At 43.1% G+C, this 63,090-nt stretch overlaps 5 protein-coding genes across 5 annotated transcripts in view; 4 read left to right on the top strand and 1 right to left on the bottom strand.

The window, feature by feature from the left end:
• LOC117442096 (NLR family CARD domain-containing protein 3-like) overlaps positions 1 to 1,785 on the bottom strand; it is a 19,170-nt gene extending 17,385 nt beyond the window's left edge. Inside the window, exons 1-4 of the mRNA XM_071202352.1 lie at positions 1,739 to 1,785; positions 611 to 694; positions 390 to 509; positions 157 to 270 (exon numbers count right to left, since the gene is read on the bottom strand). Coding sequence (XP_071058453.1) covers positions 157 to 270; positions 390 to 509; positions 611 to 694; positions 1,739 to 1,785 — 365 coding nt within the window. The remainder of the gene's footprint in view (positions 1 to 156; positions 271 to 389; positions 510 to 610; positions 695 to 1,738) is intronic.
• Positions 1,786 to 9,625: 7,840 nt separating this feature from the next.
• LOC117442094 (NLR family CARD domain-containing protein 3-like) lies at positions 9,626 to 35,518 on the top strand. The gene is made up of 12 exons (XM_071202356.1): positions 9,626 to 9,712; positions 12,639 to 12,789; positions 14,638 to 14,721; positions 14,824 to 14,943; positions 15,062 to 15,175; positions 15,566 to 15,644; positions 23,449 to 23,671; positions 31,806 to 33,594; positions 33,697 to 33,870; positions 34,299 to 34,472; positions 34,897 to 34,943; positions 35,393 to 35,518. The coding sequence occupies exons 3-12, from the start codon at positions 14,702 to 14,704 to the stop codon at positions 35,434 to 35,436; spliced, it is 2,784 nt and encodes a 927-aa protein (XP_071058457.1). The 5' UTR covers positions 9,626 to 9,712; positions 12,639 to 12,789; positions 14,638 to 14,701; the 3' UTR covers positions 35,437 to 35,518.
• Positions 35,519 to 37,541: 2,023 nt separating this feature from the next.
• Positions 37,542 to 40,951, top strand: LOC117442093 (uncharacterized). Its single transcript, XM_071202351.1, has 7 exons — positions 37,542 to 37,596; positions 38,610 to 38,802; positions 39,112 to 39,241; positions 39,367 to 39,540; positions 39,586 to 39,713; positions 39,822 to 40,353; positions 40,907 to 40,951. Exons 1-7 carry the CDS (start codon positions 37,542 to 37,544, stop codon positions 40,949 to 40,951), a joined length of 1,257 nt encoding a protein of 418 aa, XP_071058452.1.
• A 10,618-nt stretch (positions 40,952 to 51,569) lies between these two features.
• Positions 51,570 to 56,144, top strand: LOC117442111 (microfibril-associated glycoprotein 4-like). The gene is made up of 5 exons (XM_034078114.2): positions 51,570 to 52,523; positions 52,784 to 52,822; positions 55,008 to 55,104; positions 55,187 to 55,354; positions 55,727 to 56,144. The coding sequence occupies exons 1-5, from the start codon at positions 52,347 to 52,349 to the stop codon at positions 55,978 to 55,980; spliced, it is 735 nt and encodes a 244-aa protein (XP_033934005.1). The 5' UTR covers positions 51,570 to 52,346; the 3' UTR covers positions 55,981 to 56,144.
• Positions 56,145 to 60,693: 4,549 nt separating this feature from the next.
• The window catches only part of LOC117442112 (kinesin-like protein KIF20B), a 63,536-nt gene continuing 61,139 nt past the window's right edge, over positions 60,694 to 63,090 (top strand). The window contains 1 exon segment of the mRNA XM_071202358.1: positions 60,694 to 60,775. Within this exon segment, the coding sequence (XP_071058459.1) occupies positions 60,712 to 60,775 (64 nt within the window). The 5' untranslated portion in view covers positions 60,694 to 60,711.

Genomic DNA, 63,090 nt, shown 5'->3' with positions numbered 1-63,090 from the left:
CTGACATCAGTTTGAAGCTCTGCTGTGTTCTCCTTGAGGTTCAGTTCTTTGCTTCAAGAACTCCTTTACGATGTGCAGCAAATACAATGCAGCTGAGAAGGAGGTAGAAATTCAAAAGCTTTAAAAGCGAACAACAAACATAACTTGAATTCATACCTTGGTCCATCGCTATGCTCTCCATCTTTAAACCCAATAGGTAGAGGCATAGACCAGTCACTCTTCATGGACACACAGCTGGGTCCAGGAGGGTCTGGTCCCTCATGGTGGATCCTGATAGAAACACAATCACTGATGAATGTTCAGAAGATACAACTTTGTAGATAATTATGTTGAATTTCAAGCGTTTTAATAAAGAAAAAGAAAAAATGACTTTTGCTCTAAATTCTTACTCTGGACTATCATCATGCTCTCCATCTTTAAAATCAATAAATCGAGGCGTAGAGTTTCCATTCTTCATGGACACACAGCTGGGTCCGGGTCCAGGAGGGTCTGGTCCCTCATGCTGGATCCTGATAGAAACCAAACATGATGAATGCAAAGGTTCACTGACACTCTGCTGAACATGATGCTGACTTTTGAACATGTTAATACTGATAAGATGAATAATAACTTTGGATCAGTGGTGTCCATCTTGCAGGTTGGCAGGCTCAAACGTCCTCTGTAGATTCCTGGAGGATCTGTTGTGGTGTCGAACCTAAACACAAACACAACAACATGCTCGTTACTGCTCCTTCCTCTCGGTCACACACTGGATCTGGGACTGAACAAGAAGGCAGTCTGAGTGAGCTCATACTAAATCAAACACAAGGTATTTATCTATGGAGATTTACAATGAAGTGTGTTTATCAGCAATATCAAGACTGAGAGAAGTCAACGGACGAGCGGGATATCTGCTGTGGAGGTTAGGGTTACAATACACTACAATACAACTTTATTTATAAAGCACTTTAAACCTCCAGACCAAAGTGCTGTACAGGCAAATAGATAAAACACAGCTCAGCTCACACACCATAAAAACAAGTACAAGTAAAAACAAAAAACAATTTAAATGCAAAAAAGCAACATTCTAAAAGATGTTGAAACGCCAAATGTTAAAACGCTAAGGAGAAGAGGTGGGTTTTAAGAAGCGATTTAAAAGCAGGCGGTGTGGAGGCCTGTCTGATCTCCAGGGGCAGAGCGTTCCACAGTTTGGGAGCCGCTACAGAGAAGCAACGGTCTCCTCTGAGCTTTGACCTGGTTTTAGGCACCCTCAGGAGCAGTTGGTCCGCTGACCTGAGAGGGCGGCTCGGTGTGTAGTGCTGTAGCAGCTCAGCAAGGTGGTGGGGTCATGCCATTTAGGGATTTAAAAGGGTTAGGGTTAGAGTTAGGGTTAGAGTTAGGGAATGATGTACTTTTTATTTTTCCTCTTCATAAGTTCTGTCACTGCAGTTACATAGTTTGTTCTCTTGCATGCAATAGGTATTTACCCTATTTTTATGCACTGCAAAGGATTGTGGGTCAGAATAGCCAGGAAAGCATGCTGGTGTACAAACTACAAAATGCAATCAGCTGCAGTTGAACATCCTGGTATTCTGGAGTCCTGGACAGGATGCAGGGACCCCAACACGTGCTGCACAGCCCCCGTATTCACCCAGACAACAGTATGTTGAACACATAGGTGTTAGATTGTGACGATGTGTTGAAGAACACCCACAATGAACTGACTTGGAGAGGATTTCAGATACAAAGTCCAGCTGACCTGAGACTCCACTGGAGCGTCTCTGACTGCAGTATCATTAAAGACATGAAGGCCCTCTACACGCAGTGACTGTGGAGAGACCTCAAAGGATGCTTTATAACCTGCCTGGTGTGTGAACGCTTCAGAGATAAATAAATGAAAACACCTCAGTCCCGTTGATCCGAGTCCTCTGTCCGGTTCTTACATTTCCTCCCAGCACGAAGGATGCTTACTCAGATTACATCAAACTGCTGCCAGAAACTGTCACCTTTACAGGGAAGTCTTTCTTGAAACATTCTCCACAATACTTTAGAATAGATATTTAGCAGCAAGAAACATTTAAACGGTGATACAGAACAAGTTATCCTGATGATTAAACATTTACAGGTTCCTTTTTTTAGGAAACACAAACATGTTTTCAAGTTAGGTTACTTCTTTGCTGGAATTAACCAACTATCCAATTATCCAATTTACAAAAAGCATTTAAATCATATTCTCACCTGTTGAATTCCCTTCAGGTCAAACCCCTGCGTGTGGAAGAAACTCTGCTAATCTCTTCCTCACCAGTCCTGTGTCTGCCTGCATCTGATCTGAGGACGCCGTCACTCCCTCATAACTTCAGAGCATCAAAACACATGAGTCACAAGAAACCTGTCCAACAAGCACAATAAACCAGTCAGTTTGAGATATGGTGTAGTTCTACTAGCTGTCCACTAGATGGTGGTAACTGATCATCCAATGAAATAAAGCTCAGCACTAATTTACAAATGTTCACTCTGACAGTTGACTGATCTCATTAGCATCCTAGTGTAGCTGTGATGAAGAGTTTCCCACAGACGCACAGTATGGACTGATCTCCTTCCTCTCTGCGGACGCCTGAAGACACAGATCTGTTCTTTTATTAGGATTTCTTTCAGGTTCAAGTCAAGACAATTGTAACTATGGATCCTTCACCAATAACATCATTAATCAATGTCATTTATAATCGCACTTTTCATTTTTATAAACACAACTCAAAGTGCTACAGAGTACACTTCTGAATAAAAACATTGTAAACATTAAGTAGACAGGGCAACAAGAAGCCTTACAAGTACATTAGCTTCAAATAAGATAAACCATTTTGAGTGATATAAACAAAAATGAATTGTTGTTGTTGTTATTTGATTGGCCAAGTTGGACATTGCGAGTTAAGTATTTATTTATGGAAATATTTTTTTTGGATGAAGTTTTAGTAAACATTTTCCATCAAACGCATTGTTCGACAACAATTTGTGACTTTTTGAATGGCCACGTTAAATGCTGGATTCTGATTGGTGGGTCTGATATCTCTGTTTAGTAGTTAGTTGCTCAGGATGCTCTGATCGAGGGACCCTGTGCAGTCATATCGATCCGGTCAGTGTAACTTAGTTTAAAGACATTTGAACGGTCAGAAAACACCATGAATACTTTGAGAATATGATATTTTAAAGTGAATAAACAGAGAAGAAGAACACTAGAGTTTAAAGGAAATGGGCTCTGGCTGTATTTAGAGACTGGTTGATGGGAAATACAATTTAAACAGACCTGGACAGTTACTGAAAACCTGCATCAGTGCTGCCGTCATTTTAAGTTACGATGCTGCAGTTCAGACGCCGATACTAGAGCAGAAGACGGAGCCCTCCACTAACATATCTCACGCTATCACAAACATCACATCAGAAAACTCAACGCTCCATCAAACAGTTTCAGATACAAAGTCCAGCGAACATGAGACTCCACTGGAGCGTCTCTGACTGCAGTATCAGTAAAGACATGAAGGCCCTAAACACACAGTGACTGTGAAGAGACCACAAAGGTGTTATATCACATCTGTTACTCTTCTATGTTGAACTTTAAAAAAAGAAACATGTGAGTCACGTTGATCGGAGCTGTTGGACCGGATCAGAAACTGCCTGCATTTTTCACTGCTGATGATGATATCTCAGATTACAATCAAACTGCTGCCAAAATATGCTGGCACCATTACAAGGAAGTCTTTCTAAAACCATTCTTTAACTCCGAGGGAAACTCTCCACAATACTGTAGAATAGATATATAGCATCAGCATCAGGAAACATTAGTCATGTCCATTTAAACGGTGATACAGAACAAGTGATCCTGATGATCAAACATCTACAGATTCCTCTGGTAGGATTCTCACCTGATGAACTGAGGTTTAGGAAACAAAAATACTTTCTCAGTTTAAGTTACTTCTTGTTTGGAATTATCTCCAAATGTATAATCTCAAATCAAAAAGCATCTCTATCATATTATCACCTGCTGAATTCCCTTCAGGTCAATTGAGACGGCTTCACATGAGGAGGAAACTCTTCCTCGTCAGTCAGAAACCCAGTCAGTGAGAGGTGGTGTAGTTCTAGCAGCTGTCCACTAGGTGGTGCTAACGGACCCTCTAATGAAATAAAGCTCAGCACTAACACGTGATGAAGCAGCGTGGATCACGTGCATGAGTGCCTGATCGGAAACATTATATTACATTCAGCCGACGCTTTTATCTAAAGTGACTAAAAAATGTACATTCAATTCAAACAAGCTATAAAGATACAAACTGAGAACAGCAAGTCTCCTGCAGGTACATTGACTTCAAACATCCCAAACTGTTTTAACCCTCCTGTTGTCTTCGAGTCAAATCTGACCGATTTACTACTTTCATCAATCATAACTTTTTTGTTTTATATTTGATTGCATTAAGGCATTATGATATCCTTCACAGCAGACATTTGAACATATAACATTGCTGATCACACTTTCATTGAACACCCATGATGTTCCCGGTCAAAAATGACGGCCATCAAGAAAAGGAATTAGTAACCATCCGGATCAGATAAAACACACACACAAACACCCACACACACACATACTCTAGATGTGTTCCCCCCCTTATGTGCCCATCCCCCCACATGGATCACACCTGGCACACGCAATGCATGCTCAGTGTCTGTTCTTTGTATATTTACTGCAGTTTTTCATGTATAAAAAAAATGTACAATAAATCAAACAAGCTATAAAGATACAAACTGAGAACAGCAAGACTCCTGCAGGTACATTGACTTCAAACATCCCACACTTTTTTAAAGTACTAAATACAGAATGAGAAGTTCATTTATGTTTTGGCCGAGGTGCACATTGTTAATAAATGTAAATATTGTTGATAAAAATGATCAGTTAAATTCTCAAAGAGCAAGACATCAAATGGCAACACAGGTTGGGACTGATGGCGATGGGACTCAATTTCAAAGGAAACCAACAATAACAATCTACTTTGGACTCAGCCGACTGTGACTCCAGAAACAAACAGGTATATTTTACATGATGTGTCTGCATGAGAGGAAACACTGTCTTTGTTATATACTAAGTACTGGATTCTGATTGGTCTGCTATTTCTGACTTGGACAGGTACACAAAACCTCGATCAGTGCTGCCGTCATTTTAAGTGACAGTTGCTGATCAGACACTGATAATAGAACAGAACGACGGACCCCTACATGTACACATCTCATGCTGTCACAAACATCCCATCAGCAAAGTCAACGCTCCATCAAACAGCTTCAAATACAAAGTCCAGCTGACATGAGACTCCACTGGAGCTTCTCTGACTGCAGTATCATTACAGACATGCAGGCCCTTTACACACATCACGTCTGCTATGTTTCAATGTTAAAACATTACAAAACACACATGTCAGTCATGTTGATCTGAGGTTTTAGACAGCATCAGACACTCCCTGCTTTCTTCACTGAAGATGATATCTCAGATTACAGTCAAACTGCTGCCAAGAACTGTCGCCATTACCAGGAAGTCTTTCTAAAATCATTCCTCTGTAATTCTGAGAGTAATTCTACGATACTTTGGAATAGATTTATAGAATCAGCATCAAGACACATTTGTTCTGATCAGTTAAACAGTGATACAGCACGAGGTGATCAGAGTGATCCTGATGATCACACATCTACAGATTAAGTTTAATCAGGTCAAGTAATTTATTGGTTGTATCCATCCCCACATGTCTAATAATACAAACTTACAAATTGAAAAAGCATCTAAATCATATTCTCACCTTCTGGATTCCCTTCAGGTTGATTTAGACGCCTGCGTGTGTGGAGGAAACTCTGCTCATCTCTTCCTCTTCAGTCCGGTGTCTGCCTGCATCTGATCTGAGGACGCCGTCACTCCCTCATAACTTCAGAGTGTAAACACATCAGAGTCACGTGAGAACAGGTCCAACGGGAAGAAGAGCCAGTCGAGGTGAGAGGTGATGGAGGGGATGAAGTTCTACTAGCTCTCCACTAGATGGTGCTGACTGACTCAAAACCTTTCAGATCAGCAGGTACAAACACATCGGAGTGACATGAAACCAGCGTAGCCACAAACCTGGAGTCTCAAGAAGCTCAGGCTGCTAGGGAGATGTTCTTTTTCCACTTCTTCAAACACGCTTTGGCTTGCAATCACATTTTGCTTTAATGGCAAATGTACTCCTTTGCCCATGTGAAAACTGTGTACCTTCATTTTAAAAGCTTTTCATGTGAAATATCCATACATGTGTTATGTTGAGGCAACCATACTACTGGCATAGGTTAGGTAACTGCCTAGTTATTTTTATCCCCAGATGTTTAATCACAAACTTTAAAAAAACCTGTAACAAATATTACATTTTATTCTGTTACAATACCGCCATTTTTTTGTATTTCACCCACATATTCTAAAAATGGTTTTAAGGGGATTTATGGTGTCAGAGATAAATTAACATCTGTGTTTTGAAATCCTTCAATTATGACTGCAGTTAAAAGGAGAGAGTTGGACATTTAAGTCGAACATTTTGAGCAATTTTGTTCTGTATTCAATCTACGTAAGGACACTCCTTTGTTTTCAGAGTAATTGAGGAATGCCATTTGGGTAACAGATGTATTTGAACCCTGAACACTCAATGCCTGCATGTTGTATTAGGATTTGAAAAGTAACAGTCCCTCTGTCACATTGATCAGTTTTTAAGACCTGTTCTGACACTTCCTTCATGTTTCACAGATGACAGGAAATGAAGATTACAATCTAAGTGCTGCACATTCTGCTTGAGAAACACTGACAACACTAGCTGACGACCTGGATCACCTGAAGTCAAACCAAGAGCCAGGACAAGACAATTATTTAAATGTTATGTTTGAATATGAAAATAAAGCTTTATGATATTCTAACTTTTGGTGACTTTAGGAAAAATCTACAAACACAAAGATAGAAAAGTATAAATACAATTAAAATTAAATGTCTTAGGATGTTTTATTTCCACTTGTCTGAAATAGGAGATCACAATTCGAAGTCATTTAGAGCCATCTAGTGGGCAGCTATTGGAACTACATCACCACTAACACTGACTGGGTTTCTGACACTGGTTACACAGGTTTTCACGTGACTCTGTTTGTTTTGATACCAAGTAATTGGTTGGGTACATGCACCCCAGTGATGTTAATTATGCCTGTGACGATAGGTACATTTAAAGATCAGAATCTCAAACCCTCCCGAGAGAAAAGGGATGCACCGTTGGCCTCTTTCAACGACAGAGATTACATGCATGCAGTGGTGTTTTTATATGTACAAAAGTGGTGGGGCACAAAAAACGTAGATGTTTATATATAAGCTTCTGCAGAGAGGTTCATGGCTGGCGAGGCACTGGCTCTGACTCTTCAGGTTTACAAATATTATTTTGACCTAAATTAAAATATAATATTATTTTCAAATGCTTTTTTTGTCTGATGCTTCAATTAATTTTTAACAGACATTTGAACAAAAGGATACCCAAAAAATGTAATTTTATCATTTAAATATTAAATTGTTCTCTCTTAGTAAGATCCCATTTTCAATAAAATTGCAGTCTTACCTTGACTTGAAGATGAAGTCCATTTGCCTATCCTTCTGGACAAAAATCTCTATTACTCTTTTGTAAAATTCCTCCTTATCTTCTTGGAGTTTCAAAAGTCTATCATAAATCTAATCGATAGATTTATGATTCGAAAATGATAAAAGTAGGGTAGACATGTGGATATTATCCGGCTGAACAAAACGTGCATTTATCTAACAGCTACGTTTCCCACAGATCTTATTTGGAGCTATTTTCTAAAATCCTATGGAGAATATCTCATTGCTTTTTTGTGGAGGGAAGCCATGCGCAGCTTACTTCCTGGTTTTAGGACGCGTCTCTCTCCTCCTCTTCACACACCACACTTTTCGCGGCACACGTACTTACAGCCAATCAGCTCTGAATGATGTGAGATGACGTATGGTGGGGATGGCAGCTCTTTGCCCCTATGGTCATTATCTTTTGCCATACACATCAAATAGGACAATACTCTGAGCATGCGCAGTGTAGTTTTTACAGTCACCGTTCACTTAGACAGTGAGAGGGAGGGGCAGGATCGGGTTTTGTCCCACATGGCTCTAAACAGCTCAATAGGCACACACTGTAGACACTAATTAGAAGAACACAGACTAAAACAGCAATTTACAGACGAATCAGATGATTAAACATGATCTTAAAATATATTTTATATATTTTTTTATTTATTTTTTGCATTTTTTTGTAATCATTATTTGTAATGCATTCTGCTGACACTAGGTGGGGCTGTGCCTGTACCTGCCCCTAATGACCAGTTGCCACTGACCATCATGCATAGGCGTTCCTGTGGTAGTGCCAGAGGAGTTTAGAGCTAGAAATCAGATATTGGCGGGACTCTAATCACTCTTCTTTTGGGTAACTATTAATACAAATGTTGAGATGATGAATTATATTTATTATAATCAGCAACGTTAATTACACTCATGATGCTATTAAAGAATCAGCTGAACAGTTCGATGCTACCTCCCACAGAACAGAATGGCTCCAGACATGCTCCTGGCTGAGGAAGGAGGTGTTTGTGATCTGTTCGTGATGCTGAACATGTATCCCTAACAACACTGTTAGATGGATCTGTCACTAAAGCTTCAGCAGGGCCTTCGGTCACTCAGAGTTAGCTGAACACTAGACCTTCACCTACAGGCTGGTTGATGGCTTGGGAAATGGGAAGCGGTGACTTTAGCTATTCTCACCTCTCTAATCACTGTCATAGGACTTCTGGCTCTGAGTGGCTGTTGCTTTATTCCCTGTGTTAAAGGACTTGTTATGAAAGCTATTGACAAGTCAGTATCAAACACTTTGTTAGCCTATCAACCTCTGAAGACTGAAGCTGACATGTTGAAGTCTACTCCTCATCCAGTTCTGACTTTGATGATGAAACAAGTGCGTACATATCTGTTGTTTTATTTCCTTCAGACTAGCTTGCTCATCCCAGTGACTGCAATATGGCATATGTTTTTTCTTCTATCAGACACTGTGATGTATTAAATTGAATCCTTGTGAATTTTGAATGCCAATGATCAAATGTATAATACTTCTATATTTGTGATCAATCTGTAATATGATCAGAAGTGTAGAGTGTGATGGGAAATGTCATCATGCTGAGTGAGCATTTAAAGTTCACCATCTGTTCTTCTTGTCCAAGCTATTTCTCAGGTAGCAGCAAAATGTCCTAACCTGAACGAGTCGTAAATGGTGTTAGAGCTATTTGTTGTTGCTAATGTATTTGCTAGCAGGCGTGTTTAAAAGCATCCTATATGTTTCTAATCAGACAGATATACACATGATCAACACGGCTGCTTCATCACACCTCAATGTCGCTGCTGACTGCGTTTCATTAGATTGTCAGTTAGCCCCATCTAGTGGACAGCTGGTAGAACTACATCACCTCTCACTGGTTTCTTGCTCTTGTTGGACAGGTTCTCACGTGACTCTGATGTGTTTACACTCTGAAGTTATGAGGGAGTGACGGCGTCCTCAGATCAGATGCACGCAGACACAGGACTGAGGAGGAGGACATGAGCAGAGTCTCTGCCACACACGCAAGCGTCGACATTGACCTGAAGATAATTCAGCAGGTGAGAATATGATTTTCAAAATGTGGGATTATACATTTGGGGATAAATACAACCGAGTAGTTACCTGAGCTAACCACAGAGATGTGTTGACTAACACTCAGTTCATTGATGAGAATCCTAAATTAATCTGTAGATGTTTGATCATCAGTATCACTTTGATCACTTTGTTCTGTATCGCTGTTTAAATGTACTAATTTTTTCTTGATGCTGATTCTATATATCTATAAAGTATTGTGGAGAATTTCCCTCGGAGTTAAAGAATGATTTTAAAAATACTTCCTTGTAATGGTGCCAGCTTTTGGCAGCAGTTTGATTGTAACCTGAGATCATCAGTGCTGTGAGGGAGTGTCAAACCTGGGGCCTATGCTACGAAGCTGGTTCAACCTAACCTGGATATGTTTGAGTTAGCCGGTTGGCCTAATCCAAAACATACGCGCTCTCGCTAAACTGTACTACGACGCTGGTTATCAAGTGGATCGCTCAAGCCAGCCGTGTCCTATCTAGTTAGGTGCGCGTTCACATGAAAGGGGTGGTATTTGGAGCATTCGACCAATCACAAACATGGAGAAGCGTACTGACAGCGCAGCGTCATACTTCCTGAATGAAAAGTCAACTTTAATACTAGTCAAAAATGAAGAAGTTAAACTTTAAACATCCATGACTTAAACACTTTATCCAGGATAAAAGCCACATAGCTGCACCTGCAAGGTGAATACAGCTGGAAAAAAAAAAAGTGTTTGAATGCGTACATTAACAGGTTTATCATATCACTGCCCCGTCTAAAACACGATCTGACTTCAATTACATTTGTCCCGAGTGTTTCGTCAACTTATGTGTTGCTTAAAATAATACTTCTGCATACAGTATGTGACACTGTGAGTGTTGCACGGCCAGATACGGCTCAGCTGACTCAGATAAGGAGATATATGATACATTATGAAGTGATATGCCGCGGACTGTACTTAATGTACTCTGATCCGGTTACTTATGTTGTGGCCGATATTTAAGTAAGCTTTCTTAACGCTAATGTTATAATAGTCAGACTGCTCTGAAGATGGAGGTGATATTCTATTAATGTTCACGTTCACACAGTCAGTGATTTTTGCCGGCCGTCTTTCCTGCGACGGCAGTTTTTCTGTATTTCCTTTCTCCTGTAATATGACTTGATCGCTTTAAACTCCGCACACTGAGCTCTGATTGGTCAGCAGGCGGTGCTTTCACTGAGTTGAGCTCTTAGCCTGCAACCTAACCTGGTCCCGACCAGGTTAGCTGCTTAGCATATATTACCATGGAGATCTAGCCTGCTAAAAAGAGAACCAGCTTCGGATGACCGGAAAGCCGGAGTTTTCCCTGAATTTAGCCGCTAAGCGAAAATCCTGCTTCGCAGTATACCCCCCAGGATCAACGTGACTGAGGTGCTTTTGTTTATTTGTAATCTTTGAAGAGTAAACAAACAAGGAATGATGTGAAACCTCTTTGTGGTCTCTTCAAAGTCACTGCGTGTTTAGGGCCTTCATGTCTTTACTGATACTGCAGTCAGAGACGCTCCAGTGGAGTCTCATGTTCGCTGGACTTTGTATCTGAAACTGTTTGATGGAGCGTTCAGTTTTCTGGTGGGATGTTTGTGATAGCGTGAGATATGTTAGTGGAGGGTCCGTCTTCTGTTCTAGTATCAGCGTCTGAACTGCAGCATCTTAACTTAACATGACGGCAGCACTGATCCAGGTTTTCAGTAACTGTCCAGGTCTGTTTAAATTGTAGTTCCCATCAACCAGTCTCTAAATACAGCCAGAGCCCATTCCCTTTAAACACTAGTGTTCTTCTTCTCTATTACTTTAAAATATCATATTCACAAAGTATTCATGGTGTTTTCTGACAGTTCAAATGTCTTTAAACTAAGTTAAACTGACCGGATCAATATGACAGCACAGGGTCCCTCGATCAGAGCATCTTTATCAACTAGCTACTAAACAGAAATAACAGACCCAATAACAGAATCCAGTATTTAACGTGGCCATTCAAAAAGGCCAGTTCTATCATCTGACGGTATGAGCAGAACGTACTTGATCATTTGCTGTTGTCACTGCAATGTGTGTGCGACACGACTATTTGGCCAAGACGCTGCAGGCGGCTCTGTTGTTGTTTCTGACGTTGGTTTCCAGGGGAATTCCACGGTGATCAGTCCTGTTGTTTATTATCATTTGATGTCTTGTGTTTTTGACAGTTTGACTGATAATGTTTCAGCGTGAATATCAGAAGATGTAGATCACAAATCGTCATTGTGTTTGATCAAAAATGTTCACTTAAACTTCATCCAAAATTAATTTGGTCATAAATAAATACTGTGCCAATCAAAATAACATCATAACAATGCATTTTTGTTTAATCACTCAAAATGGTTTATCTTATTTTAAGCTTATGAACTTGTAAGACCTAAAAAACATTTGTTTTAACAAAGCCTTTTGCTAGAACTTGAACCATCCTCTTGTTGCCCTGTCTACCTAATGTGTACATATTTTTATTCAGATTGTATTACTCTATAGCACTTTGAGTTGAAAAGTGTGCACTTTGAGTTTTGTTTATTCAAATGAAAAGTGCGATTATAAATGACATTGATTAATGATGTTATTGGTGAAGGATCCATAGTTACAATTTTCTTGACTTTAACCTGGAAGAAATCCTAATAAAAGAACAGATCTGTGTCTTCAGGCGTCCGCAGAGAGGACGGAGATCAGTCCATACTGTGGGAAACTCTTCATCACAGCTACACTAGGATGCTCATGAGATCAGTCAACTGTCAGAGTGAGCATTTGTAAATTAGTGCTGAGCTTTATTTCATTGGATGATCAGTTACCACCATCTAGTGGACAGCTAGTAGAACTACACCCTCTCTCAAACTGACTGGTTTCTTGTGCCTGTTGGACAGGTTTCTTGTGACTCATGTGTTTTGATGCTCTGAAGTTATGAGGGAGTGACGGCGTCCTCAGATCAGATGCAGGCAGACACAGGACTGATGAGGAAGAGATGAGCAGAGTTTCTTCCACATGCAGGGGTTTGACCTGAAGGGAATTCAACAGGTGAGAATATGATTTAAATGCTTTTTGGAAATCTGGGATTATACATTTGGGGATAAATATAATCAAGACGTCACCCTGCCTTACCATGGAGCTTTGTTTCCTGAAACTATTGTGTATTGTGGAGAATGTTTTTCAAGAACAACTTCCTTGTAAAGGTGCCAGTTTTTGGCAGCAGTTTGATTGTAATCTGAGTAAGCATCCTTAGTGCTGGGAGGAAATGTAAGAACCGGACTGACGGCTTGGATCAACGGGACTGAGGTGTTTTTATGTCTTTATCTCTGAAGCGTACACACACCAGGCAGATTATAAACATCCTTTGAGGTCTCTCCACAGTCACTGTGTGTAGAGGGCCTTCATGTCTTTAATGATACTGCAGTCAGAGACGCTCCAGTGGAGTCTCATGTCAGCTGGACTGTGTATCTGAAATCCTCTCCTATCCAAGTCAGTTCATTGTGGGTGTACTTTAACCAACCTGGTCTCACCAGAATGCGTGACTCCACCACGACTCCTTAACACCGCATTGCGTGGTGGAGTCATGCATTCTGCTACATTTACGTGTCTTCACCATCCCAATGTAAAGCGAATGAGGCTCCTTTGTCGTGGTGCACACACGCATTTCTACAACGTCACACAGTGAGCTTTTATTCTATAAAACGTTTTTAAAATCTACTTTATAGCTTGTAGTAACTCACGGGAGGCTTCTTTTATTAGGGTCTGAGACCTAGGTCGGCGAAGACCCTATTGAAATCGGTCGCGACCGATAAACCTGAGAAAAACACCCATAAACAGAGAAAACGACCGGCAAAAGCACAGAAAATGTTCGGAAATAATGACGGCTGATAGGCTACGTGAGCCCAGTCACGTGGGCGAAGCGAGCGATAACCATGCAAAACCCACTAAAAACAGGGGGGAAAAGGGGCAAAAGCCCATTAAAGGTGGCCCAAATCATGCCAGTGGGTAGGCTAACGGCCTACAGTGAGGTGGGCTCACCCACCTCCATGTTAAATCGCACATGATTGAGATTGGACCGATTATTTGTTATGATTATTATTTGAACTCTTGTAACGCACTTTTGAGCCCCGCAACATATGTGAAAACCCACCAAATTGTACACGCGCGTCAAAAGTTGACAAAATTGCGATGTGTAATTGGTTCCGGAACTTAAAAATTGCGTAGGCCACGCCCACTTCATTATTTCCGAACATTTTCTGTGCTTTTGCTGGTCGTTTTCCTTCGTTTTTCTGGTCGATTTCAATAGGGTCTTCGCCGACCTAGGTCTCAGACCCTAATAAAAGAAGCCTCCCGTGAGTTACTACAAGCTATAAAGTAGATTTTAAAAACGTTTTATAGAATAAAAGCTCACTGCTGGACGTTGTAGAAATGCGTGTGTGCACCACGACAAAGGAGCCTCATTCACTTTACATTGGGGTTGTTTGCGTGGTGCAGACACGTAAATGTAGCAGAGTGCGTGACTGGCTATTCTGACCCACAATCCTTTGCAGTGGGTAAAGGTGCAATGTTTTGAAGAAGTTGTATGTCCCAATTGCATGCAAGAGAACAAACTTTGTAACTCCAGTGGCAGAACTTATGAAGAGAAAAAAAAAAAGTACATCATTCCCTAACCCTAACCCTAACCCTAACCTCCACAGCAGATATGCCGCTCGTCCATTGACTTCTCTCATTCTTGTTATTGCTGATAAACACAGTTCATTGTAAATGTCCATAGATAAATACATTGTGTTTGATTTAGTATGAGCTCACTCAGACTCCCTTCTTGTTCATTCCCAGATCCAGTGTGTGGCAGAGAGGAAGGAGCAGTAACGAGCATGTTGTTGTGTTTGTGTTTAGGTTCGACTCCACAACAGATCCTCCAGGAATCTACAGAGGACCTTTGAGCCTGCCAACCTGCAAGATGGACACCACTGATCCAAAGTTATTATTCATCTTATCAGTATTAACATGTTCAAAAGTCAGCATCATGTTCAGCAGAGTGTCAGTGAACCTTTGCATTCATCATGTTTTTGATTCTATCAGGATCCACCATGAGGGACCAGACCCTCCTGGACCTGGACCCAGCTGTGTGTCCATGAAGAGTGAAAACTCTATGCCTCGATTTATTGATTTTAAAGATGGAGAGCATGATGATAGTCCAAGGTAAGAATTAAAGCAAAAAGTCATTTTTCTTTTTCTTTATTAAAACGCTTGAAATTCAACATAATTATCAACAAAGTTGTATCTTCTGAACATTCATCAGTGATTGTGTTTCTATCAGGATCCACAATGAGGGACCAGACTCTCCTGGACCCAGCTGTGTGTCCATGAAGAGTGACTGGTCTATGCCTCGACCTATTGGGTTTGGAGATGGAGAGCATAGCGATGGACCAAGGTATGAATTAAAGTTATTTTGTTGTTCACTTTTAAAGCTTTAGAATGTCTACATCCTTCTCAGCTGCATTGTATTTGCTGCACATCGTAAAGGAGTTCTTGAAGCAAAGAACTGAACCACAAGGAGAACACAGCAGAGCTTCAAACTGATGTCAGACACTGAAGATGTATTGCACTTCTGACAGTCTGACACAATCAGCACATTCAGACTGTCCTGTTCGGATCAGCCTACTGGCTTTAGTCTGGTTTGTTTATCAAAGCTACTTCCTGTCCGCGTCTGCTTTTCATTGATGTCTCTCTGTATGTCCGGTTTGAAGGAGGATCTTCAAACTCAGCACGTGTAACTCTTAGTTTCTGTATTTGTTTTAAAACCCTCCTCTTTGCTCCACAGAGTTCATCAGCAGAGATCAGAGGGTCCTGGTGGTCAGTCTGCCCTGCAGCTTCAAACTGACCTGGACTCCATATTTATGGTGAGTCAGAGTGAATGCACAGCTACTCCTGCTGACTACAACAGCCACAAACTCAATACTGAATTGTCATCAATACGGTCTTAATATGCATTATTTTGTATTTACAATTGACATTTTAAGTGATATGTATAAGTACATCGCAATGCCAGTCCTTGCAGTCCTGTGAGGGCACAGCAGCCGTGTGCGATGTGTGAAGAATATGGAGGGTGGTGAGGGTGGTTGGTTCAAGGATGAAACAGTCAACGCAGTGGATTTAAAGATAAGCACATGCAGGCAGGAGTTCCAGATCATTGTTTTTATTTTTGATTTGTTGATTCTTGTCTTCTTTGTTGTCTAGTGGATCTGGTAGGAAAATACAACATATCTTAGTTCAAACATAATATTCATACTTCAAATTATATTCCAGCAAAGCAGTTATCTTTTTACATAATAATATGTAATGTAGAAATAAAGTAACCAAATGCAGTGTAAACGGTTGCTACGGCCCCAACCTCTACTCTGCGGTAGTGGCTCGTGCTGAGACCCGCAACATGAACGAATACACGCAATAACCGGTACTTGGTAACGAGCATTTATTGATAATCAGCCGTTTGCTCACACAAGCAAAACGGGAAACAAAAGAGGTCTGGAGGACTGGCCGAAAGGAAGAAACAGAAGGAGGGAACCCGAGCCAGCCACACCACAGGCCGTAGGACCCAGAGCTCCCCCCAACCAGAAATCAATTATAAACCCTAAGGGAAACTAAATGAAGCTGCAAAAACTAGACTACCAGGTCCTCCAGGCTAAACATAAACACATCAGCCAAAATATGGCCTACAGCTCAACATGGCAAAGAGGTATTCTGAGGAGAGTGTCTCCCGGCGTTGGGACAGGTGAGACATCCTTCTCCTCCAGCTTCTCCTACACGGCTGAGTGGAATTTGGAGCACCTGGGCAGAGGCGGAGCCAGGGAGACAGAAAGACAACAAGGAGGGGAGCACGTAACAACGGTAAAGAAGATAGGCAAGGCAAGGCAAGGCAAGTTTATTTATATAGCACTTTTCAACACAAGGCAATTCAAAGTACTTTACAAAAAATGAAAGACATTAAGCATTAAAAAAGAAAAACTAATAAAATAAACATTAAAAGAAAAAATACATGGATAAAAGTTACAGTGCAGTTTAAGATATGAATAGTTCAATTAAAAGCAGCGACAAAAAGAAAAGTATTCAGCCTGGATTTAAAAGTAGTAAGAGTTGCAGCGGACTTGCAGGTTTCTGGTAGTTTGTTCCAGATATTTGGAGCATAATAACTGAACGCTGCTTCACCATGTTTAGTTCTGACTGTGGGGACAGAAAGCTGACCAGTCCCTGAAGAGCTGAGAGATCTGGATGGTTCATAATTTAGCTGGAGGTCAGTAATGTATTTTGGGCCTAAACCATTCAGTGCTTTATAAACCAGCAGCAGTACTTTGAAATCTATTCTTTGACACACAGGAAGCCAGTGTAAAGACTTCAGAACAGGAGTGATGTGATCCACTTTCTTAGTGTTAGTGATGACTCGAGCAGCGGCGTTCTGAATCAGCTGCAGCTTTCTAATAGACTTTTTAGTGAGACCTGCGAAGACACCATTGCAGTAGTCGAGTCTACTGAAGATAAAGGCATGGACAAGTTTTTCCAAATCCTGCTGTGACGTTAGTCTTTTAATCCTAGATATATTCTTTAGGTGATAGTAGGCTGATTTAGTAACTATTTTAATGTGACTGTTGAAACTCAGGTCAGAGTCCATGACTACACCTAGATTTCTGGCTTTATCTGTTGGTTTGAACATTGCACACTGAAGCTCAGCGCTAACTTTTATACGTTCTGACTTGGCTCCAAAAACCATTACCTCAGTTTTATCTTTGTTTAATTGGAGAAAGTTCTGACACATCCAGTCATTGATTTGTTCAATGCACTTACTCAGTGTTTGAATTGGAGCATAGTCTCCTGGTGAAATTGTTACGTAAATGTGTGTGTCATCTGCATAGCTATGGTAACTTATGTTGTTGTTCTTCATTATCTGAGCCAGTGGTAGCATGTAGATGTTAAAGAGAAGAGGCCCCAAGATGGAGCCTTGAGGAACCCCACATGTCATATGTGTCGACTCAGATGTGTATTTACCTATAGAAACAAAGTTGTTTCTGTCCTTTAAGTAGGATTCAAACCAATTTAGAACTGTTTCCGAAAGTCCCACCCAGTTTTCCAGTCGGTCTAGTAATATGCTGTGGTCAACAGTGTCAAACGCAGCACTGAGATCTAATAATACTAACACTGAAGTTCTGCCACTGTCTGTGTTTAAGTGGATGTCATTAAAGACCTTTACAAGAGCAGTCTCAGTGCTGTGGTTTGGACGAAAGCCTGACTGGAACACATCGAAACAGTTATTTAAATGCAAGAAATTACTCAACTGTTGAAAAACAACTTTTTCAATGATTTTACCTAGAAATGGGAGGTTTGATATGGGCCTGTAATTGTTCATTACTGAAGCATCTAGATTATTCTTTTTTAAGAGCGGTTTAATGACTGCAGTTTTCAGGGCCTGTGGAAAAATACCTGAGTGAAGAGATTTGTTTACTATATGAAGTAGTTCTGAGGCCATGCAAGGCAAAACATCTTTGAAAAATCCTGTTGGAATAATATCAAGGCAGCAAGAGGAGGATTTCAGAAGTTGTATAATGTCCTCTAGGTTGTTATCATTAATCTGATGGAATTGTGTCATGGTGTTTGAATTGATATTAGGTGGACATAGGGACAACACATTTGCTGTTCCTGATGCAGAGGCACTGACTGCTTGTCAGATTTTCTGAATTGTGTCAGTGAAAAAGGAGGCAAAATCATTGCACGCCCTGGTGGATAGAAATTCAGAGGCTACTGACACAGGGGGGTTAGTTAGTCTGTCGACGGTAGCAAACAAGGCACGTGCGTTGTTTTTGTTTTTGGTAATGATGTCAGAGAAGAATGATTGTCGTGAGTTTTTCAATTCCAAATTATAAAGACCAAGTCTCTCTTTATAAATGTCAAAGTGAACCTGGAGATTTGTTTTTCGCCACCTGCGTTCAGCTTTTCGACATTCCCTTTTTTCTGTTTTCACGGTCATGGCCTTTCTCCATGGAGATATTTTCTTCCCAGTCACTTCCTTTACCGTAATTGGAGCAATGACATCTATAACATTTTACATTTTTGAATTAAAATGATCTACTAGCTCATTTACTGAGGTGTTAGCAGGGGCAAGTGTGGTAGAAAAATTCTGAGTAAACATTTCCCTAGTATTTTCAGTTAAATATCGCTTTGTGGTTACCTCTTTTTGAACATTTGTGTGAACAGAAATAGAGCTCTCAAAGAAAACACAGGAATGGTCAGACAGTGCAACATCAGTCACCGCAACCTTAGAGATATTCAGACCCTTTGAAATAATTAACTCCAGAGTGTGCCCCTTATTGTGCGTGGGCACCGGCACATGCTGAGTCAGTCCATAGCTATCAAGAACACAAAACAGTTATTTAGCCCCTCTGTCCTGGGGGTTGTCAACATGGATGTTAAAATCACCAACAATGACTAGACCAGGGGTGGGGAACCTCCGGCCCCCGGGCCGTATACGGCCCGCGTGACCATTTGGTACGGCCCTCGATTTAATTTATAAACACATGCAAAAAAGAAAAAAAAATTAAGAAATCTAGACCGCAAAAAAAATTAAACAAGTAAGTGCCTGTTTTTCCTGGCCAAGGTCAGGGTCCTTGAACACAACACAAGCCTAACGTGTCATCGCGTGGTATATGTCTCATCTGACAGGGGTGGAGTTCTGCGGGAGAGCACCAGAACGCTGCTCCGGGCCGGGACTTCACAAATTGCAGTACCCATAAGGAGCCATACACATGCCGCAGTTTTTGCGTGGCTGTGTCTTTAGTTGAGAGCCCAGTGGTGATCTGTTCATCTGTCATACTGATCATACAGTCAATAACTTTGTTGTTGTTGTTATTAGCATCTGGTTAGCTAGCTATGCTAACGAATAAGAAGCTTTTTCTACAACCAGTGAGGTAAAGGCACATCTTTATATGATCATTATAGTTATAAAAACACAAGAAAATAAAGTAAACAGGTATAAAATACTATATGACAGTAAACAAAAGTTCTTATTAATAAACAAGAATACAGGGGACTGATTTGTAAAATATCCATAACGAAAAATAAAATCTGTTTACAGATCTGTTGTATATGGATGTTGAGAGATGTATCCATAGATCTCTTAATTTTGCTCTCAAAGTGCACCAGATTGATGCTTTTAACTTCAATATTTAAAAAATAAATCTTCCCGGGCGAGCATGGGACCCCCCTAGATGAGGTTAGGTCCTCCCCGACTTAAATTATGTTCACATTGATAGGAAACTAAATACATTTGCACACATCTTGTGTCCATATCTTTCTGTTTTGGTGGTCATGCCACAATCGTGCACGTGCATGCATGCACGAGGTGAGATATCTGGATTAAGAGGTTGCTTTGTCTTTGCACAGCATGAAAGAAAGGCCAAATGAATGGGCAGTGATTTTAGTATTTTTAAGCAGAGGTCAATAATTTGTACGGCCCTCGGAGGATGTTGAAAAAATTGAAATGGCCCTTGAGAGGAAAAAGGTTCCCCACCCCTGGACTAGACAGACAAAGTCAATACACACTATAGACAGCAGTTCAGTAAAGTCATCAAAAAAGCTTGCACAGTATTTGGGTGGTCTATAGATATTTAGGAACAGAGCTCGAGAGGAGCATTTCAGCTGAAGGGCCACATATTCAAAAGAATCAAAGTTTCCATACGATGTCTTCCTGCATTGAAGGGAATCATTGAACAGAATAGCAACTCCACCCCCTTTCTTATGCATTCTTTCCTGACTCATAAAACTAAAGTTGGGAGGGGTTGATTCAATAAGAACAGCTGCACTGTTATTTTGTTCAATCCAAGTTTCTGTTAAAAACATAAAATCGAGATTGTGCTCAGTGATGAAATCATTGATTAAAAATGTTTTTCCTGCCAAAGACCTGACATTTAATAAAGCTAGTTTAAGTTTGTTAAACACACTATCAGTCATGTTTTTTGTAACAAGCTGTGGCTGACATGGAATCACTACTAAATTAGATAAACTCACACAAACGTTTGAGCGCTTCCTGTTTCTAAGATGATTCACCGCTCTTAATCTATTACCTATCAACACAGATATCGGCAAAGCTACAGGCAGGCAGGGCCCCAGCATGTCCTGGAAAGAGTTGAGTGCCATACGCCCTTGAGCCTGGACCCAGCAGATATCAGTAAGAGTTTGTTGTGTTTTGTACACACACATTCTTCTTTCTTGAAGGGAGGGGAGGTGGTTGACGTAGGCACGGTGATGAAGACGGAGGAGATGGTGCGCGTCTCCGCGGTGATTTTGGTGGGCGTCGTTGAGGAGCGGGGGTAAAGGATATGGTGCCAGCCCTGCGTATCGCCTTAGTTTGGTCTTTGAACTCCAGGAAGGAATCGGTGCCAACCCTCTGTATCTCCTTCATGTGTTCAACGATCTCCAGGATGGTGGGCGAGGGTGAAAGGGTGAGCGGAGAGTAGAGGGAGCTGGGGGATGAATGAAGAGTATCCTCAAAGGCGTTGACAGGGGGGGGGTGATGGGCGATGGAGACTCCTCCGTGTGTCTCATAGGTCTCCCATAATCAGAACATTCCTCAGGCGGGTGCAGTGATAATTCTTCAGGGTTGTCTGCGCGATGTGTTGTGTATTTCTCCTGTTTTGATTCCTCTTGCCGCTTGTCCTTGGCAGAGGGAACAGATTGATGATGCAGGCAGTTGAATATGTTAGAGATAAACAATTTCACTCCTGACTTGTTCAGGAAAACTCCATTTGCCTTGAAAAGATGTCTGCGGTCCCAGAAAAAGTTAAAATTGTCAATAAAATGCACAGAATGGTCAGTACAGGCAGTTGAAAGCCAGGTGTTCAGTGCAAACAATCTGCTGAATCTCTCCACTCCTCTTCTGACTGGCGGTAGAGGGCCACTGATGAACACCTCTGCATTTAGAGAGCTGACAGTTTCCAACAAACATTTAAAGTCTTCTTTCAGCACTTCTGACTGTTGTTTCACAACATCATTTGTTCCAATGTGCAGAACCACATTCTTCACAGTCAGATGTTCAGCCCCAATATGCAGGATCTTCTCAGCCAAGTCAGAGACCACATCCTTGGGAAAACAGAGTACTTTGGTGTTGTTCTTATTACACAGACCTTTTACATCTCTTACAGCAGAGTCACTCACAATCAGAGTTTCAGGCCCAGTCGTTAGCTTTCCCTCTAGCCTTTTACTTTTGGAGTAGCTATTGGTCCTTACCCTGCTGTGTGAAGAGGACGGGTTATCCAGGTCATCAGAAAGAGATCTCCGGCTCTCGGTCAGCGGAGCGTATCTGTTCTGGATTGGCACACTTGGTGGTTTAGGAGGATTTTTTGTAGTTCTCCCTTTAGCAGATGTCCATGGCTGTTTAGGGGTTGAAGAGGCACTCTTCCTGGGTGATAACAATGCAGGCCAGCCGGTCGCATCACAGATTTCTGAGTGTTGGGCTCTGCCTGTTATCCATCCTCCCAAATCCCATGGAAATGATTTACTCTTAGGCTTTGCACCCAGAGAGTTCCAGGGAGGACTACCACTTGTAGATGTATTACCCGGTATACTGCCCTCCTGTTCCTTGGAATCCTTGTAGCTGCTAACTTGCTGTGAGTTAGCATACCCTTTTTCATTATTTTGCAACACTGGTAAAGTGGTGTCATTCCCACGACATAGTCCATTCACTTCCACGTTAACTTCCAACCGTTGCATTTTCATTTCCAACACAGCCATCTTCTGTAGAAGTTTGTGGAAGTCATCTGTAGAGAACGGAGGCATTTTGCTACCAACTAGCTTAAGCTAAATAGCATGCAGTAGCCTACCAGGCTTTAGCTGTTGCTAGGCTACGCTACTGTAAGACTGGGGTCGTCATAAAAATGTTGAAATATGGCTGAAACTCTCCGTCTATTTACGAAGATGAACTGTGCCAGTGATAAGTTAATGTCCAGGAGCCGCTGCTCGAAGTATTCAGAGAATAAGAATAGGAAAATCAGCATAAAAAGTAAGCAGAGGCAAGAGCAAGCAGAAAAGCGTCTGCACTGTAAGAAAGATAAGCAGTGCACTATAGAAAGGTAAACTACTCAAACTGCGATGAAAATACAAAGGAGAGGAAAACTTACTGATTATTTACTCAGACAAACAATTGGTTCTCAGGAGTTACATGAGCCTGCTTCCCTGTTCACGTGGGAGAGGGTTTGCCACAGGTGAGCTGGCTGCCTTCATAGATTAGCAGGAGGAGGGAGCAGGTAGCTCCCTTCCATTTATAACATTATTACGCACACACACACACACTTTAATTTGACTAAATGCAAATACAGTAGTGCCGTGTTGAAAAACACGGAACAGTTCATTCAACAATCATTAAGGATCACGTCTTTATCATGAATTGTGTCACCACTTGATTGCTTCGTGAGAATGAGCCACACACATCAGCATGAGAGTATGTGTGTTCATGCTGGATTATATTATTACATTACCAGGCATTGTATTGTTTGTTCCTGTGAAGACAATGCAAACATTAAATTGCTGAACACTCGAGAGAAGATATTCTCTACGGGTAGGAACTAACGTCAGTGTAGCTGTGAGACGTAAACTGCAAGTGAAAGGCAGGTTCACGATCTGATGTTGACTTCCAGTTAAAGTTTACATTTGATTCTGTTCCAGCTGCTGGAGGACCACATCGTTACTTTTGTAAAAAACGAACTGAAGAAGATCCAGACAGTCCTGACTTCAGATTACCCAGAATGCTTAGAGATACAGAGGGAGGACGAGGTGTTGGACGGTGAGGATGAAGAGCAGAGGAGCAGCAGAGAGGCCTTTCTGAACATCTCACTGCACTTCCTGAGGAGCATGAAGCAGGAGGAGCTGGCTGACCGTCTGCAGAGCAGTAAGAGGGTTCAACACATTGAACATGATGGAGAGGAGGTGGAGGAAAGATGGGAGGAGTTTCACTTTATAAAACTTAGTCTTTAATCAGTGCATACGCTTATTGGTTAGTACTGGTACTAAAACATTCATTAAGGAATCAACAAAACGTTGCGCTGTTAATATTTTTGTTCTGGGTACATTACTAATAAACGGAGCTGAACAGTTAACTATGATGATATGAAACTAGTGAACGTTAATGTTCCAGATTAATCTGGAAACCTTAACGGGCTAAGAAAGTAGCGCAAATGAATCACTTCACTAAACTTTATGTATTTTGTTGAAACTGATTGTTCCATGAATTGCATGGCAGTTAAAAGGCACAGAAAAACAGAAATCTGCAAAAGCTAGACTGGAGACCACTGGACATCAGTAAGAACCATCAGTACCTCGCTACAGCTGCACCAAGCTTTAAAAACATGTAGTGGAACCAGATCCATGAGTACATTCTGCACCCAATCTTTCAGTGTGGTGTAAACAGAGGAAAGGCATTTTGCCAAATCCTGCGCCGGTTTCCTGAAGTCACACAGGACTTTGAGATAGCGGACAGAGCTGTATACGTATGTTGACAAAACAAATGTTCCAATCATACGGACCAGACATCAGAAAGACTTTGCGCTGCCAGCTCCAGAGCACAATGCCTTCGTAATGTCTGATTCGGTACCTGTGCGGGTGGAGCTGTCATAGTTTTACTTTGAGGAAGTGGGCATGGTGAGCTTGTGTTAAGCACAGACCTTATAGAGTGGTACAGGAATCAGTCCTAAAACCAGGAAGTGAGTTAGCATTTCACCACTTCCTGTTCCCTCGTCTCAGATTCAACGGTTTTTTGAACATATTTTTGGAAAATATCTGGAAATAAGTTCTGTGGTTGAGACACATTGAAGAGACGGATCACGTTTTGTTCTACGACATTAAATCCATCACCAGTGACCCCTCTGGTGATTTATGAAGAGTTGATGTGTCTGAAAAACGATGGTTGTTACCAAGTGGCTGAATAGCACTACAGAAGTCGTGGAGGCCGTTGTACGTCATTACGCCGAACACTTAAACACTCCTCTAAGTGTGTTTGTTTGGGTCTTTAACTAAAATTCAACGAGGTCCAGTTAGAGAAAATGTCCCCATGCAAAGGTCCGGAACATCAAAATGTCTAACTTGCTTCATGAATTAGTGTGATATATATTGAAGTGACCTGTAGCTTTATCAACGTCTGCATGTAATCAACAACTGACTGCCAATCAAATAAAGAAAGTACAATTCAAAAACAACAATATTTATTGTAAATTAACATTAAATACTGTGGATATGTGTAATGTTCCTCTCGGGCTGCATTTACAAATAAAATAGAGAAAATAAATAAAATAGCTTTTGAAAATATGTGCATCTTAAAAGTGCTTAATTTTAGATAAATAAAATAAAGTGTAGCAGTAGCTTGAGTGTCCCTTTTTCTTTGTTAACCGTTTCACATCATGACTTAACAGTTTCAGCCGATTATAGAACAATATCAGTCTTTACACATCATAACAATTGAACAGTTTCAAAGTTTATCTTTCTTTCCCTCTTATATTGCAGTCCCCCACTCACTTTTTTTAAATTCAGTGTAAGAATTGAGCTGGAGCTTGTCCTGCCAGGAGTTTGTAAATCTGGGCTGACATGGAGTCAAGTTGTACTTTTTACAGTATTACGGCTTCTACAGATGACATTTTGTTATGGATTTTTTTGTCAAAGCACTTAAGCTATTCATTGCTATCGGGATGTTAAGAGCATTCCATGGAATATAACAAAAAGTGTATCTCGAGCCGGTTTCTGAAACTTACCGACCCCACCTTTAAGTTAAAAATCAAGGGTTTTTATTATTATTTACAGCAGGGGTGGGGAACCTTTTTCCTTTCAATTTTTACAACATCCTCCGAGGGTCGTACAAATTATTGAACTCAACCTTTGCTTAAAATATTGAAGTTAAAAGCATCAATCTGGTACACTTTGAGAGCAACATTAAGAGATCTATGGATACAGATGTAGCACTCCAGATCAGACTCAAATGGGTGTGTCCCAGTCAAAAGCCAAGCGGATGCCAGTGGCTGGGGGTGTTGCCAAATTGCTAGAGGGCGTTGCCCAATTTCCCCATTTGTTCAATTACAGGATTTAACCATGAGATGGCGCTTCATTCACAAAATACACAATGGGTGTTGTAGAAACATCAATATTTTAGATCAAATAAAGTATATAGTTTGCTTTATGCAGTATATTTCTTGTAATATTGTACAGTAGATTGAAGTAAATCAACTTATACATTAAGATAAGATAAGATGGACCTTTATTAATCCCGTGGGGAAATTCAGTAGTTCAAACAGCAACAGGGTGAGAGTGAAAAACAGGACAGCACAGATTCACACAGATGAATAAAATCAAAAATAAGATGAGCGATACAAATAATAATAATGAGAAACTATGAAATAAGAAATTAATAAAACTAAAATGTAATTATCATATCATATATTATAATGTATTGTATTATTAAGTAATATCATACATTAACCCCATTATAGCAGATGCCACATTGAATGGATGAACACATGTATGCATCAATAATTACAACAGTATTTCTAAATACAAGTTGTAAAAATACTTATATGTATTTAATATTAACCCTTTGGAGTCGACCGTCACGCCGGCGTGATCAGATCACATGACCTGTTCAAGCCGGTGCCGCATAAAAACAACAGTCCGGACAACATTGCTGTGTGTTTCTGTCGAAAGTACTGGCTTGAAACTATATCCCAGTCTTTGTTTCATGCAAAAAGACCCAGTAAACACAGAAATACGATGATATAAAGTTAATACAGATATATTTCAGAAGTATGAATAATGGAAGCACATATTTGAATATCTTTGCCGTATTTTATCCTTTTACGAAACGGAAAATACTGGAAACTGTAGATCCTGCTCAACAGGATGTATATGTGTATTTCTGTCGAAAGTACTGGCTTGAAACTATATGCCAGTCTTTGTTTCATGCAAAAATACCCAATAAACACGGACATACGATGATATAAAGTTAATACAGATATATTTCAGAAGTATGAATAATGGAAGCACATATTTTAATATCTTCGCCGTATTTTAACCTTTTACGAAACGGAAAATACTGGAAACTGTAGATCCTGCTCAACAGGATGTATATGTGTATTTCTGTCGAAAGTACTGGCTTGAAACTATATGCCAGTCTTTGTTTCATGCAAAAAAATACCCAATAAACACGGACATACGATGATATAAAGTTAATACAGATATATTTCAGAAGTATGAATAATGGAAGCACATATTTTAATATCTTCGCCGTATTTTAACCTTTTACGAAACGGAAAATACTGGAAACTGTAGATCCTGCTCAACAGGGTGTATTTACCATGGAGGGGGTGAGGTAATCAGGTAAACGGAGTGATACGAAACGTGACGAAAATAGACGAAGAGGGATGGTGGGAACCGAAGAGAGACGGCGGGAAATGGAGAGAGACGAAGATATACGAAAACAGGCGGCGGGAGACGAAGAGAGGCTGCGGGAGACTGTGATTGAAGTAAAGTGACAGACAAACATTGAAAATGTAGATATAGTTAGATAGATTTAGAGTTTTGAAGACTCAACTATGATGAAGAGAACTCTGAACGTGAGTCAAACTTTAAGCTTGTTTTTTGACATGGAGGAGGAGGAATCTGTGATGTTGCCCTCTGTGTCGTAGTTGACAGAAACCGCTTTGAAGCGTGGCACAGATAAAGACAGAAAAAACTGATTTTTGTACATAATGTGTGTATATATTTGTATTATATTTATAATAACACTTTTGCCTTATCAGAATGAAATCCCATGCTACCTCAATCAAACTTTCACATTATCATAGTGACATCCCATGTATATATTTCCAGCTTTTAAATGGTTTCGTTGTGTATGTTTGTGTTATGAAAAATAAAATCATTTTCAAAATCTGTTTTTACGTTTCTTTTGTGATTTTGGGTCCAAAATGTTCATATATTAGAAGATCACTGCTCTAAACAAAGTAAAAAATCCTACATCCAAACGAAATAAATATAATTAATTATGATGAATACGTTAAGTCTTGTTCATTGTTTTTCACTTTTATTAAATGTTTGATATTTCCGGTGGAAATGGTGGACTATCGGACATTCAAAATGCAGCATATTTTCACTCTTACACACATATATTCTCATTTTACATACATACATTTTCACTCTTACAGAAGAAGAGCGATCTCCCTGTGTCTCTCTGTGTGCGGGGGATCACAGGAGGGGGGGGGGAGAGCTGTGGAATGTGACTCCACACATTCCGATGGCCAATTAGTTTTAAACAAAGGGTCCCCAACATACAGTATAGGAAACATGGGGGGTTGCAACCAGGGGCAACAAGCAATAAAGTGAAAAGTAATGTTCACAATCTACAGAATAAAATATATAATGAATTGAATGATGAATAAACAGTGAGGGGTATGAATACACTAGATATCAGCCTGTGAGCAGTATGAACAGTGTGTTAATCGTTAATGTCAGATATGTACTAAGTAAATAGCCTACATTAATTTCATGATGGATTAAACCACATTTATTTCGTTAAAAATAAACAAAATGATTAAATGTAGGGTGAATTGCCCTAATGTGGAACATTTTTGCATTTCAGACTTCGGGAATCTATTGCGACAACAAATAAATAAATACAATAAATCAAAATCCAGTAACATTCTGAAATCCCCAGGATGTGTCCTAATCAAACCAAAAGAGAACATGCAGATATTAAACTCATAAAACAAATGGTAGACATATTAGTACTCTTAGTGCCAAGTTGTCTCAGACAATCTGTTTTCCTAATGTGGGACAGTTCTGTGCAAAATGTGGGACACTGAAAAGTCTATATTAAAAAGCCTCAGTCACCTTCATTCATGTAATAAAAAAATATCAGGCCAGTAACACTCAAAGCTATAGTAAATGTGCAATACCATGCTATGTTACTATTTATAATGTTATTATTGTTACAACAGAAGAGGTTTTTATTTAAATTGAAGTTAAATGTATCAATCTGGTGCACTGAGGGCAAAATTAGTAGATTTGTGGATACAGCTCTCAACACTCATATGAAACAGAACTGTTCTTACAATGTGTGTTGGAAGGTATTAAATTACTATGCATATTTTATTGTGTAAACACACATCTGATCACCTGAGAGCTGCCGTTTCATTCAGAGCATTTAAAAAAAACGACGGTCTGATTTCAACAACTCAATGTGTGATTATTATAGCAGTAATATTAGACACTAATAATACAGTAAACTATGAACACTGTACATATTATTGTTTGCCCGTGGGATTGGGATTATCGGTAGTAAGAGCCGCTGCATTTTCCTCCGGTCGGATGTGATATAAAAACAAAGCGATTATTGTTGTTGTTGTAAACTCACGTGGATTACATTTAGTGCATTCATTTCAGCTCGCGAATATATGATACATTCAATGAATGCGAGGATGACGATCGGAAATCGTTTGTTTTGACCCTGGATGCATTTCCTGATCTAAAAACATAGCGATGGTTTTGTACTTATGCCAACGTGAATTAAACATTATTTTGTTAAATAAAAACATGGTGATGTTTAGTAAATGATTAGATGTCTCTTATTTAGCACAGAATATGATCCTATCCGTGACATATGGATCTTAACAAATATCCGCTATATCAGATACCTGTAGATCAGCTGTTTATTTCACATGAGTTTCAGTGTGGCAGCTTTTCACGGCTCCCCCTGGTGGATCCATGATCCATTGCTGCTGGTTTCATTATAATTACATTTATTTATCAAGGGGGCGTTTCAAGTCCTGCGGGGGGGTTTTACTTTTCAGCAGGGGCCCACCCCGTGCCGATCACGGACCCGCACGGGTAGGCGTCTGAAACGAAGCGCTACATCTGTACATCTCTCAACATCCATATGAAACAGAACTGTAAGCATATTTTTCTTTTTGGATATTTTACAAATCACTCCCTTTTTAAACTCTATTCTTGTTATTTTTAACACCTTTTTTGTTGCTGTCATATAGTATTTTATACCAGTTTTTCATTTAGTATCATTAATAACTATAATGACCATATCAAGGTGTGCCTTAACCTCACTGAGCTGAGGATATTTGAGCCTCTCAGGAGAGAGCTCTCTTCCACCTGGTTGTAGAAAAGCTCTTTAAATTTGTTAGCATAGCTAGCTAACCAGATTCTAATAACAACAGATCGCCACTGTGTTTACAACTAAAGACACAGCCACGCAAACACTGCGGCATGTGTACGGCTCCTTATGGATTATTATCCTTATATGCAATATTTTAAGGGCTGGAGCGGCGTTCCGGTGCTCAGCACTCCTTTCAGACGAGACATATACCACGTGAAGACACGGAAGACAGGTTACGCTCATGTTGTGTTCAAGGAACCTGTCCTTGGCCAGGAAAAACAGGTACTCGCTTGTTTAATTATTTTTGCGGTCTAGATTTCTTCTTCTTTTGTGAAGTGAGAAGTTGTCCGTCTGTCGAAAACTCTTCGGTTCTCCACGAATTACACAAGTCACCCAAATCAGCGTTAAAAAAGCGGGAGGCGCCGAAAAATCCCCTATTAATGTATTGATTATAGCTCAGGTCCGTATAGGTCGGCGTCTGGGTCCGGATCCGGACAGCGGTCCGCCTGTTGCCGACCCCTGCTTTATAGCATAACGTTAGCATTTTGCTTTTGGACATTAGATTTATGATTTGAAAATTATAAAAGTAGGTACATGTTGAGATTATCCGGCTGAACAAAACATGCATCAAACCAAAATCCAGTGGAGAAATCACATTGCTTTTTGTCAAGGGAACCAGCAGCTTATTCAGGGTCAGGATACACAAATATGTCATCACTGCAACACTCTATTACAAGGACCTATGTCTTTGTTTACATTAGCATCGCTAACACTCAGAGCTAACACAGAAATGGAGAGAGTATGTGTAAAAAAGCAGAAAATAAAAAAAGGAACTCACCTTGTGGTAAACCTGAGAGAGAAAAAGAGTTTGAGCTCCATACTGTTTCTGTTATAATCCTTGATGTGGTTTGGAACATGATATGGCATTTAATCACAGCAGCATTTAGCTGAGAATCTGCTGAGTTATCAGCCTTTATCTCTGCAGCGCTGCTCCAAAGGGGGCGGGGCCAGCAGCTACATCAGAAAATCAGCCATTGTCTAAAGGCCCTGATACACCAAGCAGTCACCAGAGAACTCGCCGACGCCGCCGTGTGCTCCTGCATCTTGGCCATGTGTCGCACTGGAACACACCGCAAAGACTTCAGCCAAGCACGTACGAACTGCGCATGCGTGAGCGGCAATAACTCTCCTTACCAGGCGGCGACGGTAGTGTGTATTGGTCATTCAAAAGAGGCAACAACCGGAAGACAGAGAAGAAGAACAGACTGCGTGATCTAAACAAACAACAAATAGCGTATGCGTTCTATTTTCACTCTCGTCCATCGAAAACATGTTTCGTGCGGCACTGGAGCTATCAGCCATTGGAGTGTTGCTTGTGGAAGACATTCTCAAGCAACCGTTTCACTTCTAATGCACTGATTCGCTAGCTGAACAGCCAATCAGAGTGATTTATTTGTCCGACTGCCTGTGGCCGACGCACATGAACATGTTGAATCGGCCGTGCGTCCGCCATGAAAGGCCAAATAAGGCGTGTCACGGCCGACAGTGCAGGACACTCCAAATTGAGTTTGGGCGACAGGGCACGCTTCGTCGTACGACTAACGGAAACGGCCGATTTCGGCCTGGTGTGTCAGGGCCTTAACAGGGCTTAAATAGAGGGGTATGAGGGATGTCCAAAATGCATGATCTGTTAGGTATTTTGAGCAAAATACTTTATAGACATGTTTTTTTGTATACATCTGAGACCCATAATATATGCCTAAAATAGCATGATAGGAGATATTTGAGATATTCCGTAGGTAGTCACTTTATGTGCTGAAGAAAGTTACCTACTGTAGCATCTTACATACTTTTTAATCACATTTCTTGTTTGTGCATTCAGGAACTGCTGCTGCAGTCTGCAGACGTAAACTCAAATCCACCCTGAAGGAGAGGTTCCAGTGTGTGTTTGAGGGCATTGCTAAAGCAGGAAACCCAACCCTTCTAAACCAGATCTACACAGAGCTCTACATCACAGAGGGGGGGTCTGCAGAGGTCAATGAGGAACATGAGGTCAGACAGATTGAAACAGCATCCAGGAAACCAGACAGACCAGAAACAAACATCAGACAAGAAGACCTCTTCAAAGCCTCACCTGGAAGAGATGCACCAATCAGAGCAGTGATGACAAAGGGCGTAGCTGGCATTGGGAAGACAGTCTTAACACAGAAGTTCACTCTGGACTGGGCTGAAGGCAAAGCCAACCAGGACATACTGTTCATATTTCCATTCACCTTCAGAGAGCTGAATGTGGTGAGAGAGAACAAGTACAGCTTGGTGGAACTTGTTCATCACTTCTTCCCTGAAACCAGAGACGCAGGAATCTGCAGGTTCGATCAGTTCCCGGTCGTGTTCATCTTTGACGGTCTGGATGAGTGTCGACTTCCTCTGGACTTCCTCAACACTGAGATCCTGACTGATGTCACAGAGTCCACCTCAGTGGATGTGCTGCTGACAAACCTCATCAGGGGGAAGCTGCTTTCCTCTGCTCGCCTCTGGATAACCACACGACCTGCAGCAGCCAATCAGATCCCTCCTGAGTGTGTGGACATGGTGACAGAGGTCCGAGGGTTCACTGACCCACAGAAGGAGGAGTACTTCAGGAAGAGATTCAGAGATCAGAAGCAGGCCGGCACCATCATCTCCCACATCAAGACCTCACGAAGCCTCCACATCATGTGCCACATCCCAGTCTTCTGCTGGATCTCTGCTTCAGTTCTGGAGGAGGTGTTGAAAACCAGAGAGGGGGGAGAGCTGCCCAAGACCCTGACTGAGATGTACATCCACTTCCTGGTGGTTCAGTCCAAAGTGAAGAACATCAAGTATGATGGAGGAGCTGAGACAGATCCACACTGGAGTCCAGAGAGCAGGGAGATGATGGAGTCTCTGGGAAAACTGGCTTTTGAGCAGCTGCTGAAAGGCAACCTGATCTTCTATGAGTCCGACCTGACAGAGTGTGGCATCGATATCAGAGCAGCCTCAGTGTACTCAGGAGTGTTCACACAGGTCTTTAGAGAGGAGAGAGGACTGTACCAGGACCAGGTGTTCTGCTTCGTCCATCTGAGCGTTCAGGAGTTTCTGGCTGCTCTTCATGTCCATCTGACCTTCATCAGCTCTGGAGTCAACCTGCTGGCAGAAGAACCAACAACCTCCTGGTGGCCTAAAGTCAAACCTACACTAACAAATCTCTACCAGAGTGCTGTGGACCAGGCCTTACAGAGTCCAAACGGACAATTGGACTTGTTCCTGCGCTTCCTTCTGGGTCTTTCTCTGCAGACCAATCAGACTCTCCTACGAGGCCTGCTGACACAGACAGGAAGTAGCTCAGAGACCAATCAACAAACAGTCCAGTACATCAAGAAGAAGATGGATGAGGATCTGTCTCCAGAGAGAAGCATCAACCTGTTCCACTGTCTGAATGAACTGAATGATGGTTCTCTAGTGGAGCGGATCCAACAGTCCCTGAGTTCAGGAAGTCTCTCCACAGATAATCTGTCAGAGTGGTCAGCTCTGGTCTTCATTTTACTGTCATCAGGAGAAGATCTGGACGTGTTTGACCTGCAGAAATACTCTGCTTCAGAGGAGGCTCTTCTGAGGCTGCTGCCAGAGGTCAAAGCCTCCAGGAAAGCTGTGTGAGTGGATGAAAATAAAGAAAACAAACACTATCATACTTATGCATGTGTCATGGATGAGAAATAATACTTAACTCTTTTTTATTCTAAATAATCCTCCAGACTGAGCGGCTGTAAGCTGTCAGAGAGAAGCTGTGCAGCTCTGTCCTCAGTCCTCAGCTCACAGTCCTCTAGTCTGAGAGATCTGGACCTGAGTAACAACGACCTGCAGGATTCAGGAGTGAAGAACCTGTGTGCTGGACTGCAGAGTCCACACTGTGAGCTGGAGACTCTCAGGTCAGTATTCAACTATTTTGACAAGTTTGCTCATTAAGCTTCCATTGGCTCAATATATTTAATTTTTTAATTGACTTATCTCTTTTGACTGAGAGGACTTAAATTATACCGAGTAGACACCAACATACCAGGGTTCAGATATTAGCATCACAGGAGACTTTCCGGTTAGATGAATGGATTGTATTTTTTTTATTGTAGACTTTAAATAATGTCACAAACAAGTCACGTTGGACTAGATTGGTAACTCCAACTTTAGGTTTAGTTGAAAGTGTGCGGGTGTGTGTGTGTGTGTGTGTGTGTGTGTGTGTGTGTGTGTGTGTGTGTGTGTGTGTGTGTGTGTGTGTGTGTGTGTGTGTGTGTGTGTGTGTGTGTGTGTGTGTGTGTGTGTGTGTGTGTGTGTGTGTGTGTGTGTGTGTGTGTGTGTTCAGGCTCTCAGGTTGTCTGGTCACAAAGAAAGGCTGTGCTTCTCTGGCTTCGTCTCTGATCTCCAACCCCTCCCATCTGAGAGAGCTGGACCTGAGCTACAATCATCCAGGAGACTCAGGAGAGAAGCTGCTGTCTGTTCTACAGGATGATTCAGACTGGAGACTGGACACTCTCAGGTATGGACGGACCACACACACTGCAGGTGTCTCTCATGTTAAGTCCTTCTGCGACGATATTTTATCATGAAAGATGTATCTCTTTCTCTTAATTCTGTTAACTGGCTGTAGGATCTGAGTGTCACATCAATCCATTAAGGCATGGAAAGATGTCACAATAGAGTCGCTAAATACTAATATTAACCTGAACACGATCAGAATAGGACTCCTTTAACTTCACATCAGTAAAGTGTAGTGGATGCATCTTCCATGTGGTGATGCTGTCAAGGTCAGATAGTCTGTCCACACAATAATACACAATAGACAGAAATAAAAACACCAGGAAAAGGCCTTCTCTTACTTCCCCCTAAGGAACACTACATGGTGAACATCAGTGAGGACTCATGTTTGATAGAAGATCATTCAACTGTGTTTCTTCTTCCAGGATGGACGATGGTGGAGAGCAGAGGTTGAAACCTGGTCTGAGGAAATGTAAGTGTTGTCTTCAGTGTAATATTAGTTGAGTGTCAGGGACATGGCCTTGGTGGTCGGTTTGTGTTCCGATTGGACCAAATAAATAAATAGTGTGGACTGGTAGTCGGGGAGGTGCCAGTTCACCTCCTGGGACCTTGAGGCACAAAACCCCAAACTTCTCCCTGACGCCAGACAGACTGGCAGCCTCTTTGCTTTGGCACCTCTATGTCTGCACCTGTGTGTGTATATACAAATATATATACAGAGTGGAAAACTGAAATTACCACATCGGGATCAATAAGGGTTAATCCTAATGAAAAGTCAGACTTGCTATTTATTCATCAAAACATTACTGACAACATTACATGTATTATTACATTTATATAAATAGACAACGTCACTACACACACTCACAGATTAAAGCCTTCATTGGCTGATGATTAACTGCTGTCTGTTTCTCTCATCAGATTCCTGTGAACTCTCAAACTTTCTGACAACAACAGGGAGGTGACAGCTGTGTGGGAGGAGAAGCAGCCATATCCTGATCATCCAGAGAGGTTTGACTCCTACTGGCCTCAGCTGATGTGTCGAGAAGCTCTGACTGGTCGCTGTTACTGGGAGGTCGAGGGGAGAGGAGGGTTTGACATAGCAGTGACTTACAGAGGAATCAGGAGGAGAGGAGAGAGAGAGGACTGTGGGTTTGGAGCGAATGATCAGTCCTGGTGCCTCGAGTGCTCTGATGAAGGTTACTTTATCATTGAAGACAAAATAAGAACAGTCCTCCCTCTCTCCTCCTCCTCCTCCTCCTCCTCCTCCTCCTCCTCCTCCTCCTCCCCCTCTGGTAGAGTAGCAGTGTATCTGGATCATCCTGCTGGCTCTCTCTCCTTCTACAGAGTCTCCTCTGACACACTGACCCACCTCCACACCTTCAGAACCACATTCACTGAACCTCTGTATGCTGGGTTTAGGCTCTGGTCACATGACTCCTCAGTATCTCTGTGTCCTCTGTAGGAGGAGACCACTTCCAGTCCCAGGGTTTAAATGTTGTACATCATGGGTGTCAAACATACGGCCTTGCCAGCCAAATCTGGACGGCGTATGGATGTATATGTATATAGATGTATAGTGCCCATAAACAACATGTTCCACAGTGCATCTAGTTCTGTGACCTGCGCAATGAGGCGTCTTAGTATCAGACATTTACAGCAGCGGCTCTCTGAGTGTGGGGGCAGTCAGTGACAGAGCTGAAGGAAGAAGTTACAGCGGCACAGACATCACACAAGGAGCAAAGGCTGCCGCTTCCTCAACATAATGAGTCCCGCTCTGTCAGAGTCGTGTCGCTACATGGTTTGTGTTTTAAAAAATCTTGAGTAACGGCATTTTTTTTATTTGGATTTTTGATTGATACATTTATTTGGAACCAGTAAAATAAATAATTACAAAGGACATGTTGCAGTGTATAGTCATGAACAGTAAGATAAATGAAAACAAAAAAATTAAATTTACAACAACAACAACAGCATTAGCAACATAAACAGTGCCACATCTAGTGTTCAAAAGGAGTGAGAAGAAGTATACTTTATTTAATCTCACCTCCTTGTCTCTAAATTATTTATTTATAATCTATAATCTGCAATAATTATCATTATTATTCATTATTATTATTATTATTAATCTGCTTCACCTGTTGATTGACATATATACATGTACACATACTGTATGTACATATATATATACATACACATACACATATATACATATATGCACATATACATATACACACCTACATACTCACACATATACACATACACAGTCAAACACCTTCCCCATCCCTGTACCTCGAGAAAATCATTTCTCTGTATTTCCTCTTGAACTGGTTAATGTCTGGACATCGCTTTAGCTCCACATTCACACTGTTCCATAGTCTCACTGTGCCATCTGGGAAAATCCAGGAATTATGGGTATCCCAAAGTCCGGACATCAGTTCAAAATAAACTTATACGCTGATGATATCCTTTTAACATTAGTTGACCCACTACACTCTATACCTAAGATGCTAGAGGTTATTAGAGAATTTTGCTTATTTTCAGGATATAAAATAAATTGGAGTAAAAGTGAAGCCATGCCACTAAACTGTCAGACTCACTCTAATCACTCAGGCTCTGCTCCTTTTGTTTGGAAAGTTGATGGATTGAGATACTTGGGCATAAACATCAGATCACCAATTAACAAGATCTTCAAAATGAATGGTCCAGGCTTACTTAGAACTATTAAAGATGACTTGAGAAGATGGACTTATTTACCCCTATCACTGGGGGAAGGGTGGATGTGTTAAAAACGAATGTACTACCAAGACTGACCTATAATATCTTTAATTCCCCTTCAAATCCCACTGTAGTCTCTCAATTCATATGGAAGGATAAAAAACCACGAATCAACCATAACAAGTTGTCTATGCTGAGGAGAACAGGTGGACTGGGGCTACCCAATTTCTACTTATATTATCTCTCATATAATGCCAGACTCCCTATAGTATGGGGTACAGCCCCAATCACACTGTCCCGAAATTGACTCCCGATGGACACACGAATATGGAATTGTGAATTTCGCACGAAGATGGCCCCGAACTTGGTCGTCGGCCAAGCAACAGCCGAAGCAACAGCCGAAGCAAGTACGATGCCTATAGAAGGCCACACGATAGCACCCGAACCTCGCACGAAAGCGACACGTGACCTCCCGATGGTATAAAAGCTTCGGCCGTGAGGGAAATCAAATTCTTGATCGGAGATTATTGGGAGCAGAACACAAGGTAAATTCTACTTTACTTCTACGTTAACATGCCACCCAAGGCAGGGAGAGGCAGACGGAAGAAGCTGGCTGTTAAATATACTCAGAAGAGGAAACCGAGGTCCACGAACACAGCACTGAGTCTGCAACCAGAGAGAGAAAGGGGAGGAAATGCAAGAAAGTCGGGCCAACTAAAACTCCAGAGCGGCCCCCAGAGGGTTCCAGCTCTCCTCAGCAGTCCGAAGAGTCTCGGCAGCATTCACCTTCTCCTCGTCGTAACAGACATCCCGAATCCTCGGAGGATGAAGGTACATATTTCTAACTTATTTTTGGTATGGATGGAGGCAGGCTTCGAGTTATAAACTGTGCTCTATGGGGAGTCTGCTGCTGCGTGTGAGTGTGTGTTGGTACGCACCCACACACACCCACACACACGCAGCAGCAGCCCTCTCTCTACTTGCTACAAACTTAAATATGAAAAAGTGCAACTACACACGCACACATCATCGGCATAGATTGCATAATAATGTATTGCGCACCTTGGAGGTGCAGTGCAGGCATATTGTCATTCAAGAGATGCGTAGTTCTTTTGGAAAGCATGTTTTTCTTTTAGCCTATTTACCTCGTTAACGTAAAAAATACTCAGGACATTGACACATGCATTATTTGTGATTAAAATAATGGTTGTCGGTAATGTATTAGCGACCCCCACAGATGTATAGTTTCACTGTGTCCGTGGGAGCTCAGACCCCTCCTTATGTGAGCTCAGCTCCCATTGGCTCCTACATAACTCGAACCCTGGATGGGGGGCAAGAGGGGTAATTGATTTTGTTATATATTCTCATACATTGTTGTCCTGCATGTACTTAATTTGTTTTTCATTTGGTATCTTTTCAGATGAGTCAGCCTCCCCCGCCCTCCCTGCAGGCAAGTCCAAGCCTGAAGTGGGCAAGGGCGACAAAGGGAATGGCAAGGCCCAGAAGGAGAACCCACCCCCTGGTGTATCATACAGCTTCACAGAGGCGCAGGAGGAGGCAATCGCTTGCTGGGTGAAGAGTAAGAAGCTACTGTATGACATGAAGGACAAACGGTACAAAGAGAAGGCATTAAAGAGGCACCTATGGGAGGGAAAGGCTGCGGAGTACAGGTTGGATTGTAAGTAGAAAAAATGTACATTTCAATTACTTTCAAATATTTGAAATCTATTTCAGATACTTGACATAGATTGCTGCCAATGAACATTTCAATGATTGGACTAATTATTTGTTTTGATTTCTGTCATTGCAGATCATTCAATTCTGAAATGGTATCAAACACAGAGGACTCGATTCTCAAAGCTGCGGGAGGGCTAACCCAAGAAGAAATCCCAGAAGAGGTCTGGTGATGGTCTGTCGAACAGTGACGAGGAAGACCCCATCCTTGCTGAGGAGGCCAGTGAGAATGACAGTGACCGTAACAAGTTCATCCGCCGGGTCTTTGGGTTTCTGAAGCCACACATCAGACGTCACAACAAGGAAACACCAGCTAGTGTGAGTATATCATTGAAATTAAATTAAAACGGAACTTTGTCGAAAATGTTCAATTTCCCACATTTTTGTTTCCAAATATAACTTTCAAATGTACTTATGTTTGTTTTCTATTTTTTTCTTTGCAGTTCAAGGACAAGTTGGCCCTGGCTGAGACGGGTGAGCTGGCTGGGAGTGACGTCAGTTTTGCAGACAAATCCAGGGAGCCCAACCAGAAGTACACTGGCTACCCTACACCGAGACCTCCTTCCAGGACAGGAACAGCTGCCGAGGACCAACCCGAGTCTCCTATGGAGATGAGAGTTACCGGAGCATCATCCTGTGATCTCCAAGATAGGCTGGTTTAGTTCATCACTCGAGAGCAGCCAGTCAACAGGGCCACTCCTTTCTGCAAGTACCTGGAAACTGAACTGGATCGTCTGCATGATGCCTGCCTGGAACCTGTGTATGAGGACATCACCACAGTTCTTAACCAGTAAGTATATACAATTGCATACATTTAAAATTCATTTATTTGATGTCACACATTTTATTGCATGCTACATTTGAGCTTGTATTACTCCTATGCTGTTTGTCTTTCCAGTTACCGGAAGATGTCCAGACAGTTCAGGATGAGGGAAGCGGCTGGTGACCAGATTAGTCCCTTCGTAGATGTCCCGTCGGCATTACAGTCGCAGCAGCAGAGGCCAGTTGCTGTGAACCCAGTCTGCACATCTGCCCTCCCCAGCAGTACCTACTTCTCCGCCAGCAGAGCGGCCTCCTCACCGTCAGCAAAGTTTCAGCCAGGTCCCAGCCAGTGGCCTAAGAACCCACCTCCATCATCAGTGTGGAGATCCCAGGAGTGTGGCTACGTAGAGCAGGTGAATCAGCAGCACACCTTGGAGCAACAGCAGCAGTACCGTACCCTCCAGCCAGCCAGCACTACTAGTCAGGGCTACGTTCCTTCTCCTCGCCAGGCTGCATTCTTCCATCTTCCTTCTCAGCCTCCTCAGCAGCAAATCAGTGGTCCTTGGCAGCTAACACCCCAGCAGCCAGTCCAGGGTCCTCCGCCACCTCCTCTTCCAGCTCAGCAGTCCCAGAATAATGTGACCCAGCACAGCCTCAATATCTCAGCTGTACTGCCACATGACGGAAAAAAAAAAAAAACACACAAACTTGATTGTATGTAATAAAAATTGTCAGTGATATTTTCAGACTTTGTCCTTTTTTTATCCTTACTTTACAAGTTATTTTCATTTATATGTTAAAGTACTATGGGACTTTACATTTAGAAAACTTGAGATTTTTAAACCATCTAAATGTTGGGACTTTATTTGATTAATAAGTGGAAAAAAGGAAAGAAGAAGTATTTTCAATCAAATTTCAAAAACAAATTGTAGTACTCACATTTTGCTTTAAGTTACAATGCAATATGTGAAAAAAAATGTGTTCATTTGTTAGTGTCTCTGTATTCATTTTACTGTCACTGCTTTGTGGGAATAATGACAGGATCATCTTGTCCTGCCATGGCACCGAACCAGCCTTTGAGGTAAAGTAGTGGCCCAGGTATCTTCTCATGTGCCTCCCCTCCTGGGTTCCAGTGTTCCTTGCCCTCTCATGGTAAACATCCAGAAGTACTTTGTCATTTCTCCATGCCCCTGGGATGACATTCAGGTTCTGCTCCTCCAGGTCCATCATGGTGCTGTGGGTGGCTGGATATCTCAGTCTGATTAGATTGTGAAGGATCACACACGTTGTGATGATTGTTCTGCATGTCCCTGGCCTCTGGTTCATGGTCCTCAGCAAAACTCGGAACTTGTGTGCCAGAATACCAAAGGCATTTTCCACTACACGCCTGGCTCTGGAGGGTCTAGTTGAATATTCTGTCATGGTGCTCCATGTTTCTGATTAGAAACGTGTTCATCAGGCTCTTGTTGATCCCAAAAGCATTGTCCCCTACTATGTAGTATGGGACAGGAACGTCATCACCAGGTAGAGACTTCTCTTCAGGGAGATTGAATATGTTGTTCGGACTCTCCAGGCCTTCCTTCAGTTCTGACCCATTGTAGATACTGGCATCGTTGCTGGAACCGTCAGAGCCGACATCAATCCAGAGAAACGTGTATTCTGCGTTGACCAGGGCCATGAGGACAATGGAGAAGAAGCCCTTGTAGTTTCTGTACTCAGAGCCAGTATTCCAAGGACAGGTGACCGCCACATGCTTGCCATCCAGAGCACCACAGCAGTGTGGAAATTGCCATCTCTTCTCAAACTGCTCAGCAATGGCGGTCCACTCTTCAGTTGTAGTAGGACACTGGATCACCTCAGCAGCAAACTCAGCTTTGATGGCATTGCAGACTTCATTAATGATTAGGGAGATGGTGTTTGGAGCAACTCTGAAGTTGTAGGACAGGCTTAGATAGTTGTCACCGCAGGCCAGGTGTCGTAGAGTGATGGACAGCTTGAGACCAGGAGGGAGACTTTCTGTACCATGTGTCCTTCTTCTCTATTCTGCCTTCTGCCCTTCGCAGGACCTCATCATAGAGGCCTCTGGGAAGTCTTGTGTACTTGAAGAAGGCCTTCTCATCTTCTGTCTTCAGCTCATTTAGTAGAGTGCTATAGTGGCCATAGCGTTCTCTTCTTTTCTCAGACAGCCATCTCCTGACCCACATAGACCTCGGTTTCCTCCTTCGCCTCGGTTTGCCCCTGCCCTGGAAAATAAAAAGCAAAACAAGATGAGTACATTGTCGAATGCTAGAAAAGCAAATGTGACCCGCTCTGTCAAAATCTGTCGGAAGTCGCAACGGCTCATTTAAAAATAAACGTAGCCTAGGCCTATTTGTGTAAAAAAATAATTTTTTGGGTTTTTTGTTTGATTTTAAATAACACTTTTTGGACAAAAGAAAAGGAGCTTCGCTGCCCACTAGTATGACAAGTAAGTACACATTCTTGGAGTATAGCATTAGCAAGGACAGTGTGTTTTGTAAAATGTGCCGGCGTTTTAGTGAGAGAGGCGGGGCCGGCGGAGAAGATACATTCAGTCGCCATGGTTACAGGGACTGGAAACATATCGACTATGCTTTCAGTAAACATGAATGCAGCGCAGCTCATGCAATAGGCCTATATATGGAGAGAAATACAAACTACAGACAGTGCGAGAAGTCTTGTCCATGGAACCATCCTCCATCAGCTACTCAACCCAGAGGGCCGACAGGGAGAGATCATTGAGAAAAATCGGGAACACGTAAAGTTTTACCGGACATAATTCTTCTCACGTTTGCAAAGCAAGAGATTCCTCATGTCATATTGAGACTAAATATCTAGACAAATGATTAAGAAACGTAGAGCTAAAATGTCGTGCCATTTGCAACCAGAGCGCACCCTGACGCTGCAGGCATTCTCCAGCCCAAACCAGCAAAGCTTATGAGTGTGAAGCAACAGCAGGCTATCTGCTGCCCAGCTGCTTTAGTATGAAACGTACCTTCAGCTCATGAAAGCTCTGCAGTATCATAAGGAAGTAGCCTAATGATAAATCTGTAGCCTCTGAAAAGTCCCGCGTCAGAGAACCAGTGCCATTTACTCACGGCCGCTCACTTCGCTAGATCCGCTAAAAAGGACAGCACGCTGCAGTCTAACCACACATCAGGTGCTCACTCATTATTCCGTATTTCTGCCGTTTTATGCTATTTGTTTCTAAATTTATCAATGTATTGTGAACCAAAACAAAATAACATGCAATAGTTTAACATTTAATTTCACTCATTGCGGCCTGCCACTTAATCATTTAAACAATATTTAAGCTTCTTATAAGTGAAAATGTTTAAAAGAGAAGGGTTTAGAAAAAGTGTCTTTACTATAGGAAATATGCATTCCACAGTTGCCTACAATGATATGCAGGTATTTCTTTTTATATTATTTTTGTTAACGAGAAATAGGCTATTAGAACAGGCCCAGCCAAAATTACATCTCTGTTCTTGGTCCCCTCCTCTTCTCCCTGTACACAAACTCGCTCGGATCAGTCATTAGCCCGCATGGTTTTTCATACCACTGCTACGCTGACGACACCCAATTCATCCTGTCCTTCCCCCGCTCAGAGACCCAGGTCGTCGCACGCATCTCTGCTTGTCTAGCTGACATCTCTCAGTGGATGTCCGCTCATCACCTCAAGCTCAACCTTGACAAGACCGAACTGCTTTTCCTTCCGGGAAAAGATTGTCCCACTCTTGACCTGACTATCAACATCGGCCCCTCTGTTGTTTCCCCGACTCAGACTGCAAGGACTCTGGGTGTGATCCTAGATAACAACCTGTCCTTCACTGCAAACATCGCTGCTCCAACCCGCTGCTGCAGATACACGCTTTACAACATCAGGAGGATGCGTCCCCAGCTGACCCAGAAAGCCACGCATGTTCTGGTCCAGGCTCTCGTCACCTCACGCCTAGACTACTGCAACTCCCTCCTGGCTGGTCTACCTGCACGTCAATGGGACGGGTGGCGCAGTGGTCTGTGCATCCGATCATCAGATCAAGGGAGAGTGCTGGGGAACTCCAGTTCGAAACCCGCTCCTGCCGCCACTGCGTCAGGCCGTTGTGTCCTTGGGCAAGACAAGACACTTCACCTGGATTTGCTCCTGTGGGTATTGTCCACAGTACATGTATAATACCAATGTATACTTGTAAAAGCGCCTCGATTACCTCGAGGCGTGAAGATGGACGGTGTGGCGCAGTGTGCTGTGCAATGATCCTCAGATCAAGGGGTGAAACCTGCTGCTGCTGTGTCTGTAGAGCCGGTGTGTCCTTGCGCAAGAACTTACTAACTTTCTCCTGTGGGTATTGTCCACAGTTTCTGACCATTGCATGTATGTGTGTATATGTAAAGCGCTTTGAGTCATTGAAAAATCACTATAACAAATGTAAGGAATTATTATTATTATAATGTGCCACCCGACCTCTGCAGCTCATCCAGGATGCAGTGGCTCGTCTGGTCTTCAACCTTCCTAAATATTCCCACACCACTCCGCTCCTCCGCTCCCTTCACTGGCTTCCGGTAACTGCTAGAATCCACTTCAAGACACTGGTACTTGCGTACCATGCTGCGAATGGATCTGGCCCTTCCTACATCCAGGATATGGTTAAACTGTACACCCCAGCGCGTGCACTCTGCTCTGCATCAGCCAAACGACTCGCTGCACCCGCACTGCGAGGGGGACCCAAGTTCCCATCAGCAGAAACACGTGGGTTTGCTATCCTGGCTCCAAAATGGTGGAATGAGCTCCCCATTGACATCAGGACAGCAGAAAGCTTACACACCTTCCGGCGCAGACTGAAAACTCATTTCTTTCGACTCCACTTCGAGCGATAGAATTACTAACAAATAACTGCTAACAGAGCACTTATATACTATTAAAGGACTGGCTTGTCTACAGCCAGTTGAGTAGCACTTGAAATGCTTGGCTCTATGAAACCTGATGTACTTTATGATTCTGTTTTCTTCAAGGTTGTGTCTTCCTGGTCGAATGCACTTATTGTAAGTCGCTTTGGATAAAAGCGTCAGCTAAATGCAATGTAATGTAATGTAATATTGGCCCACCCAAAATTCGCGATATTCGTGAATCGCTGAATTAGGGGGTAGGGCTGCTCTTTGACGTCTATGATAATGTAACATTCACATATTACAGCATATGATATACCATAGTAAAAAGGAATAAGATACCTTTCCAACCGTGTATTATACATGTCCTTGTGATGAATAATAACGTCACATGACACTGGAATGTATGTCTTGCAAGGACGATCTACGGACATTTGTATAATAGTTTCCTAAAAATAAGGGGAAATATCGATTATTATATGTGCGGTATCACTGGAGGTCTGCTAATATGGTGTATTGATGTGTATTATAATAACTTAATGCCTCATTATTAAAATTATGCGTTACAATGGTCGTTTCTGTATTTTATTTCAATTTTGCCGAGTCAGCATATTTGTATTATCGCTTGTAAATCACGTGTAAGGCATTCAGGGCAACTCTGCAAAGTTTTCTGCTCATACAAACAATTTACCAATTAGTTTTGCTTAATCTGGTATTAATATATATGAGGGTTATTGTTTTTGTTCTCACAAAAAGGGGAGAGGGAATCTCTGCCTATCTGTTCTCTCCCTTCGCCTCTCACGGAGGCGATTATCTAAGCGAATGGCCAAAGAAATTAACTCCTCAAGGGACGAAGTCTCATCTCGAGCAGCTAGCTCGTCCTTTAACTCCTCGTTTAATCCACGGGAAAAAACTATCTGTAGAGCCGTCTCATCCCACCCGCTCTCTGCTGCGAGAATGCGGAAATCAATTGAGTAAGTGGAGACTGACTCAGAACCCTGGCGTAAAGAAAGGAGCCGATTACCGGCCTCCTTACCCTGAAGCGGGTGGTCAAAAACTCGATACATCTCGGTCTCAAACACAGGAAAGGAGTTATAGATAGCTGGGTTACTCTTGGCTATGGCTACCACCCATGCAGCTGCTTTACCCGATAACAAACTCATAACGAAAGCTACTCTAGTTCTGTCAGAGGAGTAAGTTAAAGTCTGCTGATCAAAAACTAGAGAGCACTGGTGAAGAAACTGACTGCATGTCCCTGAATCACCTGAATACCTCACAGGGGTGGGGATGAATGGTTCACAGGATTGGCCGGGATGAATGACTGGAATCTCAGGAGCTGGAGGCGGTGGCGCAGGAGCTGGAGCCGTCAGAGTGTTGAGCTGGGTGAAAGACTGGTCCAAGCGGCCGCTGAGTTGAGTGAAACCGGTATTAAGGTTGTGGAGGGATTCCATGATACTTTGTAGGGCTTGTTCGTGCTGCCCCACACGAGCTCCCTGTGTCGAAATAGCTTGCTTCAATCTCTCAGTCTCTGCGGGGTCCATGCTTTGGCCAGATAATTCTGTTACGGCCTATAGAATTTTGGACCCCAAAGCAAAAGACTGGAGAGAGTTGGTCAATAAACAAAAAGCTTTATTCAAGCAGAGAACAAAAAATATGGCCGTGGAGTCAGGAAGTTGGCTGGCAAAAATCCAAACAATAAATCCCAACAACGAGGAGAGCAGCGAGACACACCGGAGGGTCGAAACACAGAGGAATTATCTGGCAGGGAAGTGGCATGAGGACCGGGCTTTTATATCTACAGGTAAAGAGGTGAGTGGAAACAGGTGTGCCTCGTCTGCTACTGGGAGGAGCCAGCCAACTCCCTGTCACACACCAGCCCTGCAGAGGAAAACAGAGAAGAGAGGGGTGAGACAGGATATAGCACACAGAAGCACACAACAAAAATACAACTAAACAGAATCATAACAAGCAGCCTACTTGGGACTTATATGGGAACCGGCTTACAGAGTAATACACAGGGAGTGGGATAACCCGCCGTAAGACCCCCGTTGTCTCGCCCCCCCCCGACGTTTGTAAAATAGCGGGACCCGCAGGGGGTCTCGGGGGTGTGCCCGGGGTTCTGGAAAATACCAAGCCCCACCCCCCAGCCACCCCCCCCCACGTAGGGTCCAATTAACGATATACTACCCATTGGGACCCTGTACCCTCTCCGATCACCAGGGGGAGCCCTCGACGGTGTCCACAGGTCAATATGGCATCCCACTCCCCATGTAGGGGTGTCCACAGATCAACATGGCATCCCACTGCCCGTGTCATGGGGGGGGCAAGAGGTGTCCATACATCAATATGCCATCCCACTTCCCATGTAGGGGTGTCCACAAGTCAATATGGCATCCCACTCCCCATAAAGGGGTGTCCACAGATCAATATGGCATCCCACTTCACATGTAGGGGTGTCCACAAGTCAATATGGCATCCCACTCCCCATGTAGGGGTGTCCACAAGTCAATATGGCATTCCACTCCCCATGTAGGGAGTCATGGGGGGGGGGGGGCAAGGCGGTGTTCACAGATCAATATGGCATTCCCACCTCCCCCATTTTGGGGTTTCCACAGATCAATATGGCATCCCACTCCCCGTGTAGGGAGTCATGGGGGGGGCAAGGGGTGTCCATACATCAATATGGCATCCCACTTCCCGTGTAGGGGTGTCCACAGGTCAATATGGCATCCCACTCCCCATGTAGGGGTGTCCACAGATCAATATAGCATCCCACTTCCCGTGTAGGGAGTCATGGGGGGGGGGGCAAGGGGGTGTCCACAGATCAATATGGCATCCCACTTCCCATGTAGGCAATTCATATTATTAATAATTCCAAAATAATAATAATAATAATTTTTTTATTATTATTTATTTATTATTTTATTATTATTATTATTATTATTATTTATTATTATTATTATATTATTGACTTGGGTCACATATAATAATGAATTCAAGGAACTCAAGATTTGATGCCAAGGGCGGGATTCGTACCCCACTCTCTCACCAAGGAGCGAGTCTCATTCCATTGCCCCAGCTTATTGAACAAAAGTATCATATATAGACTCCACTATAAAGTAAAAAGAAATTTCTCTATCGTTTTGGCGATCAAAATTGACAAAAAAACACATCAAATCACATCTACAAATCAATACGAAGCTAATGAAACCACTTTCAGACTCCTGAACGCGTGTTTACAAGTTTTAAAACGTAGCAATGGCTTTTCACATCACACCATTGTGTGATATATGATTAATATGATTAATATGATGAAATTAATGTGTATAATGTTTTTAAATGTTCCCAATGATTGTTCTTATAATGTTTCTTAAATGTTTTTGTATAAATGTATTTGTTCTGCTAAATAATATGGAGAGTCTGACAGGAGTTTCGAAGCCGTGTCACCCGTGTAGCGACATGGATCGCCTCAAGCTTATAGCTGTGTTGTCTATTATAAACATTCTGAACGGCACATTTCTCTGTGTTTTCCACCATCAAAATGTACAAACGACACATCAAATCACATCTACAGATGAAGACGAAGCGAATGGAATTACTCGCAGACTCCTAGTGTGTGGAAATCGAGACGTGAGATCTCTCACATTTCTGGGCTAACCAGAAATGTAAATAGTGCTCAAACAGAAAAACTCGACATGCTAGGAGTCTATGGAGTACTTCAATTTGCTTCGTCTTGATCTGTAGATGTCATTTGAGGCATCGTTTGTCCATTTTGATGGTGGAAAACAAAGGGAAATGTATTTTGCTCATTGAAATTGTTAAAGTGAAGCTGAAAGTGACGTCACTGTTGAGAAATGGAGAGAGCAGGGGAGAGAGATCTCACGTCTCGATTTATACACACTATGAGTCTGGCAGTACGTCCATTCGCTTCGTTTTCATCTGTAGATGTGAATTGATGTGTCGTTTGTACATTTTACTGGTGGAAAACAAAGCTAAATGTCTCGTTACTCTAACGAATCTATAAAGCACGCTTATTCTCCATAAGCTCTCAGCGCCACTTGTGGGGCATTGAGCATTGGGCATTGGTCCGGTAGGTCCTGGGTTCGAAACCCACCGGAAACTGGTAGTCAAAATAGAAATATTATAATATATTAGAATTTATTATATTATAATATATTATACTATATATATTGTGGTGCACTTTTTTTTTTATTCAAATATTGCTATATCTGCAATCAAAGTCAGTCCCTCCCAGTACTGGGTACTAGTTAATTCCACTATCCCCACTATATTTAAAAAATAAGTCATATATAAAAAAATAATTTAATAAAGTCTGAGTTAACTTTTTTTGAGATCCATAGAAAAGGGGTGAAAATGGAAATAAAGTATCCGAAAATAGTGTCCCGTAAGGCGGGTAGATTCCCTGACAACTCCCCTTACATTCCTCCAGAGTCGGAAAAAGTATGTTAACTTTTGGAAGAACCAGAGGAAGGGGTGAAAATGGATTAAATGTATCCGAAAATAGTGCCTCATATGCGGGTAGAGTCCCCTGACAACTCCCCTTACATTCCTCCAGAGTCCGAAAAAGCATGTTAACTTTTGGAAGAACCAGAGGAAGGGGTGAAAATGGATGAAATGTATCCGAAAATAGTGCCTCATATGCGGGTAGAGTCCCCTGACAACTCCACTTTCCTCCCATTCCTCCAGAGACCAGTTCAAAAACTTAAAGTTTTTGAAGAACCATACTGGGGGGTCTCCAGGCAACACATGTACAGGGGCCAGAGTGCACATGGAGCGGGGAGACATTCCTCCATGAAGTGAGGCAGCCGTTTTTCTTCTGAGTCCTTTCAAAAACCGACTTCCGGTTTCCGATTTCGTGCAGACAGTAGTCTTTTACACCATCAAATGGACAAACGATGCATCGAATGACATCTACAGATCAAGACGAAGCTAACCAAAGTACTCCCAGACTTCTAGCGTGTGAAAAACGTGTGCAAAGTATCCGCAAACGGACCAGTGGCTGTGATGCTAGCTTTGCTGCTAGCGGTTAGCATTTTCAATGGAAAAATACATTGAAATGGCTGCCGTTAGCTTAGCGACTAGCGGTTAGCATAATATTAGTATTTCACACATTCACTGTTCACCCTGACATAAATTATAATGTAACCCATTATCCCTCTCTTAATTCAACACAATTGTTTTATATTTAATAATTCCATAATAACCAAACCTATAATAATTATTTTAAAAGTATCCCTCTCTCAATTCAACTAATTTTAAATAATTTTCACATTTCCATTAAAAGGTCTCAGGCGGGTATCGTATCCGGGTCCCCGACAACAAAGACTAATGCTTATCTCAGTACGACACAGGGCCGCTTAGAGATTACGGGGAAAAAAGTCTGCTATATATGGATATATTTCTCAGTATGTATATCAACGGGACATTTTCATATCTTTTCCGCCATCAAAATGTATAAACGACACATAAAATCACATCTACAGACCAAGACGAAGCGAATGGAAGTACTGCCAGCATGTGAAAAACGTGTGTTTTACATTTAATAGTTACAAAATGAATACACCTATTATACTAACTACCCTAAAATACTATAACACTAACTATACAATAATCAACTTCAAATATGGAGAGTCTGAGAAGACAACTTTCCACATATATATATATATATATCTCTTGACTAAATATAAAAAATGTTGCATGCATGCCATAGCATGGATTCGAACTCGCGACCATCCGCACCAATGAGCAACGCTGATATCACTGCAACTGCACTGCTTAGAATCTGCCAGCCTTGTGGTGGGGGAGGGGAATACAATGAAATGGCTCTTAGTACTGTGTACACGGTCGCAGGGTCCCCACATTTTGCAAGCAGGTTCCACACAAGTGCAACAACACACGCTCAAAGGCTCCGAGCGCCAAGCACATTTTTTGAATTGTTTTCAATTTGCTCATTCTTCTCCAGCAAAACCCTGTCTGACTCTACGAGTAAATCAGGATTTTGTGAGAAAGTTTGACATTTTATTGAAAAAAAGTTCTGGGTGTTCTAGGGTTCCCATACTTCAGATCCCTGATCTGGGCCCTATTTAGACCCTTTTTGGGCCCTGTGAAAAAATTATCTATTTATATCTCTTTTAGGATTTCCCGTTTTTTTAATTAAAAATATCTTATAGGAGCGAACGGTAGCAGCTGGATCCCTGAAATTATACACCAGTGTACTACATATAGCGGGGAACATTTGCTGTGAATATCAATTGCGTCACTCAAATGCTTGATTTTTTTTAAACACTCACGGAGCACTGCGGCTTCTCAAAAGGCCTTAACGGAAGGTTTTGGTACATTTTAAGCTGTAACCTTTAACATTTAAAGGCCATTAGGTAGCCATTTCTGCAATCCAGTATAATCGGTATCCCTGAAACTCATCCAGTGAGAAACGTTCCGCTGTGCAAAAATAAGAGCGATTAAAGTGCGATTAAAATGCGTTAATTTTTTTAACGCGTTAATTTTTGTGTAATTAATTAATCTTAATTAACGAGTTAAAGTCCCGGCCCTAAATTAAAACATTCTCCCCAGTAATATTAATTTAAAAAGTAAAGGGAGTGTTAAAATTAACTAATAATAATAAAATAAAGGAAGGCACACCGGGTTAGTAAAATCATATACAATGAACTGGATGTCACTGAAAAACAAAAACCACTAAAATCGAGGTCGGGTAAGTTTAAAAGATTCCAAAGGGTAGGTGTTTTTTGGCTCTGTTTATTTAAAAGAGTGGCAGGTAGGTGAAGAGTTCCTCTCTGCGGGTGGTTTTCTAGCCTCCAGGTAATAAAATAATTTAAAAGAAATATAAAGAAACAAATAAAAGCGTCCGTCCTCATGTGGCTTTGATCATTATCAGATAAAAACATACACATATATACATTTGTATGTTCAATGTGGGACCCTGACCAAGCATCGATGCTGCACGCCACAGGACCCTGACCAAGCGTCGCTCCTGGACGCCACGGGGACCCTGATCAAACGTCGCTCCTGGACGCCACGGGACCCTGACCAAGCGTCGATGCTGGACGCCACGGGACCCTGACCAAGCATCGATGCTGGACGCCACGGGACCCTGACCAAGCGTCGCTCCTGGACGCCTCGGGACCCTGACCAAGCGTCGCTCCTGGACGCCACGGGACCCTGACCAAGCATCGATGCTGGACGCCACGGGACCCTGACCAAGCGTCGCTCCTGGACGCCTCGGGACCCTGACCAAGCGTCGCTCCTGGACGCCTCGGGACCCTGACCAAGCGTCGCTCCTGGACGCCTCTGGACCCTGACCAAGCATCGCTCCTGGACGCCACGGGACCCTGACCAAGCGTCGCTGCTGGACGCCACGGGACCCTGACCAAGCATCGATGCTGCACGCCACAGGACCCTGACCAAGCGTCGCTCCTGGACGCCACGGGGACCCTGATCAAACGTCGCTCCTGGACGCCACGGGACCCTGACCAAGCGTCGATGCTGGATGCCACGGGACCCTGACCAAGCGTTGATGCTGGATGCCACGGGACCCTGACCAAGCATCGATGCTGCACGCCACGGGGACCCTGACCAAGCATCGCTACTGGACGTTCAGGGAGTGAGAGTGTGTTGGTTAATCGCACGTTAAAATTCTTAGTGGCGTTAAAATGTACTTTGTTATCTTTCCCGTGTGGAAGAGCACGAGAGCCACAATGTCTCAGATTAAAGTCAGAACCACATGTCCTCTGTCCAGCTGGTCTCAGTCGGCCTCGTCCTCCTGGCTCTGCTGTTGGACAGCGGCATGTCTCTCGTCCTCCACCTCCCAATAGACTGCAGCGACATCTCCAACAACGACAACACCCGACCGAGTGGAGTTTACACCATCTACCCCATCGGATCCATCTCTGCCGTCCAGGTACATCCTCCGAGAGACTTCATACAACGCTATAGCTCACTGATCAAATGGATAGGATGTGCTAATGAGCGTGTGTGTGTATGTGTGTGTGTGTGTGTGTGTGTGTGTGTGTGTGTGTGTGTGTGTGTGTGTGTGTGTGTGTGTGTGTGTGTGTGTGTGTGTGTGTGTGTGTGTGTGTGTGTGTGTGTGTGTGTGTGTGTGTGTGTGTGTGTGTGTGTGTGTGTGTGTGTGTGTGTGTGTGTGTGTGTGTGTGTGTGTAGGTGACCTGTGACATGGACTCACTGGACGGACGGTGGACGGTGAGTACCTGAACTCAAAAGCTAGATCTGCCCCCCAGTTATCTGTGAACTGAACCTGGTCTGTCGTCTGTAGTCCCCACATGCTTCAAACACTCCACCATCGTTCCTGTCCCCAAAAAGACAAAGATCACCAGCCTCAACGACTACCGCCCAGTAGCACTCACTCCATCACCATGAAGTGCTTTGAGCGGTTAGTCAAAACCTTCATCACCTCCTCCCTCCCTGACTCTCTGGACCCCCTGCAGTTTGCCTACAGAGCAAACAGGTCCACAGACGACGCCTTAGCCCTCACCGTCCACACTGCCCCCTCACACCGGGACCAGAGGAACACTTATTGAGTACTTTTCCCCGTACTTTTCCCGTTTAGTTCCGTTAGTACCCCTTATGTCGCGTTCACACCAAAAAGGCTGAGGAGGTTCAACAAGGACTCCAGGATACTCTGCAGGTGCTCCATAGAGAGGATCCTGACCTTCTACAGGTGCTCCATAGAGAGGATCCTGACCTTCTACAGGTGCTCCATAGAGAGGATCCTGACCTTCTACAGGTGCTCCATCGAGAGCATCCTGACCTTCTACAGGTGCTCCATAGAGAGGACCCTGACCTTCTACAGGTGCTCCATAGAGAGCATCCTGACCTTCTACAGGTGCTCCATAGAGAGGATCCTGACCTTCTACAGGTGCTCCATAGAGAGCATCCTGACCTTCTACAGGTGCTCCATAGAGAGGACCCTGACCTTCTACAGGTGCTCCATAGAGAGGATCCTGACCTTCTACAGGTGCTCCATAGAGAGGATCCTGACCTTCTACAGGTGCTCCATAGAGAGGATCCTGACCTTCTACAGGTGCTCCATAGAGAGGATCCTGACCTTCTTCAGGTGCTCCATAGAGAGGATCCTGACCTTCTTCAGGTGCTCCATAGAGAGGATCCTGACCTTCTGCAGGTGCTCCATAGAGAGGATCCTGACCTTCTACAGGTGCTCCATAGAGAGCATCCTGACCTTCTACAGGTGCTCCATAGAGAGCATCCTGACCTTCTACAGGTGCACCATAGAGAGCACCCTGACCTTCTACAGGTGCACCATAGAGAGCACCCTGACCTTCTACAGGTGCACCATAGAGAGCACCCTGACCTTCTACAGGTGCACCATAGAGAGCACCCTGACCTTCTACAGGTGCACCATAGAGAGCACCCTGACCTTCTACAGGTGCACCATAGAGAGCACCCTGACCTTCTACAGGTGCACCATAGAGAGCACCCTGACCTTCTACAGGTGCTCCATAGAGAGGATCCTGACTGGCTGCATCACGGCCTGGTACGGCAGCTGCTCTGCCCTCAACCGTAAGGCTTTACAGAGGGTGGTGAAAACTGCACAGAACATCACCAGGACCCTAACCCAGGACGGAGCTGCCCTCCATGGAGGACCTCTACTCCCAGCGGCTCAGGAAGAAAGTCTCTTATCAAAGACCCCCATCCCCCCAGCCACACACTGTTCAGTCTGCTGCCGTCTGGCGGGCGGTACCGCAGCATCCGGACAAGAACCACCAGACACAGAGACAGTTTCATCCCGCAGGCGATAAGACACCCGAACATTGAAACAACATCCATAACATTCATCTGCTGCTTATAAATGATGTATCTATTATCTAATATATCATTCCAGTAGCTTGCAATAGACTCTTATTTCACTATTTCACTTTTTTTAAACTATTTTTATTTTTGTATTTACTTTTTAATATTTACTTGCACTATATTTTCCTGTTTATCTGTATTATTGTGTTGCTCTGTTGGAGAAGCCTGTGACCTAAGAATCTCATCGACATACCTACTCTGTAGCTACGTTCGTATGACAAATAAAGAACCTTGAACCCGGTCAGACAGCAGAGATGAAATACACGTACAGTATCTTTGAGCAGGATAACCAAGTAAAGTATTTAGTCCAATCTTTAAAATCTACAGTTTGATAAATCTATCCAGAGAGGGACACTTGAAGTGTGTTAGCTAGACCATGCTAGTCAGGTTAGCTCCTGGATGCATTCGGTGAATGGCAGTGAGAAACCAGAGGCTCCACCTTAGATCTACTGGTGGCTCCTGTTCCCCGTAGAGGCTGGTTAGACTCTGTTATGCTCTTTTTCCATGGACTGGAAATGTCCATTATATTTGCTGAGAGATTTAGTATTTCCCCCAGGTGTTCCAGAGGAGGCTGGACGGCTCCGTGAACTTCTACCGGCCCTGGGATCAGTACAAGACGGGCTTTGGTAATGCCTTCGGAGAATACTGGCTCGGTGAGAGATGAAGACGAACCGGAGGTCCTGACTTGATCAAACTCTCGGTTTCCTAGCGGTCATGGTGTCTGTTTGTCTGCAGGTCTGGAGACTCTCTCCCACCTGACTCTGAGGAAGAAGTACGAGCTGCTGGTGGGCATGGAGGACTTTGAAGGCGGCAAAGTGTTCGCTCGGTACGCCTCGTTCTCCGTGGACCCCGAGGCCTCCGGGTTCACTTTGCATGTTTCTGGATTCACTGATGGAGGGGCAGGTGAGGAACAGCAGGACGTGCTTGATGTCTTTCTGATGTTCAGGAGACGCTCTCACACGTAGGACTGGCTTCAGACATCAGAGAGAGATAAGGGGGTAACGACAGCAGATCAGGAGCTGTGGCTATATGCCCATGACGTTCTTCTGTATATCACACAGCTGGAGGTATCCCTTCCTATCTCTTTAACAATGAATGATCTGGGCTGTCCTTAGACTAATGACTGATTGACAAAGAGAACATTACCCAAAGGGACCGTGCTGTAGTTCCTTCATAGCCTAATGTTACTGCCTTCAGGGACTAACACAGAGATACTTCATCCCTGTGTTAGTTGCATTATAATATTCTGATTATACACTTGTTGTGTTTCTGCAGGAGACTCCATGAGTTATCATAACGGACAGAAGTTCTCCACCTTCGACAAAGACCAGGACTCTTGGACTTCTAACTGTGCCAGATCCTTCCTGGGGGGGTTCTGGTACAACGATTGTCACTACACAAATCTAAACGGGGTTTATATTTGGGGGGCTGATAGCACTATTTATGGTATCGGAGTGAACTGGTACACTTGGAAGGGTGACGACTACTCCCTGAAATCCATCAGCATGAAGGTCCGTCCTGTGCAGTAGTTCTGCAGGACAGCAACGTGTCCTCAGCTGGTATCGATCACATGTAATCACTCATCACTTTAAGATGGAAGCAGATCCACGCAGTGGGATAATGTCTACGTTTTAAAGTCAAACTGAATCACTATTTGCTTCACGCTGACAATAAATAAAAACAATGAAGCTGATGTGATGTCTTCACTTTGTCTCCTGGGTCCTTCTCTCTGGGTCCTCACACTTTCCTGTTCACGAATCACTGCCCTCTGCTGGCAACAGAGACGAACTACAGCTCCACCTTATTCATGGGAAAAAACATTGTAACCTTCTGAACCTCAAGGGTCTTTCTCTGCAGTCTTCACCTTATTCTTAGCCACAGTCACATGCACTCCGGGGCCAGAGCGGGCGACGTTGAGGCGCATCTTAAACTGCTGGCTAAAAATAAACGTAAATACAGCAGGATTGTTATTCACGTCGGTGGTAATGATGTTCGTTTACGCCAATCAGAATGCACCAAACTTAATGTGGAGTCGGTGTGTAGTTATGCTAAAACAATGTCGGACACCGTAATCTTCTCTGGTCCCCTCCCCAATCTGATCAGTGATGACATGTATAGCCGCATGTCATCCTTTCAGCGCTGGTTGTCTTGGTGGTGCCCAGCAAACAATGTGGGCTTCGTAAATAATTGGACAGCCTTCTGGGGAGAACCTGGTCTGATTAAGAGAGACGGCATTCACCCTACTTTGGAAGGTGCAGATCTCATTTCGGCAAACATTTCAGGGCTTTGTGGACGTAATCCGTGACAAACTGGAGTTGAGACCAGGAGGCAGAGTCGCAGTCTTACACGCTTCTCTGCGCTCTCTCCTAGGCAGTCACCCATAGGAATCCCCAACCCAATAAAATACCCAATATTAATGGTGTGTGTGTCTGCCCAAGGACAATTGAAGGTAAAACCTAATAGAGGTGTCACACATAATAACCCGATTGATTGATTGATTGATTGATTGATTGATTGATTGATTGATTGATTGATTGATTGATTGATTGATTGATTGATTGAAAATGTTATTAACAGATTGCAGAATGGGTTCAATACAGCACAGCTCAATACACACAATTGTTAAGGGGATGCAGACCAGAGAAAGACTTTCCTCTTGTTTACATCAGGGTCCCCCATTTTAATTCATCATAACATATATGACATAAAAGACATACAAATAGACAGTACTGTTACATCTAGACCTTTATGACATACCAGATCTACAAATATAGTACTGTTTGTGAGTATAAAAAGTGTCTAAAAAGAGAGTATATACATTGAGGGGGGGGGGACTGTATATTGTAGGGGGTTGGGTTTGGACATCTACAGGGGCCAGTTTCGAATTGCAGTCTCCCGTAGGCGCTCTCTTAGAGAGGTTTTGAAGGTGGTGATTCACATTCCTTTACAGCTGTGGGGCGTTCCACATTGTTGTGGCATAATTGCGAAACGTGTTTCGTGCCTTGTTTGAGCCAAATCTGGGTTTCACATGATTTGTGGAGCTCCCTCTGGTGTTGTGGTCGTGGTATTCACTGACCTTTGGGAAGTATTGTGACATGTGTATCTTGTAGACCAGGCCCATTGCAAGTTGCTGTACTCTGTCATCTACTCTAAGCCATCCTAGGTTGTCAAAGTGGGCAGGGGTGAGGTGGGTTCTAGATGAAAGGTCAAGCAGTAGTCTGACCAGTTTGTCTTGTGATGTTTGTAATTTAGTTTTTAGCGCCTTGGAGGTGCTTTGGAACCATGAGGTGCAAGCATAGTCGTATACCCTTGAATGAGTGCTCCTGCCAGAGTCTTCAGGGTATTCTTGTTCACCAGAGAGGAGATCCGGTACAAGAATCTAGTTCGTTGGTTGACTTTTTTGAACTGAAGAGAATGGACTCAGGTGAAATGATAGTATGTTATCGGCGAGCCAGGTGCAGATTCTGCCGAGTTCCGAGCTGAGGGTTTTTTCAACCTGCAACTTGTTCCTGTCAGAGACCAGCAGGGCTGAGTCGTCCGCGAACAGGAACAAGTTGCAGTCACAAGCTGACGACATGTCATTTGCATAAATTAGGAACAGTAACGGTCCTAGTATGCTTCCTTGTGGAACACCACAGCTCACTGGGAGGGGGGGACAGGGGGGGACAGAGTACCGTTTACCTCCACCATCTGTTCTCTCCCCTCCAGGTAGGACCGCATCCAGCTCACATAGACTATCAAAACCAATTGCTTTTAGCTTGTCAATCAGAATGGAGTGATTGACAGTGTCGAAGGCCTTTTGAAGGTCCATCATCACCATGCCGCAGTACTTGCCCGCGTCCACCTCTTGTTTGATGTGGTCGTTCAAATAGAGAAGGCATGTGTCAGTGGAGTGGGATGTTCTGTAGCCAGATTGGAATTCGTAATTAGATTTTTTTCCGCAAGGTACTTTTCGACCTGTTCGTATACTATTTTTTCCATGACTTTCGAGATGGAGGTAAGAATAGAAACAGGGCGGTAGTTGCCTGGGTCCAATTTGCTGCCCTTTTTGTGCAGGGGGGTTACTCTCGCAAGTCTTTGGGCACGTGTCCCTGTTTTATGGAGAGGTTTATTATGTGAGCTATGACTGGGTGATGGCGGCTGCTGAGTCTCTGGGGAATTTGGAGGGGATATTGTCGTGGCCAGTGGCCTTGTTAGGTTGGAGCGCGCTCAGTCTTTTGCGTACCTCAGCTGTTGTTACCATTACTAGTTTGAAATCATCTTTGCGGACCCCTGGGTTATTGTAGTAGGCGAGGATGTGTTCTACCCCACAATGCCCTGAGTGGGAGGGTAGTTTATTTACCGGTGTTTGTGAAGAAAATGTTTAAGTAATTGGCCACATCCAGCTTGTCTGTGATGAGCGTGTCATCTGTCTTTATGTTTTTTACTGCAGCCTAGTTGATTATTGAGTAATTTCCAAAGTTCACGGGGTTTATTTTTGTTTTCCTCAGTTTTGTTATTGATGAAATTCTTTTTTGCAGTTTTGATCATGGAGGTTACGTCATTTCTTAGTCTGTTTCTTTGCAGTTTGAGTTCAGTCACGTGGGCTTGGAGTTCACTGCTCGAGCTTTTGGAAAGCTTTGACTGACTTTTACGAAACTCAGAGCATTTTTTGTCTCTGGTTTTCATGGCGGTCAATATTTTGGAGTGCATCCACGGCTCAGCGCGATCTTTGACCCTGGTGGTTCTTAGGGGGGCCATGTCGTTTAGAATTTGGTTTTGAAACCAAGCCATGTTTCTTCAACCAGTGGACCACTGAGCTCCTCTGACCAGTCCAGGCTCTCCAGCTCTAGGTTAAAGGCCTCTATAGAGTAAGTTATGAGGTCTCTAGTTGTGACTGTGTTGTGATAGCAGGCCTTTTGTTTTAGCTTTTTGCGGGTACAGAATATCATATAATAATCGTTTAACCCGCATGCTATAACCCCTTTACTGGAGATCCCGGACCTGTCAGAGGTCAGAATGAGATCAATGGTAGTCTGTGTTGATTCACATACCGGGTGGGTTGGGTGATGAGCTGGCTGAAGCCGTGCAGATCACAAAACCTACTACATCCCCAACTCCAGCCAAACACCCATCCAGTGCATCATAAAAGCCACTCTGTTCTGGCGGTCTGTAGATTGTGCCGACTAATACTGATTTAGCCTGTTCAAAAAGGATTTCAACCCATGCAGTATGCACATGCAGACACCACCTCCATACATGTTCCTGTCATTTCTGACTACTGAGTAGTTCTCCATTTCTATTTCTGGGTCTGTCACAGAATTGTCAAGTTTTGTTTCTGAGAAGCATAATATGTTTGCTTTGCCGTTAATGAATAATTGTCTGATTCCAGCCAGTTTGTGTCTCGGGCTGTTTGTGTTTAGGTGAAATATATGAATCCATTTTTGTTGGTCGTTTGATTGATGTCGTCAAGCTGGAGGTATTTCTGTTCATCTATGTCCGGTCCTGCGGTGGGGGTGCTTTGTTGTTCTCATTTGGTCCGTGAGTGGGTAGAGAGAGACAGGGGGGAGAGAGAGAGGGGGAGAGAGAGGGGGGAGAGAGAGAGGGGGAGAGAGAGGGGGGAGAGAGAGAGAGGGGGAGAGAGAGGGGGGAGAGAGAGAGAGAGGGGGAGAGAGAGGGGGAGAGAGAGAGGGGGAGAGAGAGGGGGGAGAGAGAGGGGGAGAGAGAGAGGGGGAGAGAGAGGGGGGAGAGAGAGAGAGGGGGAGAGAGAGGGGGGAGAGAGAGAGAGAGGGGGAGAGAGAGGGGGGAGAGAGAGGGGGGGAGAGAGAGAGAGGGGGAGAGAGAGGGGGGGAGAGAGAGAGAGAGAGGGGGAGAGAGAGGGGGGAGAGAGAGGGGGGAGAGAGAGAGAGAGAGGGGGGGGAGAGAGAGAGAGAGAGGGGAGAGAGAGGATGAGGGGGATCCCCCGTCCTGGGACTCCACCAGCCAGCACGCCATCGATCCCTTGCTCTGGGCCGGCCAAACTGGCCATGCCAGCCAGCCGGCCATCGGGCGTCGAGTCGTTCATGTCCCGCGTCGAGTTGGTCGTCGAGTTGTTCATCATGGTGGCTGCGAACCTCGGTTCCCTTCCTCTCGTCTCGGCCTCACACGTGTCAGTCTGAGGAGGCGTCACCGGGGGAAAGTCGCCCTCCGCGCTGCGGATGTAGCCGTGGGGCGCCTCCTGTGCAGTCAGACCAAGTCTTCCAACTTGAGTTCGCGTCAAAACCGGGCCTAGATTTAATTGAATGTCTCCCGAGAGTAGCAGGACCAGGATGATCATGGTCCTTTGGTCCAATCTGCCAGACGGGGGTAAGTTCTTACGCACCGGGTTTGCCGTTAGTAATGCGTGTATAGACGCAGTTCCAGCAGCTACGTGTTTCTTTTCCGAGCCATTGAGAAGGTAGAAGTCACTATGGGTCTCTTTTTCTCTGCTTTCACTTCTCTCCACTTCTGATTGGTGTTGCTTCATTCATGAGTTGAGGTATGAGTCCGTAACCCATATTAGCAGGAGGAGGAAATGTGCACAAAACCGTGTTGTTTTGATTCTATGGCAGAGCTCTGAGCAATGCGACTGTTCGTGGCGGTGGCCCTGCGCGCCATGTTCTCTTCACGCCTAGGGGCTGTCCTCTGGTAAGGCGCGGTGCAGGAGTACGTACCTAATGCAAGTCAATGTAACAACTTCTACAGTGCAACACAACAGGAAGATGAAATGTGGACTCTTAAACATAAGATCTCTAGCATCTAAAGCAATATTGGTAAATGATTTAATATCAGATTATAATATTGATATATGCTGCGAATAAAATGAGACTCTGTTGCTCCTTTTGAAAAGAAGAAAATAAAACAACATAGATTAGCTCCATGGCATAATGCCCAAACCCGCAGAATAAAGCAAAAGTCGAGACAACTTGAAAAGATATGGCGTTCCACTAAACCTGAAGAATCTCGTTTAATTTGGCATATTACTCTCAATGAATATAAGAGAGCACTGCGTGAAGCGAGAGCAGCTACTGCTCTTCATTAGAGCCGCAGTGACGCGTCCTAAAACCCGGAAGTAAACTTCTTCTGGTTCTTTCGTCAAAAAGCAAATTCTCCAGAGGATTTAGGAAAATGGCTCGAAATCAGGTCCGTGGTTGACACACATTTAAGAGAGGGTTTTGTTCAGCCGGATAATCTCCACATGTCTCTCCTACTTTTATCATTTTTGAATCATAAATCTAGTTGCCAAAAGCAAAATGCTAACGTTATGCTATAAACGAACTACAAGCGAGAACAGCAGCAGGGTCGCACGACTTCAACGTCACGCCAACTTAAGATCGTTTCAACTGACTTGCACTGAAACTGCACTTTGAACACTTTAAATATATTAACATGTTAAACTGTATACCCCGTTTATCTAGGCCGTTTGTTTTGTGTAGACATGTCACACTGTGGGAAATGATATTTCTGGATGTATAACACATTTTGGGTTAGGGTAATGTTGTGAATCGAGTGGCCTGTGTTCGTCGTCCATAACATACGCCTGCCCATACCATAACCCCACCACCACCATGGGCCACTCGATTCACAACATTACTCTAACCCTACCCCTAATCCTACCCCTACCTCTACCCCTACCCCTACCCCTAATCCTACCCCTCACACCAGATACTGACTGGTTTTCGGACCCCCCCAGACCCCCCCAATAAAGCAAAACTGCACGTTTCAGAGTGGCCTTTTATTGTGGCCAGCCTAAGGCACACCTGTGCAATAACCATGCTGTCTAATCAGCATCTTGATATGCCACACCTGAGAGGTGGGATGGATTATCAACAGCAGACTCAGATTCGCCAAATAACCCTTTTTTTTGTGATCAACATTTTGTATTAAAGCAAAAGCCACTGTGTCGCGGAGGTTAAGGCAGTGGTTCGCAAACTTTTTCTGTCATTCCCCACTTTGTACAGGTGGGCCTTTTCAAGCCCCACCTGTTCCTCATCGCTCCAATAAAATGGTAGGCCAAGCTTAAAATTGTCAAATGTATCGTTCTATAACAGGGGTCTCCAACTTTTTTTAGGATGAGGGTTACTTTAAAAAAATAAAACAAGTCGTGAGCTACTTTTACTCCTCTTTTTTGTTTTTTTGCAGTGTGTATATTTAGCACATTTTAACATTATTATATGCTACCTTTAACCTTTGAGTGCTGTTTGGGTCTGTGGGACCCGTTTTCAGTGTTTACTAAAATAAAATGTAGCAATTTAATTATTTTAACCTGCTTTATTTGGTGGTGACGTCACATCCTCGAGGGGGGTCCGGGGGCATGCTCCCCCAGGAAGGTTTTTTTTAAATGTTGAAGTTGAATGCATCAATCTGGTGCACTTTGAGCTAGGGCTGCTCAATTAAATCGTGTTTTAATCGCAATTACGATTTTGGCTTGCAACAATTATGAAAACAACATAATCGAAATAAAACGATTTTATTTATTTTTTAAATAGGTTTTTCAGTTGAATTATACTTAAAGTTCAGGTAATCAACTGTTAAAAACATACTTTTCAAATTATTTTCTTCAATAAATTGATGTTTTTCAAAGTAAATGGTTAATCGTTTTTAATAATCGTGATATCAATTATTGACCCAAATAATCGAGA

Source organism: Pseudochaenichthys georgianus, unplaced genomic scaffold, assembly GCF_902827115.2.
Source record: "Pseudochaenichthys georgianus unplaced genomic scaffold, fPseGeo1.2 scaffold_296_arrow_ctg1, whole genome shotgun sequence".
Taxonomy (NCBI): domain Eukaryota; kingdom Metazoa; phylum Chordata; class Actinopteri; order Perciformes; family Channichthyidae; genus Pseudochaenichthys; species Pseudochaenichthys georgianus.
This window is presented reverse-complemented; position numbering and strand designations above follow the sequence as displayed.

Coding starts and splice junctions, on each gene's coding strand:
- LOC117442111 (XM_034078114.2), top strand. CDS start 52,347: ATGTCCTCTGTCCAGCTGGTCTCAGTCGGCCTCGTCCTCCTGGCTCTG. Junction 52,524..52,783: donor GATCCATCTCTGCCGTCCAG/GTACATCCTCCG, acceptor GTGTGTGTGTAG/GTGACCTGTGACATGGACTC. Junction 55,355..55,726: donor ATTCACTGATGGAGGGGCAG/GTGAGGAACAGC, acceptor GTGTTTCTGCAG/GAGACTCCATGAGTTATCAT.
- LOC117442094 (XM_071202356.1), top strand. CDS start 14,702: ATGGACACCACTGATCCAAA. Junction 15,645..23,448: donor ACCTGGACTCCATATTTATG/GTGAGTCAGAGT, acceptor ATTCTGTTCCAG/CTGCTGGAGGACCACATCGT. Junction 23,672..31,805: donor GGCTGACCGTCTGCAGAGCA/GTAAGAGGGTTC, acceptor TTGTGCATTCAG/GAACTGCTGCTGCAGTCTGC.
- LOC117442093 (XM_071202351.1), top strand. CDS start 37,542: ATGGCCCCGAACTTGGTCGTCGGCCAAGCAACAGCCGAAGCAACAGCC. Junction 39,541..39,585: donor AGTCTCCTATGGAGATGAGA/GTTACCGGAGCA, acceptor AGGCTGGTTTAG/TTCATCACTCGAGAGCAGCC. Junction 40,354..40,906: donor ACAGCCTCAATATCTCAGCT/GTACTGCCACAT, acceptor CTGCTCCTCCAG/GTCCATCATGGTGCTGTGGG.